Source organism: Pan troglodytes, chromosome 18 (genome assembly GCF_028858775.2).
Source record: "Pan troglodytes isolate AG18354 chromosome 18, NHGRI_mPanTro3-v2.0_pri, whole genome shotgun sequence".
Taxonomy (NCBI): domain Eukaryota; kingdom Metazoa; phylum Chordata; class Mammalia; order Primates; family Hominidae; genus Pan; species Pan troglodytes.
In genome coordinates this window covers 44,384,230-44,455,930 of record NC_072416.2, presented here as the reverse complement: position 1 = coordinate 44,455,930, position 71,701 = coordinate 44,384,230, and the positions used below count along the sequence as shown (strand labels likewise).

At 43.2% G+C, this 71,701-nt stretch overlaps 2 protein-coding genes and 1 long non-coding RNA gene across 5 annotated transcripts; 2 read left to right on the top strand and 1 right to left on the bottom strand.

Annotated features, from left to right (window-relative positions):
• The first annotated feature begins 24,260 nt into the window (after positions 1-24,260).
• Positions 24,261-26,002, top strand: LOC107968834 (putative uncharacterized protein MGC34800). Its single transcript, XM_016929774.3, is given in 2 exon segments — positions 24,261-24,533; positions 24,535-26,002. Coding segments are annotated over 2 exon segments (522 nt in total). The 3' UTR covers positions 24,784-26,002.
• Positions 26,003-28,938: 2,936 nt separating this feature from the next.
• LOC107968835 (uncharacterized) lies at positions 28,939-32,185 on the bottom strand. Of its 2 annotated transcripts, none has more exons than XR_008539790.1 (3): positions 32,066-32,185; positions 31,341-31,431; positions 28,939-30,834 (listed from the first exon to the last, which is right to left on the bottom strand). It is a non-coding gene; the product is annotated as an uncharacterized LOC107968835 (long non-coding RNA). The 2 variants fall into 2 exon arrangements; XR_001710322.3 differs by having other exon boundaries at positions 31,341-31,427.
• A 76-nt stretch (positions 32,186-32,261) lies between these two features.
• On the top strand, positions 32,262-62,499 carry CCNYL1B (cyclin Y like 1B). 2 transcript variants are annotated; one of them, XM_054668353.2, is made up of 10 exons: positions 32,263-32,984; positions 34,309-34,368; positions 36,716-36,750; positions 42,093-42,193; positions 45,173-45,208; positions 48,342-48,393; positions 48,981-49,100; positions 53,155-53,321; positions 58,250-58,412; positions 60,292-62,499. In XM_054668353.2, the coding sequence occupies exons 1-10, from the start codon at positions 32,615-32,617 to the stop codon at positions 60,403-60,405; spliced, it is 1,218 nt and encodes a 405-aa protein (XP_054524328.1). In that variant the 5' UTR covers positions 32,263-32,614; the 3' UTR covers positions 60,406-62,499. The 2 variants fall into 2 exon arrangements, with proteins under 2 accessions (XP_016785262.1, XP_054524328.1); XM_016929773.3 differs by lacking the exon at positions 45,173-45,208 and having other exon boundaries at positions 32,262-32,984.
• Positions 62,500-71,701: the final 9,202 nt, after the last annotated feature.

Genomic DNA, 71,701 nt, shown 5'->3' with positions numbered 1-71,701 from the left:
TCACTGGAGACAGTACCAAGGTGAGTCTGCATAACAAATCCTACTATTCATCCCTTATCTACTGTACATTTCTTAGTTATTGTTCCACAATTTACCACTCCTAGAAGCCCAAATGATCTGCTTTCCTTTGTCTAGTTACTTCACAATTTATCACCCTTTGTTAAAATGGTATATAAGCCCCTGAGTCTGATCACTTTTTAGGGGTCTTCTTTTTTTTTTTTTAAATTTTGAGATAGAGTCTCACTCTGTTGCCCAGGCTGGAGTGTAGTGACATAATCTTGGCTTACTGCAACCTCTGCTTCCCAGGTTCAAGAGATTCTCCTGCCTTAAGCTCCCAAGTCAAGTAGCTGGGACTTTCAGGTGCATGTCACCCCACCCAGCTAATTTTTGTATTTTTAGTAGAGACAGGGTTTTGCCATGTTGGCCAGGCTAGTCTTGAACAACTGACCTCAAGTGATCCACCCGCCTCGGCCTCCCAAAGTGCTGGGATTACAAGTGAAAGCCAATGCACCCAGCCTGGGGTCTTATTTTCTGTGAGGCCTCCTGTGCAAGAAAAAATATTAGCATTAAAATAATTTTCTTATATTTCTCTTGTTAATCTGGCTTTTCTCCATTTAATTTGCAGGCTTCAGTAACTGAACATAAGAGAGTAGACAAAATGTTTTTCTTCCTCTATGTAGGGAACATGGAGACTAAGAAGTACTTTCTCCTTGAATTAATTTGAAAGTGGAGCTTTCCAACAGCAAAAAAAGCTGGATCTTTGTGCTTTTAAAATCTGGACTCTGGATTTGATCTTCAGAAGGTCAGGAAGCAAGGTGTTTGCAATGAGTTTGTCATGCACAATAGTGATGAATTGACTTGTCAGTGCTGTGCTTCCTTTCCTCTGAGGTCCTGCCTTTTTTTTTTTTTGAGGTGGAATCTTGCTCTGTCACTAGGCTGGAGTGCAATGGTGTGACCTCGGCTCACTGCAACCTCTGCCTCCTGGGTTCCTGTGATTCTCCTGCCTCAGCCTCTTGAGTAGCTGAGACTAAAGGCACACAGCACCATGCCCAGATAATTTTTGTACTTTTTAGTAGAGATGGGGTTTCACCATGTTGGCCAGGATGGTCTCGATCTCTTGACCTCATGATCCGCCCACCTTGGCCTCCCAAAGTGCTGGGATTACAGGTATGAGCCACTGTGCCTGGACAGTCCTGCCTCTTGCTTCTTTGCCCTTGTGTTACCCCCATGCAGCTGGTGCAGAAACAGAACTGAGAACTTGGAAGTCACAAGGTGGCCTCACCCCCCAATTAGGACTGTTGTTTTGAAGCCCACTATCCATACATATAGTGAAATGACCCACCAACATTGCACAGGAGAGCCCACAGAGAGATATGTCCAGGATATATGATCAGTCTGGTAGGTAAGGGGCCCTATCAGAGGCTTTACCAAGAGACATTACCTGCCAAGCTGGTTTGTAAACCAGCTCTAGCTGCTTCAGAGTGATCATGGTGTATCCGGATGAACACAAATCTGGACTCTCAAATAAATCTCTTGATGTTTGGTTTTCTTTCCATTTAATCCCAGCACTTTGGGAGGCCAAGGTGGGCGGATTACTTGAGGTCAGGAGTTCAAGACCAACCTGGACAACATGGTGAAACTCCATCTCTACTAGAAATACAAAAATTAGCTGGGCATGATGGTGCATGCCTGTAATCCCAGCTACTCAGGAGTCTGAGGCAGGAGAATAGCTTGAGCCCAGGACGTGGAGGTTGCAGTGAGCCAAGACCGCACCACTGCACTCCAGGCTGGGTGACAGAGCAAAACTTTGTCTCAGAAAAAAAAAAAGGTGTTTCACTTTTCTTCCCTTTTTATCTTTTTTGCAGCTAGTTCTTAGATATACTCCAGCCCAGCTTATTTATCATAAGCTTCAGGCAGCTTACTCTTTCCCCCAACCCCTCCCATCTCTCCTTTCCCATGTGATTTCATCTTTCCTTGGTAATGGTGTTTTGACTGGCCTTTTGTATAATGCTAAGTCACCATGAGACAGAATATTTCTCTCCTTATTTTTTTCAGGTGCTTTTGTTTCCTGAGCTGTTTTCGTAAGTGTGTGTGTTCCTGGTTTTGCTTCTAGTTGGCAAATAGGCCCAGTATTCAGGGAGAAGACTGGATACCATGGTGTGTCAATTGGTCTTTAAAAGAAATAAGCAAAAGTTGATCACATGCTGAATCTGAGGGCCAATGCAGAGCTGCCTCCCAAAAGGTCAATCAATTTCAACTAAGGAGATTAAAGTCCTGAGTGCACAGAGGCCCGGTCACGTGTTTCTGGATGCCTGCCTCCTCCAGCAGCCTGACAGCAGGCAATGGAGTCCAGAGTGCTGGACTGAGCCCCTTGGGTCAATGTCAAGATGATAAAAAATAAGGAGAGGATACAAAAGGAAAAGCTAGCTGATGGGACTCAGTGATTCCTCATGGGGCTGTACTAGCAGCGTGGGCAGACCTTCCTTCTGCAGGACTGACTTGCTCAGTGTAGGATGTTTGGCAGTGCTGTCCTCAACCCCATCAAATATGAGTGGCTCTGTATCCAAGCCACTGTGCAGACCAAACCAAACCCAACCCTAAACAAAAGTGATGCCCCTGCACATTTCCTAGTGGACAGGTGCACCCTTGGTACCCAACAGCCCCACCTCTCATTTGCTCTCTAGGTGGAGAGGAGGCCTTGTGTGCCTCCCAGGTGGAGAACTAATTTGCCTTGTCCAGACCCTCCTCACAGGATTCTAGGGTTCCATGTTCCCTGACTGCCAGGGGCTTTGTAGAGCCTCAGCCACCGAGGGGCAAGGTCAGATGTGGCAGAGGAGGGAGAGGGGCAGACTGGCAAGGCCTGGCTGAGACTGAGGTGGAGAAGAGGGGCTTTGGCATCATATAGACCCAGGGCTGGACCTATCTCTGACTCTTATGGGCTCTGCATTGGCCCTGAGCTTCAGCATGTGATCTGCTTCTGCTTATTTCTTTGTAAGACAGTTTGGTATACGAGGTATCCAGTCTGAGCCCAGACTGAAAGTGAGCTACACTTTTGAAGTTTCTAAAAAAGAAGCCACCACCCACCTCAAAGGGGTTATGCCAAGCTCACAGGAGGTGGTGTGTGTACATAAAGTGCACAATAGTCCCTAGCCAGCCCTCTACTGCAGGCAGCTATCCAGTGACACTGGACAGGCAGATGGGGGCAAAAATCCCACTCAGCTCCCTGGATGTGTGGTCTGAATGTTTGTGTGCCCTCAAAATTTATGTGGTAAAATCTTAACCCCTGAGGTGATGGTATTAGGAGATAGGGTCTCTGGGAAGTGATTAGGTCACGAGGGTGGAGGTTTCGTCAATTGAATTAGTGCCCTTATAAAAGAGGCCCAAGGGAACCTTCTCACCCCTCCCACCATTCGAGGACACAGCATAAAGGTGCTGTCTATGAACCGGAAAGCACACCCTCACCAGACACCAAATCTGCCTTGATCTTGGACTTTCCAGCCACTAGAACTATTCACTTTCTGTGTTGAGAAGCCACCCAGTGTATGGTGTTTTGTTATAGTAGCCCTAAGATGCCAGAGCTGGTGATTTGTTTTAGAAGCTGACAAATCAATGTATTTGGGGTTCAGTGGACATGCCCTGGCAACCATGAATGCTGTGCAAATGTCAGGTCTGTGGGATATAGCACAGAGGCAGGAGTGAAACAGGGCCAGGGAGAAGGGTTGTGCAGGGAGGCAGGAGGGACTGAGCTGGGCCTTCAGACTGGGTCTGGTTGGTCCCTGAAGGCAGGAAGGAGTAGGAGCATTTCAGGAAGGGGAGTAGCATGTGGCTGGTGGAAACCACAGGTATTTGTTGGGCAGGAAAGTTAAGTGGGCTGGGATGAAAGCCAGTCGGACAGAGGCCTGTGGATGTTAACAACGGCAAAGACTCACTCAGGCTTCCCAGGCAAATGGCAGGAGCCCAAAACCACAGTTCGCCTGGCCTTGAGGTGAGATCCTCTTTAGGGACCGACTGTTCATGCAGGGCCTCTTCCTTCTCTCTGCTGTCTTTTGGTTAGGATGGCCTCAAAAATGGAGTGGGAAGAGGGTGAGGCTCTACATGAGTCTATGCCAGGCCCTGGCTGCTTGTTTGGTTATCTAAAGCGGGGTTCCCCAACACCCGGGCCATGGACTGGTACTGGCCTGTGGCCTGTTAGGAACCGGGCTGCACAGCCAGAGGTGAGTGGCGGGCGGGCGAGCAAGCAAAGCTTCATCTGTATTTACAGCTGCTCCCCATCGTTCACATTATTGCCTGAGCTCTTCCTTCTCTCAGACCAGTGGCAGCATTAGATTCTCACGGAAGCACAAACCCTATTGTGAACTGCATATGCCAGGGATCTAGGTTGCATGCTCCTTATGAGAATTTAGTGCCTGATGATCCGTCACTATCTCCTGTCACCCCTAGATGGGACCATCTAGTTGCAGGAAAACAAGCTCAGGGTTCCCACAGATTCCATATTATGGTGAGTTATATAATTATTTCATTATATATTACAATGTAATCATAATAAAAATAAGGTGAACAATAAATGTAATGTGCTTGAATCATCCCGAAACCTTCCCCCACACCACGTCAATGGAACAATTGTCTTCCATGAAACTGGTCCCTGGTGCCAAAAAGATTGGGAACCATTTATCTAAAGGACAGGAGGGGCCGCTGTCAAAAGCACCTGCCTCAAGATCCAGAGGGTGGCAGAGCCCCAAACCCTCAGGGTAGGGAGGTTCATGCACTTGCCTGAGGTCACTGGGTGGTTAATGGCAGGGCTGGTTTCCTGCTGTCCAGTCAGGAGGTCCTTCTCCTATACCCCCAGCCTCATCCCTATTTCTCCCCAGATAATTGAGAAATGAATGGCCAGCGCTGCAGGCTTAGTTTTGTGGTAAACAGTTGGAACAGCCTGGTCACAATGACTTATGCCTGTAATCTCACCACTTGAGGAGGCAGAGGTGGGTGGGTCACTTTAGGTCAGGAGTTTGAGACCACCCTGGCCAACATGGCAAAACCCCGTCTCTCCTAAAAATACAAAAATTAGCTGGACATGGTGGCGTGCACCTGTAATCACAGCTGCTCGGGAGGCTGAGGCAGGAGAATTGCTTGAACCCACGAGGCAGAGGTTGAAGAGAGCTGAGATCACACCACTGCACTCCAGCCTGGGCACTACAGCGAGACTCTGTCTCAAATAATAATAATAATATTAATAATAATAATAATAATTAAATATAAGTCAAATGCGTATGGAAGTCTTGAAATACATTCTTCACAAAGAAATATCCCAAAAAAAGTAGTTTAAAAACTGTTTCAGTAGAACACAGGCTAGAGAAGGAAAAATGACTCCTACCTAATGTAATAATAGTGAACACATACATAGCACTTACTGTATGCCAGGCACTGCTCTGAACACTCCCAAATGAACACATTTATTCCACAGAATAATCCTATGAGGCGGGCACTAGTATTATGATCTCCAGCTTACAGATGAGAAAATCAGCGGACAGAGGATTAAATGATTGGCCCAAGGTCACACCGCGAAAGCAGGGCTATGGCAGGTTGAGGCTGCAGTGAGCCAAGACTGTGCCACTGCACTCCAGCCTGAGTGACAGAGCCAGACCCTATCTCAAAAACAAACAAAAAACCCAAAGCCAGGGCTAAAAGCCAAATTGTCAACCTCCAGGCTACTTTCCATTTGACCATTCCAGAAAGCCCCTTACTAAGGGCACAGTTGGTAGCTGAGGGGCTCACGTTGGACTTCCTGGTGGCTGGGCATCTCCTGTGTGGCTCTGGCAGCTGGAGAGAATCCCTGCATTTCCTGGGCTCCAGATTTTTCCATGTCATTTTATCTTTAGTCAGTGACTGAGACCTCTGCCTCAGCAAGGCTTCTCAAACTATCAGTGGTAAGGACCCAGGTTTTTATTTGCAGTGGGGTCTAATATGTGATGAGAAATGGAAATTTTTGTGTTTAAAAAACATACAAAATACAAGCTCGTTTCTTTTTTATCACTAAATTATTGCAACATAGCATTGCTCTGTTAAATGTGTGTGGATGCTCCTGAACACTTACTCTTCACTTTCTGTGTTTGCCTCATTATGGAGCCAGAAGCAATCTTTTGGGTCTTTATGAGTGGTACCGTTCTTTTCTTTCTTTCTTTCTTTTTCTTTTTCTTTCTTTTTTTTTTTTTTTTTTTTGGAGAGATGGGGTTTCGCTATGTTGCTCAGGCTGGTCTCAAACTCCTGGCCTCTAGCTATCCTCCCCACTTGGCCTCCCAAAGCACTGGGATTATGGGCATGAGCCACTGTGCCCTGTGAAAAGCAAGTCCCTGCCAGCCTCTGCAGTGACAGATTCTGTAATTTCCAGAGACAAAACGTCACAAGCACTAACCCGGCTACGTCCTGGCTGGGCCTTTCCACATGGTTACCTTGGAGGGAGAGGAGCTCAGGGCCATCTGGTCACCTCTCTCACATTGTGTAGCAGCAAAGCACAGGCCTTAGAAACTCAAGAGCAAATCCATTCCCCTGACTCATGAGCCGTGTGAACTCCGGGCAAGTTCCTAACCTGTCTGTGCTTCAGTTTCTCCATCTGGCAGACGGAGAGGACGATGCCTTCCGCTCAGGGAGGCGGTGAAGGTGAGATGCAGTCGTGCCTGGAAAGCGCTTAGCACAGTGCCTCGTTACTCTCTGTTCCTCTTTGTCCACAAAAAGACTTGAGTTACGGCTGCTGGGAACAGGTGGGACTCGGGGGAGAGGGCAGCATGGCTGTGAGCCTTATAAGAACAACGTGGCCCTCTTGAACAAAATGTCAGAACAGGCGGTCTGGGTGAGCACAGCCTCCACAAGTCCACACATGAGTGAGGATTTCCCAGGAAAACCTTCCCTGGCCAGAGAATTGTCGAGAGAAAGGCAGGAGGTCAACTCAACCTCAGACCAATTGGCCAAGAAGGCTCCAATTTCACACCTTCCACTGAGATTTGTTGGGGAGGAAGCCTGGTGCTGTGTCTCCAGGGTATCTAGGACAGATGTGGGGTGTGTAAGCACCAAACAACTGGTTAGTCTGTGGTTTCTGGAGTTGGCACTGTTAGCTTCAGAGGCACCGTCTTGGTGTGTAGAGCTCAGCATCAGGACACCTTAGGCCTCTGAATCATCATCGGTAAGGCAGCTGCGACGGCCCAGGTATTAGTATGCTCAGACTGCAGTCACTTAAAGCAACATAAATTTATTTTCTCACAGTTCTGGAGCCTGGAAATCCAGGTCAAGGTGTCCGCAGGGCTGGTCCTTCTGAGGGCTGTGGGGGAAGGGTCTGCTCTAGGCCTCTCTCCTGGGCTTGCAGATGGCTGTCTTTTCCCCATGGCTTCACAATTCTCTTCCCTTCATGTGTGTCTGTGTCAAAATCTTCCACTTGTAATTGGAACACCAGCTTTTAGAATTAGGAATAGGGCCCACTCTAATGTCTTCATTTTAACTTAATGATTTCTGCAAAGACCCTATCTCCAAGCCCGCTTGCATTCTGAGGCACTGGGACTTGGGATTTCAATATATGAATTCTAGGAGATTGAGGGGGCCCATAATTCAGTCTGTAACAGCCCCTGACCCTACTGGCTTCTGCAGAACCAAGCAAATTAGTCCTTAGGGCAGACCATCCAAAGGCTGATCAACAACAACAACAAACAAGCTGTCAGACCAACAAGAGAAGACAAGATTGCAGTGCCTTCATAATGATGTTGCTTTATTGATGCAATGCAAGGAAAACTACATTAGAATCTATTGATTCTCACTCTCTCTCTCTCTCTTTTTTTTTTGAGAGAGTCTTGTTCTGTCACCCAGGCTGGAGTGCAGTGGTACGATCTTGACTCATGCAACCTCCACCTCCTGGGTTCAAGTCATTCTTGTGCCTCAGCCTCCTGAGTAGGTGTCATGCCCAGCTGATTTTTGTATTTTTAGTAGAGATGGGGTTTCACCACGTTGGCCAGGCTGCTCTCGAACTCCTGGCCTCAAGTGATTGACCTGCCTTAGCCTTCCAAAGTGTTGGGATTACAGGTGTCAGCCACTGTGCTGGGCCTCTATTGATTGTCTTTGACATCAGCAGTAAAGTAAGAGATGAGCCTGGGATCCCCCAGATTCCTCCTGTCTTCAGTATGTTAAGGCTTAGCCTAGAACTGTGCTCAGCCTTCCCTGTGGCTGAATGTGGGACTTAGGGCAAGTCATATAATCTTTCCAAGCTGAAATGTATTGATAAAGCCCAGATAACAAAAATAACTTCTATTTATCTCCCTAGGTGTTCTGAGACTTAAGGCATGGTCGTAGCGATGACGCATTGCAGAACCAAATGAATTAGTCCTTAGGGTAGACCATCCAAAGGCCGATCAACAACAACAAAAAACAAGCTTTCAAACCAACAAGAGAAGACAAGATTGCAGCACCTTCATAGCAACGTTGCTTTATTAATGCAATGCAAGAAAAACTACGTTAGAATCTAGTGATTCTCCTTGAGGTCTAATAATATGCTTTATTCAAATCTTATTCACAAACCGCTTCCTCCACCGGTCTTTCACAGTAACTGAAATTGGCCAGTTACAAGCAGAATTGGACCTACTGTCCTTTGAAATCACAGAAGCAGACATGTTTTAGAATATAAAAGACACTAATGTTTCTTTGGGAAACACGTCCTGTTTGGAAAAAAAAATCTCACTTCTAAACAAAAATTGAAAGCATGCCTAACTTCAGATTTATGTGATTACAGAGTCTTTCTCAGGGCTAATCAGTTTTAGAACAGATTCCTATTGGCATCAGAGAGCCAAAAAAAAAATCCAGGAGAGAAGAAGTAACACAACAACTTAGAGAAACCAGGTTGTTCATTTGTTTAAACAGCATTGAGGCTGGACGCGGTGGCTCATGTCTGTAATCTCAGCACTTTGGGAGGCTGAGGCGGGTGGATCACGAGGTCAGGAGATCGAGACCATCCTGGCTAACATGGTGAAACCCCGTCTCTACTAAAAAATACAAAAAATTAGCCGGGCGTGGTGGCGGGCGCCTGTAGTCCCAGCTACTCCGGAGGCTGAGGCAGGAGAATGGCGTGAACCCGGGAGGCGGAGCTTGCAGTGAGCCGAGATTGCGCCACTGCACTCCAGCATGGGCAACAGAGCAAGACTCCGTCTCAAAAAAAAAAAAAAAAAAGCATCGAATTCATATTTACACCGCTGAGTCAAATTATTTATACACACCCTGTAGGTTTTGCGTCTCCAGAATTTGTTAGCATTCAGAGGATAATAAACTGTATCTTGACATATTTGTGAAAAAATATGTAGATGACACCTGGTGGAGTTGATTGAAACTATTATTCAGGTGTAGAGCAAGAGAAACTCAGCAGAAAGGAAGGAGGCCGGGTTTTTAGATGTCACAATGGATGGTTAAGAATTTCAATTTTTGGGCAATGTTATAATACTCGAGTTATTTGCCTCTGGTCCTCATTTTCTCCATCTCTAGCATCGGTTGTGAACTCAGGGTTTTCTGTAAGTATTAAATGGAATAACGCATGCTGAGAGATCTGTGTGGGCCCTCCCAGGGTTAAGAATCTAATAAATGGTAGCTCATATATCATCATTATTACAGAGAATCTTTGCATGTTTATATTTTATCTTTGGAAAAGAATTAAATTCGTCAAAAAAAAGAGAGTAAGTCTCAGACCTCCTTAGCATGTGCTCTCTCTCAGTTCTAAGAAGGGATATTGCCTCCCTACGACCCCACATGGAACTGGCGGGATGGAGGGGCTGGTTAGCAGGCAGGGTGAGGAAACATGCAGAGGTTTCACTTTTTGCATCTTTCCTGGGTAGCTGCAGCATTCGGCTTGATAACTTGTGAATTCCAAGATCAGAAGACCTACCTGAATTGAATTGCGAGTGCCCCAATCTTTCCAAATTCCATAATAATTTTTTTAAAAAATTAATTAATTAATTACTTTTTTTGAGACAGGGTCTCACTCTGTTGCCCAGGCTGGAGTACAGTGGCACAATGTTCACTCACTACAACTTCCACCTCCCAGGTTCAAGGGATTCTCCTGTCTCAGCCTCCTGAGTAGTTGGGATTACAGGTGTGTGCCACCATGCCCAGCTAATTTTTGTATTTTTAGTGGAGACGGGGTTTCACCATGTTGGCCAGGCTGGTCTTGAACTCCTGACCTCAAGTCATCTGCCTGCATTGGCCTCCCAAAGTGCTGAGATTACAGGTGTGAGCTACCGCTCCTGGCTCATGGTAATAATTATAATAATATTATTATTCTTTTTTTCCCACATCACTGTGTCATATTATAGCACAGAAAACTAAAGTTGGACCAATGACCTTTGGCTAGAAGGAGCCCATTGGGATTCTGATGGTTATTGACTGCATTTGTATGTCCTCTGTAGATTCACTTGTTGAAATCCTAACCCCCAGTGGGATGATATTAGAAGGTAGGGCCTTTGGGAGGTGATTAGGTCATGAGGGTAGGGCCCTTATGATGGGATTAGTGCCCTTATAAAAGAGACAGGAAAGGCTGGGTGAAGTGGCTCACACCTGTAATCCCAGCACTTTGGGAGGCCAAAGCAGTGGATCACTTGAGGTCAGGAGTTCAAGACCAGTCTGGCCAACATGATGAAACTCTGTCTCTACTAAAAATACAAAAGTTAGCCGGGCATGGTGATGCACGCCTGTTGTCCCAGCTCCTTGGGAGGCTGAGGCAGGAGAATTGCTGGAGTGTGGAAGGCAGAGGTTGCAGTAAGCCAAGATAGCGCCACTGTACTCCAGCCTGGGTGACAGAGTGAGTGAGACTCCGGGTCAAAAAAAAAAAAAAAAAAAGGAAAGAGCTTGCTTCTCTTGCTGCTCTCTACCATGTAAGGTCACAGTGAGAAGGCAGCTGTCTGCGAGCCAGGAACAGGGCCCTTGCCAGTAACCTGATCATGTTGGCACCCTGATCTCAGACTTCCAGCCTCCAGAAATATGAGAAATAAGTGTTCATTATTTAAGCCCCCCAGCCTATGGTAATTTGTTACAGCAACCTGGACTGATAAAAACAAAGATCATTCCAAAAAATAAGAGCTCTTTTTTGTTTTTTCTTCTGATTCCAGCTCTCAGGTACCACCACAGCAGGTTATTTGGGCTCTCTAAACAACTAATCTGGGATCAAGAGAGATACAGATTTCCCATTTGTCTGTCTCCCTCCCTGAATGACAACTCTACATTTTATCTAATATCTGTGGGAAAAACATTCAGCAAAGGGAGAGGCCAGTCCACCAACATGCACAGGCAGCAATGGTCAGGAGAATCCACCTCACATCATGCAGCCCTCACCCTGTCTTGTCTGAAGATGATAATCATGCTGTCATTTATAGAGTGATTCTCTTAGGGGTCAGGTAGTGGTGGTAATTTGACGTATTTTATTTCTGAATCTCACAACACATTTTTAGGCAGTTATGGTTGCTCCCATTTTACAGATGAGGTAACCGAGGCCTGAGCATCACAGCTAATAAGTAGAAAAGCCAGGATTTGGGCTCCAGAGCCTGCATTTAAACAATTATTCTATTTTTACTACATGATTTTTGGGAAGGCACGTAAGCTTTTGGAGGATCAGTACCCTATTAAGTAAGACAGAGATAAAAATCCTATTTTGCAATAAGCACAGAGAAATATGTTCAGATCAGATAAATGCAAATTAAGGAATCCTTGCCAGAGTAACCAGGCAAGAGAAAGAAAGAAAGAAGGAAAGGACATCCAAATTGGAAAAGAAGTCAAACTATCTCTGTTTGCTGATGATATGATTGTATACGTAGAAAACCCTAAAGACTCCTCCAAAAGACTTCTAGATTTGATAAATAAATTCAGTAAAGTCTTAGGTTACAAAATCAATGTATACAAATCAGTAGCACGGCTACTTATCAACGGCCAGGCTGAGAATCAAATCAAGAACTCAATCTTTTTTATAATAGCTTCAACAAAACAAAACAAAACAAAACAAAAGAAAACAAAAACAACCCTAGGAATATACTTAATCAAGAAGATGAAAGATCTCTACAAGGAGAACTACAAAATACTGCTGAACGAAATCGTAGATAACACAAATGGAAATATATCCCATGCTCATGGATTGGAAGAATCAATATCACGAAAATGACCATACTGCCCAGTGCAATCTACAGATTCAATGCAATTCCTATAAAAATACCAACTTTGTTTTTCACAGAATTAGAAAAAACAATCCTAAAATTCATATGGCACCAAAAAAGAGCCCAAATAGTTCAAAGCAATCCTAAGCGAAATAACAAATCTGGAGGCATCATATTACTTTACAAATTATACTACAAGGATATAGTTACCAAAACAGCATAGTACTGGTATAAAAGTAGATATATAGACCAATGGAACAGAATGGATAACCCATAAATAAAGCCAAATACTTACAACTAACTGATCTTCAACAAATCATACAAAAACATAAATTGAGGAAAGGACACCCTATTCAATAAATGATGCTGGGAAAACTGGATAGCCACATATAGAAGAATAAGACTGGTTCCCTCTCTCTCACCATAATAAAAATCAACTCAAGATGGATTAAAGACTTGAATCTAAGACCTGAAACTATAAAAATTCTAGGAAAAAAAACTAGGAAAAACTATTCCGGACATTGACCTAGGCAAAGAATTTGTGCCTAAGACCCCAAAAGCAAATGCAATAAAAACAAAAATAAATACATGGGAACTAATTAAACTAAAAACCTTCAACACAGCAAAAGAAATAATCATCAGAGGAAACAGACGATTCACAGAATGGGAGAAAATATTTGCAAACTATATGTCTGACAGAGGACTAATATCCAGAATCTACAAGGAGCTCAAACAAATCAGCAAGAAAAAAACAAACAATGCCATCAAAAAGTAGGCAAATGACATGAATAGACATTTCTCAAAAGAAGATATACAAATGGTCAACAATGAAAAAATGCACAACCTAACTAATCATCAGGGAGATGCAAATTAAAACCACAGTGAGATACCTCCTTACTCCAACCAGAATAGCCATTATTAAAGAGTCAAAAAGCAATAGATGCTGGTGTGGATACAGTTAAAAAGGAATGGTTATATCCTGCTGGTGGGAATGTAAATTAGTACAAGCTCTATGGAAAACAGTATAGAGATTTCTCAAAGAACTACAAGCAGATCAACCATTTGATCCAGCAATCCCACTACTGGGTATGTACCCAAAGGAAAAGAAGTCATTCTATCAGAAGACACCTGTGTGCATACGTTTATTGCAGTACAATTCACAATTGCAAAGATATGGAATCAACATAAGTGCCCATCAAGCGATGAGTGGATAAAGAAAATGTAATATACATATACCATAGAATACTACTCAGCCATAAAAAAGAAAGAAATAATGTCTTTTGCATCAACTTGGGTAGAGCTGAAGGCCATTATTCCAAGTGAAGTAACTTGGGATTGCAAAACCAAATGCCACATGTTGTCACTCATAAGTGGAAGCTAAGCTATGGGTATGCAAAGGCATATGCAATGGTATAATGGACATCAAAGACTCAGAAAGGAGGAGGGTGGGAGGGGGTGAGGGATTGAAAAACTACCTGTTGGGTACAATGTACACTACTTGGGTGATGGGAACACTAAAATCTCAGACTTGACCACTGTACAATTCATCCATGTAACCAAAAACTACTTGTACTCCTAAAGCTACTGAAATCAGAAAGAAATGCAAATGAAAACCACAATGAGCTGTCACCTCACACCTGTTAGGATGGCTATTATCAAAAATATCAAATATAACAAGTGTAGCCAAGGATGCGGAGAAAGGGGCACCCTTGTCCACTGTTGGTGGGAATGTAAACTGGTACAGCCGCTATGGAAAACAGTATGGAAGATTCCCCAAAACCTAAAAATAGAACATGATTCAGCAATTCCACTACTGGGTATACATCCAAAGGAATTGAAATCAGTCTGTTGAAGAGATACCTGCACTCTCATGTTCATGGCCGCACTATACACAGCAGCCAAGATGGGAAATCAAGTTAAGTGTCCATCAATGGATAAATAAAATGTGGCTTATATACACAATGGGGACATATTCATCTATTAAAAAGAAGGAAATCCTGTCATTTGTGACAAGACAGATGAGCCTGGAGGACACTATGCCAAAGTAAAATAAGCCAGGTACAAAAAGACAAATACTGTGTGACCTCACTTCTTCTTCGTCTTTTTTTTTTTGAGACAGAGTTATGCTCTTGTCACCTAGGCTGGAGTGCAATGGCATGACCTCCACTCACTGCAACCTCCGCTTCCCGGGTTCAAGTGATTCTCCCGCCTCAGCCTCCCGAGTAGCTGGGATCACAGACATGCACCACCATGCCCGGCTAATTTTTGTATTTTTAGTACAGACGGGGTTTCACCATGTTGGCCAGGCTAGTCTCGAACTCCTGACCTCAGCTGATCCACCCGCCTCAGCTTCCCAAAGTGCTGGGATTACAGGCATGAGCCACCACGCCCAGCCCTGTGTGACCTCACTTCTATGTGAAACCTAAAAACATTGAACCCTTTGACCTAGAAAGTAGAATCGTGGTTACCAGGGGCTGGGAGTGGGGAGTGGTGGAGTGGGGAGGGAATCAGATATTGGTCAAAGGATACAAAGTTTCAGTTAGATAGAAAGAATAAGTTTTGGAGATCTATTGCACAACATGGTGACAGTTAAAAATAACGTATAGTATATTTCAAAATTGTTAAGAGAATGTATTTCAAATGTTCTCATCACAGAAAATGATGTGTGTGAGGTAATGAATAGGTGAATTAGCTAGATTTGATCATTCCATAATGTACACATATGTCAAAATGTCACATCGTACCCCATAGTTACATACAATTATTTGTCAATTAAAGATAAAAATATGTAAAAATATATTTTTTAAAAAGATGCTTAGCATTATTATCATCAGAGAGATGCAAATCACAACCACAATGAGATACCACTTCACACTCACTAGGACAGCTATAATAAAACAGACAATCACAAGTATTAGCAAGTGTGTGGAGACATCAGGTCCTTCATACATTGCTGGTAGGAATGTAAAATGGTTCAAATTCTTTGGAAAACGGTGTTTCCTCAAAAAGTTCAACATAGGACAGGCATGGTGGCCCACACCTGTGATCCCAGCAGTTTGGGAAGCTGAGGCAGGAGGATGGTCTGAACCCAGGGGTTCAAGACTAGCCTGGGCAACATAGTCAGACTCAGTCTCTAAAAAAGAAAAAGTTAGCCAGGTGTGGTGGTATGTGTCTGTAGTCTCAACTACTCTGGAGGTTAAAGTGGGAGGATTGCTTGAACCCAGGAGGTCGAGGCTGCAGTGAGGTATGATTGTGCCACTGCATTCCAGCCTGGGTGACAGAGCAAGACCCTGTCTCAAAAAAAAAAAAAAAAATTTCAACATAAGAGTTACCATATGACCCAGCAATCCCACACCTAGCCATATACTCAAGAGAACTGAACATATATGTCTGCACAAAACCTGGTACACAAGTGTTTAGAGCAGCATTATTTATAATAGCCCCAAAGTGGAAACAACTCAAAGGTCTATCGCCTGATAAATGGATAAATAAAATGCAGTCTATCCATGTAATGGAATATTATCTGGCAATAAGAAGCAATGAAGTTATGATACTTGCTATAACATGGGTGAACCCTGAAAACATGCTGAGTGAAAGAGACCAGTCACAAAAGACCACACATTGTATGATTCCATTTATATGAAATGTCCAGAAGAGACCAATCCAAAGGGAGAGAAAGTAATTCGTGGTTGCCTCGGGCTGGGAATGGAGCAATGTTGGGGAGTGACTGCTCCTGGGTGCAGGGTTTCTTCTTGGGGTTATGAAAATGTTCTGGAATTAGATGGTGATGATGGTTGTGCAACTTTGTGAATAAACTAAAAACCAGTGAATCGCATGCTTTAAAATAAAGTGGTGAATTTTATGTTATGTGAATTATATTTGAAAAAAATTTAATGAATGCTTAATGCAGAAAATAAGAAAAAAAGGAAACAGAAATTGCAATTGCAGCATCCAGAGATAATCACTGCAAATGTTTTGATGTAGATTTCCAGACTCTTGTGTAAATCTATACATCTTTGGAAAATAAAGTGGGATCATATAGCCCATATGCTTTAGTGAAAGTTTTGTTTTTATATTACTAGTACTTTTCCTTTGCATTAAGAAATAGCCTCTCTAAGTATCAGTGGGTTTCACCTCTATGTCTTCTCAAATGTCTTGCCTTTCCACATTTCTCTGCCAAGCCATGCTCCTCTTCCCTACTCTCTTCTTCAGGAGAACTTTCCAAATTCATCTGATGCAACTCCCCTTGGCGCTTCTGCCTCCCCTCGGTGCCTCTGTCTCCCCTGAGCACCTGCCAGAGCTGCTAGAGGAACCGAGGGGGAACTGAGGCCTTCCAGAACATCATGTCTGTGGGACTCAGGGTGGTTCTGGAGGGCAGAGTGAAGGTCAAGCCCAGCAGAGTTAGGTGGGCACGTACACTCCAGAGCATGCACACAAGGGGAGGAGAGAGCGAAGTCCAAGGAACACACAACTGGGCCCAAAAAAGATTTGGGGAAAGGTGCTGACAGGCAGATTATGTGGTCAGAGGTTCCGGTGTCGGGTCCTGGCTCTGCCTCTTCCTTGCCCTTAGTGGGCCTCAATTCCAACAGCTATAAAAGAGGGGACCGAGTATTAAACTTTTCCCAACAGCAACACCAACTGTCTGTGCTCCCAGGCTTGACCTACCTCCAGAGGTTCACCTGGAGGACTGGCCCTTCCAGATGCTTCTGTCATGCCACCTAGATGCTTCCATCAGAAGGAAAGGGACAGTGAAGCCTTTACAGGGAAAACTGAATTTGCTCCAATTCACTGAGGGAGAGAGTTCCCACCTAATTATTACTACTTCCAAGTTACTCGTATCCCACTCAGGGCTCTGAGCTTGGGGCCTCGCCCTGTCTTCCACATCTCCTTGGGCTGTGGTTCCCAAACTTGAATGTGCACCAGGATCACCTGGAGGGCATCATGAAACACACCAGCCCCACTCCCAGAGCCTCTGAGCTCGTGGTCTGGGCTGGGGCTGGAGACGCTACATTTCTAGTATGTTTCCAGGTGACGCTGATGTTGCTGGCCTAGGGAATCCCATTTTGAGGAGCACCGTTCAAGAGCCTCACCTCTTTCCTGATCCCTCAGCCACCTGCAGCAAATGTCTCTCCACTAAAGTGGGGGCTCCCAGTGATTTTGGTGGCTTTCACCACGCTGGGGATAGTTTGACTGCCATTTCAATTTCTCCTAATTCTTTTGGTGGATGGATGGATGATGGAGAGGGTAGGGGGTCGGGGGTGGGGATGAAGGAAAAAAAGGCACTAGAGCTTTATTAATAAGTGGTAGATTGAGAGGCCAAGGCGGGCGGATCACTTGAGGTCAGGAGTTTGAGAACAGCCTGGCCAACATGGTGAAACCCCGTCTCTATTAAAAATACAAAAATTAGCCAGACGTGGTGGCATGTGCCTGTAATGCCAGCTACTTGGTAGGCTGAGCCAGGAGAATCTCTTGAGCCAGGGAGGTGGAGGTTGCAGTGAGCCAAGATTGTGCCACTGCACTCCAGCCTGGGTGACAGAGAAATACCCTGTCTCAAAAAAAAAAAAAATGGTATAGCCAGTATTTATTTCTACACTGGTCATTCTGATCACAAAGCTCCCTCTTGGAATCACTCTGCTAGGTTCCCTTGGAAACATTTTTTTTTCTTTTTGAGACAGAGTCTTGCTCTGTCACCAGGCTGGACTGCAGTGGCTCGATCTTGGCTCACTGCAACCTCTGCCTCCCGGGTTCCAGCAATTCTCCTGCCTTAGCCTTCTGAGTGTCTGGGACTACAGGCGTGAGCCACCACACCCAGCTAATTTTTGTATTTTTAGAAGAGATGGGGCTTCACCATGTTGGCCAGGATGGTCTCGATCTCTTGACCTTGTGATCCACCTGCCTTGGCCTCCCAAAGTGCTGGGATTACAGGCGTGAGCCACTGCGCTCGGCCTGGTAACATTTTAATAGAGAACCAGCTGTTTGGTTGAAGAAACTACTTCCCAGCTGCTTTCTGGCAGCGTGTTAGGGACATTTCCAATGAGATGATCCAAATAACACACTTTAAACAAGGCTTGACATAGAACCAGTATACAACACATTTCCCTAGAAGTACATCCCACAGCATAGAGTTCAGCAGTACGGGCTCTAGATCAGAAGGCCTGGGGTTGGATCCTGGCTCTGCTACTTGTTAACTGTGTGACTTTGGGCAAGTTACTTAAACTCTCTGTAACTCAGTCTTCTCACCTGTGAAGTGGGGATGGGGATAATAGTACTCCTAGGCTTATAATGGATAATGCAATTGTTATCTGTAAAATACTTAAGGCAATGCCTGGCTCATAAGAACCATTTAATCAACATGTGCTATCATTCCTGGTTCAATGCTTTTGTGCAAACTGAAGTATAAACTGTAAAAGCAAATCACATGGGCTAGGTCCCCCCTGGGGTTATTCTGGATGCTTCTCTCCACTAATAAGGCTACTTGACAGGCAAAACAGATGCTAAGAATGTGAGTTGGAGTCATACTCCCTAGGTTCAATCCTGGCTAAAAAACTCCTTCTTAGTTATGCGAGCTAAAAAACTCCTTCTTAGTTATGTGAGCTAGAACAAGCTGCCTCACCTCTTTCATCTGTTAAGTGCGGACAGCAGTGGTATCTACTTCATAGGATGGTGTGATGGTTAACACTGAGTGTCAACTTGATTGTACTGAAGGATGCAAAGTATTGATCCTGAGTGTGTCTGTGAGGGTGCTGCCAAAGGAGATTAACATTTGAGTCCAGGGGCTGGGAAAGGCAGACCCACCCTTAATCTGGGTGGGCACCATCTAATCAGCTGCCAGCATAGCCAGAATATAAAGCAGGCAGAAAGATGTGAAAAGGCTAGACTGGCTTAGCCTCCCAGCCTACATCTTTCTCCCGTGCTGGATGCTTCTTGCCCTTGAACATCAGACTCCAAGTTCTTCAGTTTTGGAACTCGAAATGGCCTTCCTTGCTCCTCAGCTTGCAGATGGCCTATTGTGGGACCTTGTGATCATGTGTGAGTTTATACTTAATAAACTCATATATATATATTTTTTCATTCTATTAGTTCTGTCCCTCTAGAGAACCCTGACTAATACAGGTGGTTTTGAGGATGCCCTGAGTTCAACTGCAGGAATGAAACTTCAGAACAGTGCCCAGTGGCTGGGCGTGGTGGCTGACGCCTGTAGTTCCAATACTTTGGGAGGCCAAAGTGGGTGGATCACCTGAAGTTGGGAGTTTGAGACCAACCTGACCAACATGGAGAAACCCCATCTCTACTAAAAATACAAAATTAGCCAGGTGTGGTGGTGCATGCCTGTAATCCCAGCTACTTGGGAGGCTGAGGCAGGAGAATTGCTTGAACCCAGGAGGCAGAGGTTGCGGTGAGCCAAGATCGTGCCATTGCACTATAGCCTGGGCAACAAGAGCAAAAAAAAAAAAAAAAAAAAAAAAACAGTGCCCAGCATGCACTGCAAGTCCAATATGTGTTTGACAGTATGCAGAGGGAATCAGCACTACACATGGCTTGAGAGTCACAAATCTGTTTCTCCAAAGCACATCACCTGCCAGGTCTGTGTAAAACTGCATAGATCAGGAAGAAGCATATGAGAGCACAACTGTGGCCTGAACTCATCAGGTTCTTGGACTTATTTGTTTACAACAACCCACCCCATATTTTATTTTTCTTAGGTAGTCTTTCTCTCCAAATTCCAAAGGCCTTGGCAGTATTGTTTTTTGAACTGATGTGTGAAATGCACTTACACCTCAGATGGGTTTCTTCTCAGTTTGCAACTAATGCATTTTTTATAAAGCTCTGTCTCCAGTTTCCTTTCAAACTACAGAGAGGATATCCTTTTCCTGTTAAGTTGTAGAATGATTTTTTTTTTCCTTCAAAGTAAAGCATTAACCTCCAGAGTTCTGTGAATAGGTTTCATGTACATATTATGGTAGTTAACAAGGAGCTGGAAGCTGAAGTTTTCATTGGAGTTTATGTGATACATGAGAAACCTGTTATCATATTTCAAGATATTTCAGGTTTTCATAACAGTATCCAAGCAGAAAGCATTACATATATACTGATACATACACCACTGAGTTTTTTCCTTTACCTTTTTTTTTTGGAAATGATATGTGTTCATTTTAGAAAACTTAAAACACGTATTTTTTAAAAGTCACATGTAGTTCTACCAGCCAGAGATAACCACTGTTAACAACTTCCTTCTTTTTTCTGTACATGTTTGTAAATACTCCTCTTAAAATGTGATCATGCGGCTGGGCACGGCGGCTCATGCCTGAAATCCCAGCAGCACTTTGGGAGGCCAAGGCAGGCAGATCACAAGGTCAGGAGTTCGAGACCAGCCTGGCCAATGTGGTGAAAACCTGTTTATACTAAAAATACACACACACACAAAAACCAAACACACGCAAAAACCAAACACACACACAACACTCACATACATAGACTATTGAGAGTATAAAGCAACCACACAATCAAGTCTGCATAATAACCACCTAACAACAAAATGGCAGCATCAAATCCACACATATCAACATTAAACTTATATAAACAGGCTAAATGCCCCCCAGTTAAAAGGCAGCGTAGCAACTTGGGTAAAGAAGCAAGATCCAACTATAACTTCAAGAGACCCATCTCAAATGCAATAACATCCATAGGCTTGAAATAAAGGGATGGAGAAAAATCTACCAAGCAAAAGGAAAACTAATAAAGCAGGGGTTGCTATTCAAATTTCAGTCAAAACAGACTTCAAACCAACAAAGAACAAAAAAGTCAAGGAAATTACATAATGAAAAAAAACCTATCCTTAATATATATGCACCCAATACAGGAGCACCCAGATTTATAAAGCAAGATCTTACAGCCTTATGAAGAGACTTAGATAATCACACAAAAATAGTGGGGGACTTCAATACCCCATTGACAACATTAGATCATCCAGAAAGAAAGCTAACAAAGATATCTGGGACCTTAACACCTACCTAATGGTCCTAATAGACTTCTAGAGAGCTCTCCACCCCAAAACAACAGAATATACCTTCTTCTTATCTGCACATGGCACATAATCTAAAATCGAACAGACATTCAGTCATAAAACAATCCTTAGCAAATTTTTAAAAACCAAAAGCATACCAAACACATTTTGAAAACATAGTGCAATAAAAATAGAAATGAATACTAAGAAAATCTCTAAAAACTATACCATTACATGGAAATTAAACAACCTGCTCCTGAATGACTTTAGGGTAAAGAATAAGATTAAGGAATAAATCTAGAAAATCTTTGAAAATAATGGGAAATAATTTGAAAGAATAAATAAGATTAATAGACTGCTAGTTAGACCAATGAAAAAATCCAAAAGATTCAAAAGAGAAGATCTAAATAAACACAATAAGAAATGACAAAGGGAACATTACTACCTACCCCACAGTAATACAAAACTTCTGAGATTTACACACACACACACACACACACACACACACTCTATGCAAACACAAACTAGAAAATATAGAAGAATTGAATAAATTTCCTGGAAACTTTCAACCTCCCAAGATTGAACTAGGAAGAAATTGAATTCCTTAACAGACTTACAATGAGTTGTGATATTGAATCAGTAATAAAAAGCCTACCAACTAGAAAAAGCCCAAGACCAGATGAATTCATAATCAAATTTTACCAGGTGTATAAAGAAGACCTAGTAAGATTCCTACTAAAACTATTTCAAAAAATTGACTAAGAGTGTTGGGTCCCTAGTTCTATGGAAAATTCAAGCAGGACACTCAAGCAGACCTGTGGAGGGGGTCCATAATACCTGATTTAAAACTCATGAGAGATCTCAAGCCATAACTCTACAGCCAAGTTGCTCTCAAATTTCTGACCCATAGAAACCATGACAGACAATAAAATTATTTAACCAAGCTATTAAATTTTAGGGAAATCTGTTATAAACTCTTATAGCTCCACCCTCACTACTTAATTACCTACCAAATACCCCACCTCCAAATGCCATCACACTGGGCGTTAGGTTTCAACATATGAATTTTGGGGGAAGGGCATAAACATTCATCCTATAACACAACAAACTCATGTCAATGTAAAAGCATTAAGAGAAAGGAGATTTTATGTATTTTGTGATTCACATATTGACTTAACAACATATATCAAGCAAAAGTGTACAGAAATACTACAAGTTAAGATGAACATTTTGTAACACTTTATAAAATAAGTATGTTGTTTAATAAGACTGTCATATTTCTCTTTAAATTGCCTTCACATATTTTTCACTTATCCCATTTTTCTTAAAAATTATATTAATTATTTAGTGTGATTGTTCTAATGGGTGTTCAGAACCAATTCATTATATTTATTATATTTCAATTTATAGAAACAAAAATCTTAGGATGATGAGTTTAGGATAAACGCTCAGCAAATAAGCTTCTACTTCCAAGTGTAAACTAAGGAGTGGTGTCCCCTCGCCCTTTTTCCAGTCTTCTTCTGGTTTCAGTTGCTTCTCACCATTGCTGTGTGTCATCATGAGTACTGGCATTATCATCATCTTCCCTAACAGATATTGTTCTGATTTTTCTGTATGAACAAACTTGCATAAAGCACAAATGATTTTATTTGTTAAAAGTACAAGTAATCTCTTTAACCTTTGATTGACTCTTTTTCTAACTAATATTATTGACAGTATGCTTCTTAAAATGAAATAATTTTCCAATTTATCTTTCACTTTTTGATGAAGTGGAGTAATTCAAGTAAAAATTGGAACTATTTATCCGTAAGGATAATGAGATGCCCAGAAACGTGTCTTTAAAGTATTTACCATAGAGCAACATGAATGTCAAAATACCGTCTGTTAGTGAGTCATTGTTTTTTTAAAAGATTAGTGATGGCTTTGTAGTCTTTCTGGGAATACTCTGAAATACCGGTTACGGATAGCTCTTTGTAATTTGAAAAACATAAAACAGTAATAAATTAACAGCTAGAATTCTAAAATATATTACATAGAGAAAGAAGGAGAATTAAATGAAGCAATGTCTCACATATTCAGCATTTTGGGGAAACTCATACAAGTGAATTTTCTAGGATGAATATGTGTATTTTTTGAAGTAATCAAATTTAAAGAATTGTAACTGTTGGTTTATTTTTCTTTGCTTCTTAAACATTATACACTAAAATCATGTCAGAAGTATACCATATTCTAATATAAAATAGTTCCATCTTTAGTGAAGGTCAATCTCCTGACAGTGTGACTATTTAATAAAGGTAGAGATATGTGATCGCTGCTTCCAATTTGCCTTGAATGAGAAATTTCCCGTATCATTGGAATTCAGCATAAACGGAGAGTCACCATGCTCTGAATGATGGTCTGAAGGCAGGGATGCTGGAGCATAAGGTAGAATTTTGCTATAACATTGGATGTATTAAAATATATATCTTTTGATTTATATTTATTACATAAACAATTCTAGCAACCTGATTTCTTATCTTCCCTTCTGTTAACTCAGAGACGTCCCGTTTATTTTTTATTCTTGATAGTTTTCTGAGCTGTTCAATCTTTCAGACAACCAGCTTGTGTCTGAACATATGTATGTGTGTGTGACGCATGCACATGTCACAGAGTGAGCTGTTGTGTGTGCATATGTGTGTGTGTAGATGGTTGAGAGGCACCAATGACAGGCTGTCTGGGTGCAAGCAGGTCAAGCCCCACTCCTCAAGATGGAGGAGGAGCTGCTGCTCCCGGCGGGGACTCCCCAGCAGGCCACTGGGGGAAGCCCCACGACCCAGACGGCAGGTGGAGAGCAGCAGCTGGCCGGAGATCGACTTCAGCGAGAAACTGTGCGGAGCTCCAGCAGCTGGACTTCCTGGAGCAGAAGAGCCGCTGAACCCCGCCCCTGCTGATCTCACTGCACACAGCCTAGGGCCCCACCCGCCGAGGACTCCAGAACCTTCTCCTACGAGCTCGCCCAGAGACCAGGCCAAGAGAGTGGTCTCTGAGGAGCCCGCCAGAAAGGCAAGGCGAGGCCCGCAGAGAAGGATGCCGAGCCTGTAGAAGCAGAGACGTCGGGGATGGGGGACCTGCCCTGGGCGCCGCCAGAGGCCCAAGCGCCCAGCACCGCAGGAGCTGGAGACGTCGCTGAGCACCAGGTGGCGCCGGCGCGGTTCCTACAGGGTGCCTGGAGGCAGGCTGCGGGGTGGCTGTGCCGGGAGACTGGAGCGGCTCCTGGCTCCGCGCAGGCAGGGCCCCCAGAGACAGCTCATGCAGCAGATCCGCAGCCCCGGGGCCCTCAGGCACCGCCGCGGCTGCCGCCCTCGCTCAGTCCCGAGCGCGTCCACCCTGGCCCAGCCAGCTGCCCCCGCTGAACCTGCGCCGGGCGCTCCGGCCCTCCGCCGGGGCCCCAGCCAACCCCGCGGGCTCAGGCTCCCAGTTCCTGTCCCAGCCTGCGCCCGCTCCAGCGCCCCCGGCTCTCCAGCTGCTCTTCCCGACTCCTATCCTTGGCCGCCCCCAGCGCGGAACCGACCCGCGACCCTACCTCCAACATCGCCGGTCTCGCCTCTCGCAGCCTTTTTGGCGTCCGCGCCTCAGCGTTGAAGCCAGGGCCCCTCGTGAGCTCGGCGCCCAGCCTGCCAAGTCCTCTTCTGCCTCAGCTCTCACAGCAGTGTCTTCCCCGCCTGCTGGTCGGCATCGCGCCACAGCCAATGTCTCCTGTTGCTGTCCGCCCCCGCGAAGCGCTGCAAGGGCCAGCGCCCAACCTGTCGCTGCGGAAGACCCGGGCATAGAACCTGTTCTGGTGCTGGGCAAGCGCTTCCGCCCCAAGTCCCCGACCTGGGCAACCTGGGGGAGCCCAGGGAATAGCGCTCCGGACCCAGAGGCTGGACAGCCAGCCCGCCCGCTCGTCCCTGGCCACTAGGCGCCCCGGACCTGACCACCGCCCCCGCCACCTCCGCCGGTGGGCAAGGAGGGTCCCCTTTCAGCCTGCAGTTCCTCAGCAGAGAGGAGGGCCCTCCGCAGGCCCGCGCCCGGTCCCACACTGGGGAGAAGCCGTTCAGCGGCGCCATCTGCGGTAGGGCCTTCACCACCAAGGGCAACCTCCAGGTACACTTGGCACTCACATGTGGAATAACGACCCTGGCAACCTCCCCCAAGGCCGGCTGCCGCGGTGGAACAGTCCATGGCTCTGCTAGGGGATGATGGTCTGAAGTTCTCTGAAACATTCCGGAAGGATCTGACAGCCCAAATAATGAATGGCGACCCCGATTTTTGGAACCAGGAAGCTGCAGCTCACCCCCAGGAGCTTCCCATAAAGAACAATGAGATTTCCATCGTTCAGAACAGAGGCTTTTCCCAGATTCCAGGAAGTTCTGGCTGCTGCACCATCCCTCTGGGTACCCTGGGGTGCAAAGAGCGCAAAATAGCCCTCCCATTGTCAGTCTGGACAACGCACCTCAGCGGCCTGCACAGCAGGCAGCGTCCATTCGCCAGGTTACCCAGGAGAACAAGGAGATGGTCTAAACTAGCTCAACACACGGGACTCGCGTCCTTCAACAGTGAGTCTGACTGTTCTTGAGAACTCTGCAACCTTTTAAGTGAAAAAAAAAAAAAAAAAAAAAGGTGATTGCAAAACGGCCTCAGGAACAGAAAGAGCCCAGGCAATCCTCACTTCTTTTCTACTAAAACCCAGTAATCCCTAGAGGGAGAAAGGGCGTCTCCTGCAGTATTCCAGTGAAACTCGCTGGTTTTGCTCGAATTAGACACTTGAACTATGTTTTTAGAACTCTTCATCTTAAAAGAAGTGGTTTAGTACTCCAAATGCTGTGTATTATGACAGTGTCTTCCTCTGACGTATTTATAATGTTAAGATTATGTGGGCAACAGACAATATAATAACCCTAACCTTAAATGAAGTTTATCTACTTCTGAATACATCTGGCTAGGTAAATTTTTTTAAGCAAGATTTGTTTTACTATAAATAAGTGGATTATTTCAATGCAATGTGAAGTTCTATTGGGAAAGAGAGCATGCTTTGTGTGTACAAGTACCTGTCAGTAAGAAGCTTTTTTTTAAAATTTAAATGTTTGTAGCCACTATGTGGACAGTTATTTTCTAGTGTGGTCTGTAGCCCAATGACTGGGGAACAAGTTACAGACAAAATATCATAAATTATTGACAATATTATAAGCAGTTGTGAGTAAATATTTTACATTATTAAAGCTGTGCAATAATAAGATAGTGTTTCCGGGCGGGCACGGTGGCTCACATGTATAATCTCAGCACTTTGGGAGGCTGAGGCAGGCGGGTCACCTGAAGTCAGGAGTTGGAGACCAGCCTGGTCAACATGGCGAAACCCCGTCTCTACTAAAAATACAAAAAAAGCCGGGCGTGGTGGCAGGTGCCTGTAATCCCAGCTACTCTGGAAGCTGAGGCATGAGAATCTCTTGAACCTGGGAGGCAGAGGTTGCAGATCAGGCCACTGCATTCCAGCTTGGGGGATAAAGTGAGACTCTCCAAAAAAAAAAAGAAAAAGAAAAAAAAGAAAAAAAAAGATGGTGTTTCTATAATGTGATTGCAAACTTTTAATGTATACTATTGGACTTTCTGTATTTTGTATTAGAAAGGTTTGTTTATAATTTGAACATTTAAAATTATGTAAAGTATTTCATGAATCATACTCTAAGGAAAATGAAAAAACCAATGTTTTGTTTGTCTTAAGATCAAACAATGTTAGAAATCTATGCTACTTTAACAGAAGAGCCACCAAAACTTGTTAGCTCCTCAATACAATAGGAGCTGCTGTTTCTTAAAATGATTTAACTTTTCTACAAAGCCCATTTAAAAACTGTGATCATCCCTAATGAAACTTTGATGAATTAATCTTAGGACTGTGACATCAGTACAAGCCAGGAAGGAACTAGGAAAACACTGTTAAATTTTACTGTAAGCGGGTCTGTCTCTCTCTCACATTCCCACAGACAAGATTGTGACTGTCTGGTAGCACTGGTCATTTGGACAGTTAATCTGAGAAAAATAGCCAGTGTCTGGCATCATAATCACTCATGGCTTTGACTTTTTCTGGTTTCCTGATTTATTTATTATCTTTTCAGATGAAAGCAAAACACAATGTCCTCTGATTATTCGGAACACAGTCTGATGCTGATGGCCTGTCCATTGTATCCAGTGAGAAAAGAGGCCAGGACACTGAGGCAGGCTGAATCAAAACTTGAACAGAAGTGTTGTGTGTATCACCTCATTTTCACGCATTTCAAGTGTGCTGGCACCTGACATTTTAAACTTCCAACAACAGAATTGTTCAAGAGATGTTCAAGAGATGTTCTGAGTAGCTGAGTGACAGTGCAAGGAGGTGCATGGTTCCTGACGAAAGAATCAGACAGTGAAGTCTTCTCAGTTGAGACAGACAAATAGAAAATCTGTTTCTCACATAACTACAGCGATAACAGAAAATATTGTAAGAGGATGAGCTATTTTTGCCAGTGCATCATTGAACAAAAAAGTTTCAAAGACTCATTAGCTGTTTACTTCTGTTGGAAATTAACGTTGAGCTCTAAAAGTTTTCCATAGTGTTGAGATGTAACTCCCCCATGTCATACCACATGTTGTTCCCCATCATAAAATGTTGTTCCCCATGTCATACCACATGTTGTTCCCCATCATAAGATGTTGTTCCCTCATCATAAGATGAGGGATTGAGGGTGTTGCAAGCATTGGGAAAAGAAAACTGAGGTGGCTTAATGTTGCTGTGTTTTAGCAGTTGAATGCTTTATTATTTATCTGGTTTTTTTTGTATGATTTTTTTGGTTAGTATTTGGTACCATGTAGTGCTGTGTCTTCTCCCAAAAAGATGTGTATTTAGCTTAGGAAAGAAATGCAAAGTGTGGTTGATAAAATGGCTCATGAAAGTGCAGTGAGACTGACCCCATCCTGTATTCAGGGATAGGCCATCCCTCTCTGCCAGTGAAGAGAGACACTATCTTTATACCGTAATACCACGTAGAGCTAGGGCTTCCCTGATCCAGCTGGGGATTGTTACCTACACCCAATATTGTTTATTATTAAATCTTGTGGCTTGAAATATCTACTGATTGAAATGGATGTCTTGGTCTAGGTTACTATTTTTGACATATGTAATTGAAAAAAAAAGCAGGATGTATATTTTAATTTTTTAAAATTTACCATTTTATTTCAAGTTATTGTACCAAGCTCATGAAATGTTTTACTATTTGTCAGAAAAGTGACATTATGGCACATGCATTCTAAGATTTAATACATTGTTTTTAGGGAGGTTGAAATACAGTATCCTGAATCTTAAATATTATAGAACTTTTAAACAATTTGGCTTAGTTGGAGAAGGCTGGGGTATATTTAAGAATGTTATGTGTTCTGCATTACTCCTTAAGAAACAGATTTTCAGGCTGGGTGTGGTGGCTCACGCCCATAATCCCAACACTTTGGGAGGCCGAGGCAGGAGGATTGCTTGAGGCCAGGAGTTCGAGACCAGTTTAGGCAACAGAGCAAGACCTGATCTCTATAAAAATAAAAATAAAAAAAGAAACACGCTTTTGAGATAATAGTGATAACACCTGACTCTGTTACATATCACACCAAGACTAATTGAAGATAAGGAAAATTGGTTCTTGAGATAACAGAGACAAAGTAGACAGAACACATTGATTTCTGATGTAACACATAGTCAGTGTTTGAGGAAACTGTTTATAGAAAGTGAAGCCAAAGTTCTTTATTTTACCAAGGTAACTTTTAATAACCCAACTGTTGGATGAATAAAGCTTTTTAAAAAATTCGAAGCAAATGTTACTCATCATTTGGAGTCTGGATGTCCCAGTTCACAGGGTTACTTCTGAAATGTAGAGCACATGCAGCCTTCTGATCAAAGGAGAGTGAGGGGACTGCTCCTGCCAGGGCCCAGTTCAGCCGCAGGACCCCATGGCGGCCCATGGTCTTTGTCCATGCTGTGGGAGCAGTACAGGATTTATTCACTCAATAAACATTCACTAGGGGCTTACCATGCCGTGGATCCTAGGAGTCTGCAGAACACATCCAGCTGAAACCCTCTTCTGCGGTAGACCTTCAGTTATTCAAATACTACTCTCATTTTTTCACTGAAATGTTGTCAGTCACTCTCAGGATAAACATCACTTGTTTCTTTAACCAGTCCTCACTTATTGTGGTTTTCAGTTCCTTCATAATCCAGCAGTCATGAAAGGAAATGGGAGAAGGTGGGAGAGGGCTTTCCAGTTACTGAATGGAAGTTGGGCTTCCAGTACCAAGGACTTTGTGAAGCAGGCCATACCCTTTCAAGGAGTGCGTTATGAATGCAGTAATTCACACAAGTATTAGACATTACAACATATATGGACTGTAAGTTTTTGTGGCTAGAGGATTCACTGGTATATTCACGGGGAAGTGAATGCTTTTGTGAGTGAGTTTCTTATCCTGCAGAAACGCTTTGGGACCACATCAGGCTGCATTACATTGACTGTCTCATGTTGTTTCTCAAAATAGTCATAGATTCCATGTGGTTAAATCACCCATTTTAAAAGCAAAGCCAAATTTATTTCCTATGACCATATTTGACCATATGGTCATAATTCCTATGACCAATATGACTATATTATTTCCACATTTCCTGTGACCACAGGAACACCTCAGGGCATCACTAGACAAGTAAATTATGGTTTCGACAAGTATCCACTGATACAGAATCATTGAATGGTGGAGCTGATCAGGGCTTTAAAAAGTCATCTATTCCAATGCTGGTTATTTGCAAAGAAAGGGCTGAGAATCACAGTGATTATACAACCTGCCCACAGTCACAACAGTAGTTAAGTAACCACACTGGGACTCGTAACTTCATATCTTGAATTCTAGACCAGAGCTCTCTATCCTAAAGCAATGTTAGAGGTACTCTTTTTAATTATACTAATAAAAAGTAATTTTTTATGCAGACTGGCTCTCACTGTGTTGGCCAGCCTGGACTCGAATTCCTGGCCCTAAGTGATTCACTCGCTTTGGCCTTCCAAATTGCTAGGATTACAGGAAAGAACCACCCCACACCTGACCTTTGGAGGGACTCTGGCTTTGTGTGTTTGGGCTAGCCTTCCTGTGTAGTCAGTAAGATGTTCCTGCAGTGTACTTTGGGATCTTTCTGCACAAATTCAGTAGATCGTGTGATTTTTTTTTCATATAATAAATGTATTGCAAATAAATTTGCAACAAATAAGCTAGACAATTAATTCACAGTTAGTAACCTACGGCCTAGAAAATTTCATTTCTTTATCCACACATGTTTATAAGGAGATGATTGAAGAAGTAGTCTAAATATGCAGATTCCTAATCATCCCCAAGAAGAATGGAACCACTGAAAGGCAACCTGGGAGGGTGTGGGGTTGTTCTGAGGTTGTGAAAGCCACTGAAATTCACACATAAGGGGATAGTAAAAGGGAATCCACATCTTTTGAGTACCTTCATGTGCTGGGTATAACTTGGTCTTCATTAAGATGATGCACCACCTTTGGAGTCAGACAGAACTGGATTGAATCCCAGTTCCATCGCTTATTACTATATGATCGTGAATGTGTTTTTAGCTCATCTGAGTCTCAGTTTTCTCACCTATAAAAGATGGGGTTGTTATGAGGCTTACGTATGGTACATATGTAAAAATCTAGACACAATGCCTGTAATTTTGTAAGTGTTCAATATATGGAGGGAGCAGTATTATATTTCCCTCATTTAATCTTTAGAGCAAGTTTATAAAATTTGTGTTATTATTCATATTTTTTAGATAAACCGAGGATGAGAAAGATTACATAAATCACTCCAGCCTGGGCGAGAGTGAGGCCCTATCATATATGTATATCCTATATATAGCTATATATAGATAGTTTTAAGATAACAGATAAAATAAAAATATCTCCAAAATTTAGAAATTTGTTCCGAATTAATCAGTGTCCCTGGCAGATCATTTAAGTTAAAATTTTTCTTCTGATACTTGCTTTAGTTGTCTACAAATTCATGCCCTTATACTTGATCCTTCTACATAAGCAGAAGTCTAATTCTAGGCATTGTTCTTTGTCTGGAGCTATGCACCTAGTACATAATTAATTAAAAGTGCTTACCTGTCCGACCGCAGTGGGTCACGCCTGTAATCCCAGCACTTTGAGAGGCCGAGGCGGGTGGAGCATCTGAGGTCGGGAGTTCCAGACCTGCCTGACCAACATGGAGAAACTCCGTCTGTACTAAAAGTACAAAATTAGCTGGGCGTGGTGGCGCATGCCTGTAGTCCCAGCTACTCAGGAGGCTGAGGCAGGAGAATCGCTTGAACCCAGGAGGTGGAGGTTATGGTGAGCCGAGATCGCGCTATTGCACTCCAGCCTGGGCAACAAGAGCGACACTCCGTCCCCCCAACCCCCCCCCCAAAAAAAGCAATTATGATCACATTTAAAATCTTATTATGTGGTGGTTTTCTCTCCTCTCCTCTCCTCCCTTTCCCTCCTCTCCCCTCCCCTCCCCTCTCTTCTCTTCTTTTCTTTTCTTTTTTCTTTTTTTGAGACATAGTCTTGCTCTGTCGCCCAGGCTGGAGTGCAGTGGTGCGATCTCGGCTCACTGCAACCTCCGCCTCCCAGGTTCGGGCGATTCTCCTGCCTCAGCTCCAGAGTAGCTGGAACTACATGCGCGTGCCACCACACCCGGCTATTTTTTTTGTATTTTTAGTAGGGACGGGGTTTCAACATGTTAGCCAGGATAGTCTTGATCTTCTGGCCTCATGACCTGCCCGCCTTGGCCTCCCAAAGTGTTAGGATTACAGATGTGAACCACCGCGCCCGGCCCAGTTTTCTTTTACATAAGCCTCTTCTTTTGTTGAAAACATAAGATCTTCCTCACAGTGGAGAAACCTGAAAGCTCCCAGCAGCCAGCAATGAATGAAAGGTGGGGGCGGGGCTGCCGGCATGGCAGGGCCTAGTGAGCCTTGTGCCTAGGCTCCCACATCACAATGGGGTCGGGGGCGCGTGGAGGGGTCTCTGGGCCTGATTGGTTCCTGGGAACCGGGAGGGAGCTCTGGCGGTTGGCAGGGCAACCTCCTTCAGTTGGTGGGAAGCGGTGGAAGGAGGAGGAGCTCCATCTGTGCTCTCTTCTCCGCAGTCACAGCTCTCAGGCTTGTTGCATCTAGACCCATTCTAAATAAACCAAGCAGATTCCTAAGGGACCCTTGCAGACAAGTCAGCTCAGGGGAGGCGGCTGAGGCGGGGTGCGGGCTGCTAGTGGGGTGCAGCCCCATAGCCGGGGCTGGCCCTGCCAGCGTGCCTTTCCTGGGAAGAGGTGGAAGTGCTGAGCTCTGCAGACTTGGAAGCAAAGGAAGGCCCAAGCTGCTGGAGAGGAGCCGGGCTACCCCATGGGGAACACGCTGAGCTATTGCTTGGGCACCAACGCCAGCCTCAAGCGGGGCCAGCGCAGGAGGTCTGGGGAGCTGTCCTGCAGCGCTGACATCTATGAGGCAGCGTCAAGCAAAGGTGTAGGCCAAGGCAGAGAGGAGCGGAGGCGCCGCAGATGGAACATGCCGCTCCCTGATGCCAGCCCCAAGCAAAGCCAGCGCAGGGTGCTGTGGGCGGAACCGCCCTGCAGCCATAACCTCACGGAGGCAGAGGTGGCAGTAAAAAAAAAAAAATCCCCACACCCCACTGCTGTGGAGCCTGCCCAGTCGGATTTCGGAGCCCGCGAGGGCCATGACCTGCAGCACATCAGCGACCAGGAGATGCCCAAAAGTAAGGAGGCGACTGATAGTGTTTGTCCTCAGGCGAGCCTCTGGCCACCGCTGACTCAAGGTCCCCCCAGAGGCATCCACAGCCTCGGACTCCTCCCTCCTGCCCCTAGCCAGCTTTCCTAGGCCCAGGCACCAGGCAGGAGGACTGGCCTTGCGTCGTGCCTACGTCCCCCACCTCCCCCCTGCAACCAATTTTTTTTATCTGTAGCATCTGGTGGTTTCTCTCCTCCTCCCTACCCCAGTGCCCAGTTCTGACCCCTTTCTCATCCCCCAAGGCTAGGCAGAAACTAAGTTTTCAAAATAGAAAATGTATGCTACAGATTTCATTGCTATAGAGGAAGTGTCTTACAGCTCTTCTGTTTAAACATTGGTTGACCTCTTAATTTATTTAAACGTTTGAATAATTAAGCTTCATGATGAATGTGGCTTTGTAGCTGGAAAGTACTGTACTCGCGGAATATTAAAAAATCGTGAAAGAATGAACAAAGATAGTATGTGAATGAATTGTACCTTTATACACAAAGCATGCAAGTACTTGTGAAAGTTTTTCCTCATTTGGTGGTGTAAGGTAGGCCTCGGAGTGGTTTTACACACTAGGTAGTAGATGGGTAGTGTTGGATGAGAGCCCAAAATAGACTCTTTATATCATTCTTTGGGATTTACAACACATTTTCATGTACGTCTCATATATCACCCTGTCTCTACAAAAAAAAAGGGTTAAAAATTAGCCGGGTATGGTGGCTTGCACCCATAGTCTCAGCTGCAGGAGGATCTCTTGAGCCCAGGAGTTTGAGGCTTCAGTGAGCTATGCTGGCTCCATCGCACCATTGCATCACTCCAGCTTGGGCAACAGAGTGAGACCCTGTCTCTTTAAAAAATTGTTTTTTGCCCAAAACAGCTCTTTATTTTAACATATTTGCTATACTGAGCCGGTGTCTGACAGTAATTGACCACAGCATCACTTGCTGCTTGAGACTTTCCCTGAAATGCGCTGGTAATAGCCGCATAGAGGAGGGTGGGTATATTTGATAAGTAGAAGGAGGAGGGCGTGTATATGATTCATCTAAAAGTGGCATCAGTTTATTTAGATGCAAGTTCTAAAATGAAGTCCCAGACACAGCCTGGTTTTATTCCACATACGTGGAGAACTTCTGTGATTTTTGCATTCTCCAGTAGAATTGGGACATTGTGGCCTTTATTTTCTTTACATTTATCACTAAAAACTTTTCTCAAGACTGTTAAAAGTGATTAAAATGGATGTGTAGCTTTAAAAAGAATCTTTTCTACTCACTTAAATTATCCCATTTTTCCTTCTTCCTCTACAGATTTTGCTTCTGACCGTCCAAGGGAAAGCACACTCTTCCTGAGAAAATATCAAATGAGTGGTAAGATAATATTGTTTCTTCCTCCAAGCAAAAAACTTCAAACTTTCTGTTTCATGTATTACAGAAAGTATTTAGAGGAACTCAGATATTAGTTAAAAAAATTTCAACTTTTTATATATTTACTTGTCTTATTTTAATATGTGACATAATTTCCTTTAGTTGACACTGTTCGTGGAAACATGCAGGCTTTATGTCTCCACGTTTGATGACATTTTTATCAACATCAATGCAATTAATTGGCCACATGATTTGGTGTAGTAGTCATGGATGTATGCCTTTTTCTTTATACATCTTTGCCATTTTTCCCTTGCTCCAAAGAGTACATGTTAATGATGAGTGATAAGATTTAGGCTACAGCTTGGATTTCACTTGAACAAATCAAAAGAATCTGTTGTTCTAGATTGGATCCGTGATTTTGGCCTCCTTTTTACACAGTGCTCTAACCGCATGAGCCTGTCACATCCATGTTCATGCTACTCAGAACTTTTTCATTCGAATGTAATGGAAATGTAAACATGGCCTGTGCTGTTTTCCAGGTTAGCCTTAGTGTGTGAAACTAGTGTAAAGTTTCCACATCCTGCTTGTTTTAGGATGTGAATTAGAACTGTAGGAGTTTTCTGTACTCCTGCTTATTTTTTGTAACATTCTGCTAAATCTTACTTTTTTTTCAAAAAAGCCATACACCATGTTTTTCAGTTGTTTTCAACAGCAAGAATACAAGAAGTGGGGTTTCTATAATAACATCTGAAGTAATGCAGCACAATAAAAAATGGGTTTCTCCCCTGCATTTTCATAGTTTGTATGCACTTTGCCTGTCTCGAGCTGGTAACTTCTGGTTAGGATTGTTGTATTTCTCAGTTTCTTCCAGAGCCATGGGCTTCTCACACATAGAGTGTATGGAAGTGGAAGAAAACCTACCCCATGCCCCTCTCTCTTCAGCAGTGAGAAATGTGTGTCAGTGAGACCAGCTCAACTTCAAAGAAGGAGGCATTGTAGGGAACAAAGTGTGGCCCAAGTCCCCCTTGTAGCTTTTATTCTTTGGACCTGTATTAGAATGAAATGATTTTGTGTCCTGAGGATACCAAGTTCAATTAGGTTGGCACACTCATGTTAACATTTGAGTTTAAGCTAGGCTACTTTTCAGTTGTGTAAAGACCCGTTTATTTTTTCAGTAACATATTAGTAGATGACTGATCAGTCATTGGATGCTTGCAGGGATTCTAGTGCATCTAAAGACTGGCTCCAGGCCAGAAACTGGTTCTTAGAGCTGTCAGCTATTAGATCCTGGTAATGAAAGTAAGCTATGTGTAGAATCAGAAAACACTACTGCTTAGGGGTTCAGATATACAATAGGTAAATTTTTTATTAGCTAAATTTCTCATCTGTCCTGTATTTTGGCATTTCTATGAAGGAATACCTGAGACTGGATAATTTATAAAGAAAAGAGGCTTTATTGGCTCACGGTTCTACAGGCTGTACAGGAAGTGTGGTGCTAGCATCTGCTTCTGGCAAGGGCTTTGAGAACCTAATAATCATGGTGGAAGGTGAAGTCATCTCTCACATGGTGAGAGGAGGAGCAAGAGAGAGTGGGAGGTGCCGCCTTCTTTTAAACAAGCAGATCAGGCCAGGTGCGGTGGCTCACGCCTGTAACCCCAGCACTTTGGGAGGCTGAGGCAGGCAGATCACTTGAGGCTGGAGTCCGAGACCAGCCTTGGCCAACATAGTGAGACCCTGTCTCTACAAAAAATTTAAAAATTAGCCAGGTGTGGTGGTTTGTGCTTGCAGCCCCAGCTACTCCGCAGGCTAAGGTGGGAGGGTCACTTGAGCCCAGGAGGTCAAGGTTGCAGTGAACCATAATCACGGCACTGTGCTCCAGCCTGGGCATCAGAGTGAGACCCCATCTCAGAACAACCACCACAACAACAAAAACCCAAGAAGATCATGCATGAACTCAGAGCAGGAACTCCCTCATCACCAAGGGGATGGCGCTAAGCCATTCATGAGGGATCTGCCCCCGTGATCCAAACACTTCCCCACCTCCAACACTGGGGACTACATTTCAACATGAGATTTGGAGGGCATACACGTTGCCTAATTTGTTTTGCCTTTCCTTGTGTACATGGGGATTCTTTCATTTTTGTGTAATAGAACATCTGTTAGGTCAAAAATAAAACTATATTTTTAGATTTTACTTTATGCCAGATTATTTAAATGATAACTTTTGTTGGTAAGAATTTTTTAAAATGGAGTTTTATCTCATTTTATATAGTGATAATCAGATGATTAGCAACTACTTTTATTCTATGGTATTTATACCAGAATTGATTAGTTATTTTTTCATTCTTAGTGCAAGAAAAGAGGAGCAGCTCTCACCTATATTATGTAAGTAAACTTTTGAAAAGTTAAGAAATTAATTGTTTGAATTAAAAATCTGTCATGATTCCTTAAAAATTTAACAGGGAGCCAGTGCTGTTAGCGTGATCCTTTTCTGATGGACTTTCTAAATCTCTTCTATTTTCCTAAGTATCAGATTTATACAGGAAAGTCTTTAGCTTACTGTGCCCATTTTTAAGGGTGATTGTGATATTATATCACAATTTGGTTGTGATATAAATATCTGCCTTAAATATTTAATCTTTTGTATTCAAATAAAATTAAAAATAGCTGAGTCTACTTTCTCCAACACTTTCTGCTGACTTCCTGTCATAGCAGGTGAAAGCGTAGCTTCCTCACTCCACTGTGACCTTATTTCCCTCCCCGTTTCTTCCACCTGTAACCCATTTTTTATTAAATCACTAATTGATATTTACATGATTATGACTATGCACATATTATTCACTGCTGAGTCATGTAGTGTTCTGACTGTGCCTCCTCGTTGTGCATCCTTCATTGTTTCTCTTAAATATTTCTGAAATCTGAACACTTCTGCACTTCTCCCAGATAATCCCCCTTTTCCTAGCCCATGATAGCTCATAAAGCCAAATACGACCATTAGCCCCCAGCTGGCCTCTTTGTTTTCACATCCTTCATTATTTTGTGTGTGGAATTAATTTTCTGACTATGTTCCTTTGCCTCTTTTTTAACAGCTATTCTTCCCCAAGTGGTGTAACATTTGTCACATGCCTATCAAAAATAATGTTTTATTTACTAAAACATATGTTCTGTGTTTTTTCTTGAAGGAACTTTCCTTGGCCTTTGGTTATCCTCCTCCAGGATAGACTGTGTTTCCCTAGGCTGCCCTGAGCCTGTTTCCCTGGGAGCCCTCTCTGAACTCTTATGCGCCCACTCATGTTGGATCCCTGAGTCCTAGACTGTGCATTGCCCTCTGCCTTGTGTTACTCCCCAGTGGTGCTGGAGCACAGTTTCTGAGGAAAGGCTCATGGACACACATGTATAGAGATCTAGCCTCTCTCCAAACCCTTCTTTTGTTATAGAGTATAAAATTCTAGAGTGAAAACTAAATTTCATGGCTCTGAAGACATTTCTCTATTGTGTTTTCATTATACTGTACTTGAAACTATTGCCATCGTGTGATACATCATATGTAACCAATTTTTACATTTTTGAGCTTTTTAAGACCTTCTGTATTCCTGGGATTCGGAAATTGTATAATACAGCTTTGTGGGGACCTTTTATTTATTGCAGCCATTAAGTCTGCAGACTCTCTTTTAGAGAATTGTCCTATATTCTCTGTTTTATTATTATTTTAGTATTCTTATGATTCAAATGTTCGGCCTCTTATACCAGTATTTCTGCATTGATCTTTAATTTCTTCCCCTCCTATTTTCCAGTTTGTCTTTTGTTCTGCTTCTTAGAGATTCTTTGACTTTCTGCGCTAACCCTTCTATTGAATTTTTAAAATCTCCTTAAGGGTATTTTAAGATTTTTAAAAAAAGTTTTGCTCCTGAATTTTTACTGGTCCCAGAATTCCTTTTTCCTGTTGTTTTGATCTCTCATTGGAGGCTTCCCTGAGATGTGTGGTGGTCTTTGCCTTTCTCTATTTGGAAGCAGGACCTTTGTTCACTGAGGGGTCTCATTGTGGGGATTTGGAGGTCAAGCCAACTTTTCTTTTGGGGAAACTCAGTGTATTATATGTGGGTATTTTCTTTGCAATGGTTTAGTTTTCTTCCAAGGAGGATCTCCCAGTTTTCTGCCTGGGCAGTGCAAGCATGGCTGCTGGCTTTCTAGAAGCAGGGTTGGGAAGGAAAGTGCAGTTTCACTTTGTGTGTGCAATTTATTCCCATTTCCCAAGTTTTAACCCTAGTAGTTCTGAGCCCAGAAACCCTCAGGTATAAAATATCCAGAGAATACGCATCCAAATTCCTTCTAAGATGGGAAGAGAGGTGGACTTGGGGCTCTAAGCACAGATTTACAGTTGACCTTGCTGGCTTCGGTTGTATATTTCACCCTACCTTCCCAGGTACTATGTGCCTCTGATTTTGGAGCCTGAGTTGGGTTCTTCAAAACAAAGAAGATCACTTGTTTCTGTTCAAGTCACTCCCTGTCAGCTCCAAAGTTGTGCTTCCATGTCAGTTGCAACTCTTCTATCAGCTTTTCACCTTGCATCATTGACTCAGAATGATCTGCCATCAATCCTGTCTCCTGGTCCTGTGTATAATGTTTATTTTATGAATAATACTAATGAGATTTCAGAAGGAAGAGAAAATAAATTTCTGGTCAATCCATCATATTTAATGATTTAACCCATATATAAGTGTAAATCTAAGTTTAAATTCAACATAATTATGACATTAATTCAGACAATTTCTATTTATACTTACAATAAGCACATAACACTTTTCCACTCAGGCCTTGTGTAAGAATTCTATTCAAACTCCATACATGCCATGTGGTCCCATTGCTGTGCAACATAGATGGAGCTGTTTTTGTTAGTACACAAAATGTTATAAATTTTTAAGTTAGCTAAAAGTCATTAATTATTTTAAAAATATCTGAAAGATGTCTCTTAAAAAAATGGGGAGAAAAAAGTGATCTTGAGAGCTGAGCATGGTGGCTCACACCTGTATCCCAGCACTTTGAGAGGCTGAGGCAGGCAGATCACTTGAAGCCAGGAGTTTGAGACCAGCATGGCCAACATGGTGAAACCCCATCTCTACTAAAATACAAAATACAAAAATTAGCCCGGCATGATGGCACATGCCTGTATTTCCAGCTACACAGGAGGCCAAGGCAGGAGAATTGGTTGAACTTGGGAGGCGGCGGTTGCAGTAAGCTGAGTTCAGGCCACTGCACTCCAGGGTGGGAAACACAGCAAGACTTCCTCAAAGCACACACACACACACACACACACACACCCCAATATATGTTCATTATATGAAATTTTAAATAGAACAAAATGGGGACATGTATCACCTAAAGCTGTACCAACTAGTCTGTGTTTTGGTGCATTTTTTTTCTGTTCTTTTTATTCTCATATATGGATTTTTTCTCAGAATTGACTTTTGTTACCGCGTAGTATTATGCTGTATTACCCCTAATAGTGGTGACCTTAAGGGATACTTTCCTTCACTTTGAATGAAAGTATCTGAGTGAGTCCATTTTTATTTTTCATGCTATTTTTGTTTTTTCAGGCAATAAAAGTATGTACATTGACATACATACACTGTTAATGTAAAGTATATACATTAATAGAATAGCTTAAGAGACATAAGAGTTTAGCTAGAGTTAAAACATTTCTACCTTGAAGGAGAATTTGGTCCTTCAAATAGTAATATTGTTCAAAAACATCTGGGATTTTTGTTAAGAAGTAAGTGAATTTACAGTGAAAAGCATCTGAAACAAGCAAAATGGTGTTAGACTGTATGGATATTTCTGATTATTGGCTACAGGCAATTTTTAAATACTGTGTACTTTTATAAACAACCGCTAGATCTCCTCCCTACCCTGTCTTTCATGTACTTGTGGGAGACCCTGATGGAAGAGTGTGATAACATGATGCAGACAAGCATATCCCAATAGGAAGAAGGAAGGCTCATGTGAATTATTTTTTTAAAAGCTAAAATAATTGGTATTTTGTGGTTTTAAATAATGCTGTTGATCTCTTCAACCATTTGGTGACTAGGATTTGGTTACTGCCATTATTTTTAAGAAAGAGCATTTTTTTTTAAAGACGGAGTCTTGCTCTGTCACGCAGGCTGGAATGCAGTGGCATGATCTTGGCTCACTGCAACCTCTGCTTCCCAGGTTCAAGCAATTCTCTGTCTCAGCTTCCTGAGTAGCTGAGATTACATGCACCCACCACCACACCTGGCTAATTTTTGTATTTTTAGTAGAGACGGGGTTTCACCATCTTGGCCAGGCTGGTCTTGAACTCCGGGCCTCATGCTCCACCTGCCTCAGCCTCCCAAAGGGCTGGGATTACCGGAGTGAGCCACTGTGCCTGGCCAGGAAGAGCATTTTTTTAAACATAGATGAGGCAGTTTCCATATTGACTGTTGCACTCTCGACAAACGAATAGATACTTTTAAAGTGTTTTATAAATAGTTTATTTTCTAGAGGGCTCAAAAGGTTCACTGTCACCTCTCTGATAGCACTGCAGATAAATTTCACCAATTTGTAACTGTAGGAAGATTTACCTTCCAAATTGTAACTGATTTAAATAACTTGTCAAGCACTTATTGAACTCCTTAATTTCTCCCACATTCTGTGCTCAGCAGCTGCAGGTAGGAGAGGAAGGGCCCTCCCTCCCCTGGAGAGGCTTTCTTTTTCACCAGGGGGATGCTTTGCAGGCAATTGCTATCATGTAACACACGGTGAATTAGACTGACGAGTACACAAAACCGGAAATGTTTTGTGGTGTGGCTGCTGGCAGAGGCATCCCAGAAGGCAGAGGAGGTGAAGCTTGCTGGGATAAGGAGGAAAGAAATAGGTATTCTGGGCAGAGAGCAGCATGACTGAGGCAGGACAGTGCCATGATGTGTGTCAAATTACTTACAGAATAAAATCAATCAACTTTTGAAATGAATGCAAAGTATTCTCGGAAGTTCTCATTTGAGTAATGTAATAGCAGTCTTATGTAAACACGAAGTGAAAGTTAAATTCCTGAAGTGGTTTTCCTCATCTGACTTTCAAATGTGAGAGAGTCTTAAAGTAGTACTTTTCCTATCTTCCCCCAAGGAAACAGGCCCAGAGAAACCCATGGCCCCTCAATTGTTTGGTCACTGAGCAGCCCTGGCACACAGAATCTCTGACTCTAAAATTCTGATTCCATCACACTGTCTCTTGAATGAGTATATTTAGGATTAGTAATTTAGTGAATGTAGTATTAGGTCTTTATTTACTGCAATAAAAATGCTGTTGTGCCAATATTATTTAATGTATGACATTTTGTTGTAGTTAATGAATAATAGAAATAGGAAATCTCAGCTGCTTTTTACTGCATAATAAAAAAACCATGAAATCTTATTTTAAACTTTTCCCATTATTTATAAAGGGAATTCATAATAGAGGCTTGCCAGGTTTGACGATTGGTATCATAGCAAGGGCAACATTTTATAACCCATTCCTCGAACATCATCTGCGGAAGTTAAGCACCTCCAATGAATTTCCCATAGAGCTGCTCACAATACCACACTCAGGCAGGTCATGGGGTATAAAAAATACCTTAATGCTTTATTATTTGACATTTTGACTAAGGAAAAAAGCCCACACTTTTGTAGGTTCAGCCTACTGTGACATTTTTCTCTATCTTCCTTCTCCTTCAGATACCTCCATGGCATCTTGATAGAAAATACAGCTCATGTTCCACCATATTGCTAGATAACAGCACAGCCAGCCAGCCTGATCTTAGACATACATTAGAAAGGTGAGTAAAACGAGGCTGCCAAGGGCTGAGTGACAGACCCCCATATGCTAAAAGCATCACAGCCATCCTCTGTCATTTCAGCCATTTGGTTGCCCTTTTCAGCAAGCAGTTTAAGAAGTTGATGTCAATGATATATGGATTTCCGGGACCTAAATATGAATTTTCTGTTTCTCTTTTAACCTTAGATGCTGTGTGGTAGAAGGGAAAGCCAGATAGCAAATAAGCAATCCCAGAAAAAGAGTGGCTATTTATTTGATGCATTTATGTTATGACAGTGTTGAACCTCATGGGAAGGAGAGGTGCTTTTTATTGAATGTTTCTGGGAAAAATTATTAGTTCTTTACAGGCCAAAGACGATGGGTAATACTTTGGAAACTACTCTTGAAAGAAGGAACAGCTTGTCCTCCAGTGGTGCCATAGTATATCTGCATTTACATTTTGCCATCATGCATGAGCACTTCATAGGCCACAATCAGAAATGCCTTTTCAAAACACCCTTGAATGATGGGTTCAAGTTTATTTAAAAAGTCACAACAAAGCCCAGTTCCATTGAGGCATCCAGGGAACATTATTAACATGTCCTTAGATTACGAGCATTGATTTTTGGGAAAACAGTTTGAGAACTACTACCTTAGCATGTTAATGTCCTTATCCCTAACTTAACTTTCCAGTCTGTAAACATGACTAGCTTACAAGCTTAATTTTGTTTCTAATGTACTAGCTTTTTAAGCTAATTTGTCAGTAACTTCTACTTTAATTAAAAATGATAAATTTACACTCATAATAATGTCACTTTCCTCTCTCCTGTGTAACAATTATTGAGATCAAATTGTGTTTCATCAGGAACTGGACTCCACATGTGTCTAAAGCCCTGAGTTTTGGCCTCTATGGAATCATCACCTAATGTTTGTATTCAGCCCTAAGTAAAAAGGCACTCTGTTTTGGCTAGAGTCCCTGGTTTCTTATGATTTCAAAAGATTCTGATGTTTCAATATGCAATTCAAAAGTAGTTTTTAAGCTTCACCTTGCTCAAACAAGTAGAGGTTCTGCTTTTTCTTCCAGCATAGTCTAATTCTTACAAGTTGTTTTAAAATAGATTATTTTTTTCTTTTTTAGAGATGGGGTTTTGCTGTGTTTGCCAGGCTGGTTTCAAACTCCTGGTCTCAAGCAATCCACCCAACTCAGCCTCCCAAAGTGCTATGATTACAGGCATGAGCTACCACGCCTGGCCTAGAAGTCTATTTTTGAAATACAGTTAGTTTTAATTTGCTCTCAAATTTTAGAAGGGATCATTTGGTATATTTACTTTTATGAAATAAAGATTTACTGAGCAAATTAATAGAGCAAATTGGCTTTCAGAAAGATTTTGAAAAATGTTTTCCATGGTTAGTAGTCCATTGTACTCAAAGGGATGAGTGAGCCATATTAGAATCACTTATACCTGTTTCTTCAAAATACATGTCTGCAAACACATGCATCTTCCCAGCTCCACATTCCCTCCATCTCTGGCACTCACAAGCCTTTTAGAAAAATGGTTAAGTATGTGAGGCATCATTATATGGATAAAAGCATCCCAGATGATTCTGACCTTAACCCTAACTCAGTCATTCTCAAACTTTGCAGCACATTGGAATCACCTGGGGATCTTTACCAACAACCCTGATGCCCAAATCATACCCAATGCCAATTAAATCAGAATGTCTCCAGCTGGTGGTGAGGCTGTTTTTAAAGCTCCTCAGGTGGTCCAGTGTGCAGCAAACGTGGGGGCCACTGCTTCCTTTGCACGGAGGAGTGATGGTTCTAACGTATAAATTACACGTTTCCCTGTCATTTGCTCTTCTTTCTACTCATAGAGCCTTTCATCTGTGCAAGTCATTTCTATGTATGTGTGCATATGCTTAAATTTAAACCATACCACAGTGTTTTGTGAACTCCTGCAGTTCACAAAAGCACTATGTGGGGATCTTGGGCAAGTCAGTTTGAAGCCTTGGTTCTCTTATTTGTAAAATGGGTGGTTCATGGAGTGTCATGTAAGGTTCAGTGGCCTTTTCAGCATGTAACTTCAAATTCTGTGATTTTGAAATCAATTTGGAGATGAAACTGTTTGAGGCACTATAGAAATATCGATCTTAGATGCTAATAATGTTGTAAGGTCTACTTTTTACAACTCAAATTTGCCTTCTCAAATTATTCTGAGCCTCATTTTAAATGCTGAGGGCAAATGGAAGCACAGAACTTATCCAAGAGAAGCCCCTGTTTGCTGACACACACCATCTGAGGATGACTGAGGACCACAGTAACATACATCTGAAGAGTTGTATTTGTTCACTAATATTTTGTTTAAATGAATGTGGAAATACCTATCATGAATATTGTATGATGCCGTGTTATGCTCTTTAGTGCTGCTTATTTCAGGATAGTTACAAGTGTCATCAATTTTTGTGTGCATTATATTTACTAATAAATTTTCTGTTAATAATTATGCAGAGGTGATTTTAAATTACTTTATTTGGTATAAAGCACAATCATTGTGTGCTTTTAGGGAACTAATGATAAATGGGTGAGTAGGCAATGGAGAACTAAATCAGCTGAAATGCAGGGCCTAGCCACTTAACAAGCAAAACACTACTATATAGCCTAAATGTAAGCTTATGTACACATAGATGTAAGTGACTTGCACAGGATGAAAGGTTCTATGGGTAGAAGAGCAAATGACAGGGAAAATATGTAATTATTTATATATAATAACCATCAGCAGAAACATCTTCTAACAGCATATTGCCTAGCATTTTGGTTCTCCTGTTTTCACTATAAAGCCAGAGAGCTAAAACAAAAGAAAAGTGCTCATATGGTACTGTTTTGAACAAGAGGATTTCAGGGCCACTGAGAGAATTCCCTCCTCCCCCTTTTAAAAACATGTATTCAGGCCTAACCAATGATAAAATCAGTTCTTACAAATATATTTTTTCCCCTCCACAGTGTGGCTTTGGCAATATATTACAACATAAAGCACAGGTGAGCTCTTTGAAAACCTGCCTTGCTATTCCAGCTCATCACTTTGTATAATATGAAACATGCTGTTAGGTCATAACTATAGGCATAAGCTGTAGAGTGCTTACTTTACAGTATTAAAGTGAATCATTTGTGGGTTTTTTGGTCTGTAAGACTCTTTTAACTCTTAAATTATTGAGGGTCCAAAAGTGTATTTGTTTATGTCTTGTTTGCAATTTATTGTAAAGAAGAAATAAAAAGATGAACTGGCCTCATGCAAATGTGTAGTAGGAAAAATGTGTATTTTTAAAGCTTTCAGGTAATCGTGGGTATTCTTTAAGCACACCAAAACTTCACAAGTGCTGACTTATTAAAATAGTTATAATGGGATTGTACATATCAATGAATTCATTCCACTAATACTCACTGATCTTTCTCATACCATAAATGGATCTCTCCACTTACTGGCTTTTATAATATTATGCATTGGCTATTTGGAAAATATTAATTCATGTTCATTGATAGTGTCAAAAACTCACTTTCATTAGTATCACCATGATTATAAAAATGTCTTCAAATATTGAGATGCCGTCAAGCTCACAGTAGTAGGTATGAGTTTTCCAAGTCCTGATTTTTAGCTTGAAAGCTTTAGCTTTATTATAGACAACAAATACTTGTTATTTTCCTTGAAATGACAGACTCATTTGACTTCTTTTTGAGAATGACAGTCAGTCAAACTTTCAGATAGAAATGGTGTTCTGTGAAAAATTGGCTTGTTCAGCTCACAATTAAATCACAAGTGCTTTTCTTTAACATACCCATACTTCAGTATGCAGAAGTGGTTTATGTGAACTTCCTACTTTATCAGGGAAATCAGCCCCCAATATTTCAATGTAGGTTCTTTTCTATTTTCTTTAAGTGTCAGCCAGTCTGAGAAATAAAGAAAAAGAGTACAAAGAGAGGAATTTTACAGCTGGGCCTCCAGGGGTGTCATCACATATTGGTAGGACCGTGATGATGACCCTGAGCTGCAAAACCAGCAAGTTTTTATTAGGGATTTTAAAAGGGGAGGGGGTGTATGAACAGGGAGTAGCTCACAAGGATCACATGCTTCAAAAGGCAATAAAGATCACAAGGTGAAGGCAAAATTAGAATTACTGATGAGGGTGTACGTCCTGCTGTGCACGCATTGTCTTGATAAACATCTTAACAGGAAACAGGGTTGAAGAACAGAGAACCGGTCTGACTAGAATTTACCAGGCTGGAATTTCCCAATCCTAGTAAGCTTGAGGGCGCTGCAGGAGACCAGCGCGTATTTCAGTCCTTATCTCAACCGCATCAGACAGACACTCCCAGAGCGGCCATCCATAGACCTCCCCCCAGGAATGCATTTCTTCCCCAGGGTTATTCCTTGCTGGGAAAAGAATTCAGCAATGTTTCTCCTACTCGCACATCCATTCATAGGTTTTCTGCAAGAAGAAAAATATGGCTGTATTCTGCCCAACCCCGCAGGCAGTCAGACCTTATGGTTATCTTCCCTTGTTCCCTTAAATCGTTGTTATTCTGTTCTTTTTCAAGGTGCACTGATTTCATATTGTTCAAACACACGTTTACAGTCAATTTGTACAATAGTGGTCCTGAGGTGATGTACATTGTCATCTTACAGAGATAATGGGATTAAGAGATTAAAGTAAAGACAGGCATAAGAAATTATAAGAGTATTATTAGAGAAGTGATAAATGTCCATGAAGTCTTTACAATTTATGTTCAGAGATTGCAGAAAAGACAGGCATAAGAAATTATAAAAGTATTAATTTTGGGAACTGATAAATGTCCATGAAATCTTCACAGTTTATGTTCTTCTGCCTTGGCTCCAGCTGGTCCCTCTGTTTGGGGTCCCTGACTTCCTGCACCACTACTTAGAATACTAAAAAGAGAGTTCAGGACTTAATAACACCATTAATTTTTACTGTTTCATCAAGGATATTCTTAAGTGAAGCAGGATATTTTAATAAAAACTGCAAGGGGGAGTGAAGAGTGTAATGAATACTAGTATAATTTGGTACTACAGCCCTTATTCTTACTGAGAAACAAGAAGTTTTACCCACTTTTGCTTTTATGCAATCATTACAAGTGTTGAACAGTGAAAAAGCAAGCAATGTCTTAATACTTTTAGAAAGTAATAAATTATGTTTTATTTTCAATCAGCTTCTCAGGTTGAATTAGTATTCTTATAAGAACATTTTGGGCCATAGGTGGTGGTTGACACCTGTAATTCCTGCACTTTGGGAGGCCAAGGTGGGAGAATTATTTGGGACCAGGAGTTTGAGACTAGCCTGAGTAATGCGGCAAGACCCCATCTATACCAAAAAAGAATTAAAAATTAGCTGGGCATGGTGGTGTGCACATTTCATCCCAGCTCCATGGGAGGCTGAGGCAGGAGGATCGCTTGAGCCCAGGGAGTCAAGCCTGCAGTGAGCCATGTTTGTACCACTGTGCTCCATCCTGGGTGAAAGAGCAAAACCCTGTCTCAAAAAAAAGAACTTTTGACATCATGGGCCTCCTAGGGAATCTCAGGGGTCCACAAACCACATTTGGAGAACCACTGGTTTCCTAAATGAGCACACAATGTGTTAGTTTTTTAAAGTTCATTAAGACTGGCCTCTTTCAAAATAAAAAGGCAATTAAGTTTGTAACTCAAACTACTTAAACAAATATGATAAACATATAATAAAGGAAGATTGGTAAATCTGAATCTCATTCACATTTATTAAAAGTTATAAGTTTATTGCCAACCACTACTGCTTTATAAAATGTTCTTGTGTTCCAGCATGTGGTTAGAGGAGTGAAAATAGATATAGTTTATTACCATTGCCTGTTAGCGGGGGTCAATATTTAAAGGCAAGTCTGGCTCATCAATGTAGAAAAGACTTCACAGTTCACGACATAATGTGCTGAAGAAAAACAGGTCAAGAAACCCTCTGAAGGCCAGGATCCAGGAGAAAAATTTGCAAAAACTCTTTTGATGAACAAATTTTACCAAAGCAAACAAGAGGTATCTCTCTCCACCCTCCATGCCCTACTCCCAAGCAGATATTTTACTAAGATATTAACAATTCCCGAATTAATTTCTTGAATGCACGTTCTTATTTTATAGATATGCAAATAGATCTCTGGCTATTTTTGAAGAGCCAATACATCCACTTTCAGTAAGTGTTGCTTTATTTGAGGTTCTATTTTTGTCTCATAGAGTTATATTTAGTTCATGCTGAAGTCAGACTCACCCACCTTTAAGTCTTCCCTCTGTTGTGTCTAATCATCTTATATAAGGAGTGTTGTAAAGTGGGCATGCTGGAGTAAGAGCTGACTTGCAGCTTTGCTTAATTGGTGTGCTAAGGGGAGTAAATATACCATGCAAATAACAAAATGTGTCATTTAAAAAAATAATTTTCTATAGCAGCAAACAATATAAATATTTGTAAATAGTCCTAACAAATATGCACAACCTCTGTGAATAGAATTAGAAAACAATTTAAATCAGTTTAAATGCTACAAAAATTTAAAAACTTCCTTCTTCAGATATATGATAGCCACAGGTCCACCTTAGGGCCTGTGTTTACAGAAAACCAAAAATATTTTAAGATCCTTATGTTTATATTTTTAAAATAAAAAGACATTTTATCTCATCAAAATTGTTGTAAGGGACACATGGGCACAAATGTGAACACTGCCATCTTAAGAGTTCTTAAAAAGTTTCCTTGAGTGGATACTTATATTGCCTTTTTTCTTCTTTCAGCAAGAGAAGCTTCCAGGGAAATCCTTCAAGCATGATCCCAAACGCAACTGTATTTTCAGATATTTCTGTACTCTTTTTCAAGTCATAAAAGTAACAGCTCCATGTGCAATCATAGCTTTGGTAAGATATTTCTTATCTATAAAGCATCTTTAACAACTGGTCTCCTACACAGCGTATGGCCATGTTTCTAACTAAAAGTAGATTCCTGAAATTATCATCAGATCTTTTAAGAGAAACCTGTGCAAGCCATTAAATACACATATTTGAGTTGAATCATCATTATGGTTTAAAATGATGCCATTGCTTTTCTTATCACAGAATAATTGCTATTAAAGGCAGCAGGAGAGATTTCTGGTTTCTCCCTCAACAGATTCCAATGTAGATCTAAGCTGAGTCCCAGGCCATATTCCCCGGGCACTTCTGATGCATGCTGTGACTGGGAGCTGCTGCTCTGAATGCTTTGTTGTTCCTGCTGACCTCTTGTGCCTGCTCCAGAAATTGCCCAGGAACGTGGTAGCAGTAAGACTTGGACACAGGCTTTGCTAGATAGCCTGCTAAGCCATAGCTGTGTCCTTACCTCTACATCATTCTCACAGAATTCCTGTGGTGAGACTCATTCTGAATATGAAGCCCTCTTCAGATGGCTGGGATTGATTTACTCCTCCCCACACTAACCTGTAGAGGAGTGTCAACCATGCAGCCAGGAGAGAAAAGATACTTAGAACAGTACCCTCTCCTTTAGCATCTGGCTAGAGCTTAGAAGAGAAGGCTTCTGCTAGGCATCTGCATAGAAATCCCTCCGTGGGCATTGGATCAGGTGCAGTCCTCTTCATGGAGCTGCAGGCCATTTGGAATGCTCAGCACATGCTGGCAGGAAGCAGAAGTGGAACTTCCAGCTAGAGAGAGAGAGCTGACGCAGGAGGGAAAGCTGGATTGGAAGAAGGGGGAGTTCACTGTAGACAGGCTAAATTTGGTGTGCCTGTAAGATAGCAGAGTGGCCGTGTACAGTCAATATTTGTATCTATGGGACTGGAGCATGAATCTGAACTGGAAATAAGGAATGAGGAGTAAGAATACCTGCTCAAGGCTGGGCACAGTGGCTCACACCTGTAATCCCAGCACTTTGGGAGGCTGAGGCAGGCGGATCACCTGAGATCAGGAGTTTGAGAGCAGCCTGACCAACATGGTGAAACCCTGTCTCTACTAAAAAATACAAAAAATTAGCTGGGTGTCATGGTTGGCGCCTGTAATCCCAGCTATTCGGGAGGCTGAGGCAAGAGAATCACTTGAACCCAGGAGGTGGAGGTTGCAGTAAGCCAAGATCACACCACTGCACTTCAGCCTGGGCAACGAGAGTGAAACTCTGTCTAAAAAAAAAGAGAGTAGCTGCTCAAATGCAGAGAAAGTGTTTAGAATGAAAGTGGAGAAGCCGGGCATGGTGGGGACACACCTATAGTCCCATCTGCTTGGGAGGCTGAGGCAGGAGAATCAGTTGAAATCAGGAGTTTGTGTCCAGCCTGGGCAACATAGCAAGTCCCCATCTCTAAAAAGGAAAAGAAAAGAAGGTGGACAGAAGATAGCTGTGTAAGGACTACCAGCATGTAAGGGACAAGCCCCCAGTAAAGTGGCTAGAGTGGGAGGAGGAAGAGCAGGAGAGGATAATAAAAGAAGAGCAAAGGGTTCAAGATAGGAAAGGCTGTGGTCACAGGGCTAAATGCTGCCAAGAAGTTGTCCGTTCCATAAACACCCCCTGGATGCCGACCGTGTCCCACTCTTCTAAGTGCTGGGGTAGAGAAGAGGACAGGTTGAACACAGTCCTTGTCTTTATGTGCTCATGTTGCAATGAGGAAAGCATTTTTTTAGGTTATGGAAAATAGCAAAACAATAAAGCAGGATAAAGACAGAGTGATGAGAGGGGCTCATTATTTCAAATAGAATGATCAGGAAGAGCCTCTCTAGAGAGGTCACATTTGAACAGTGACCTGACTATAAAGCGAGGACGATAAGAAGTGCTGGCACGACAGGAAGTAGGATGAGTGCTGAGACTGAGACAGAAACACATTTCATGTGTGTTCAAGGAACAAACACCAGGGGTCCACGTGGTGAGAGGAATGAAGGAAAGAATGGAAGAGATGAGGCTGCACAGGCAGTGCGACAGCTCACAGAGCCCTTTGGCTTGCAGGCCATGGGAAGAAGTTCAGGTTTTATTCCAGTTTGATGGGGGCGCTCATGGTAGATCTTGAGCAGGGGAGTGCAGTGTTCTTAATTTAAGAGGTTATGGTGACGGCTTTGGGGAGAGTAGACCACAGTTGGGAGGAAGGTTGGGGCAGAGAAGATTACCAAGAAGCAACTAGGGTGATATAGGTGAGCCGTGACACATGGCGGCTCAGAATCTGAAGCAGGCAGCCTACCAGTGAAGGTAGGCATAGAGGGATTGCACACAGATTGAAACAGGGTAACTCACATTTAAGTGTTAGTCCCCAGGAGCTAGGCCAATGGCAATTCCCTGGACAAGATTAGGGCCAGCTTGGAGAGTGGAGCCTTGGGGTGAAGGGCTCTGGTTTGTAAGTGTCAAGACTCTGAGGACCTTGACAAGAGGAGTCTGAGGCGAGTGATGGGGGTGGGTGAGGTGGGTTAAGGAGAGATGGGAGGTGAGGAGCTGGCAACAGGGCCTGATGCTGTGAACAAATGAGAGGATGCCTCTGGGGAGCTGTGGGGAGCCTGATGGGAACAGGAAACACATTCATATTGGGAGAAATCTCTGGCAGAGAGGGAGAAAGGCTTCAAGAAGAGGTGATTTGGGGAACAGTGTTCTGCAAAAGTGGGATGGGATCCACCGTGCTGATAGAAGAGTTGGTGTTAAAAAAGGAGCTTTCTCACTGACCCAGGAGGGCAAGTGGTTTCGGTGAGTGTCAGCAGGTCCAGCTTACCAGTAAAGGTGACAGGAAGTTGAGGGCTTGCCAATGCTGTTTAAGTGCTCTCTAATGAGTGCTGTGGAGTTGAACCCTGGGAGGGAGGGTCATTCCTGGGATACTTGATAGTGCAGAGTTAGGGGGAAAGGGAGCAGAATCTCTCATAAGAACATATCATGTTCAAGAGCCATTTGATTTTGAAAACATAGTTGAGTTTGGAGAACATTGCCATATCTGAGCCGCCAATCTGATAACCTTCAGACAATAAATGAACTCTCTTAAAATGAACTGTTTTCCTTTGATCTTGATACAAAGATGTCAAGTAGCATAGAGACATACTCTTCTGCAGAGTACCCTCTGGGATAGCAACGCCTCACCACTCACCTCTGTAACCTCCACTCAGCTGGTCCCTCACCAAGTTCTTTATAGGATAGAGATTGGATAGATAGAAAATACTTTCTGAGATTGTCTCACAAACTGCTTGGCATGTTGAGAGGAACCCCGGGGATACAGAGGCCGACAGCTGTCTCTGCCTAAAACCCAACTGAATTGACTGAATGCAGATACTGTAGAACAAGAAATGAGTTTTCTTGAAGAGATTGTGGAGATGTGGAACATAGGGGCTGTGGGCAGGACCCTCCTTTCATACTCATGTGTTCCTTATCAAGCACTGAATACGGAGATTATTTCTCAGCCACAGAGACCTGTGCTTGTCATGCTGTCTGCATGGCAGGCATTGGGAAGTGAGCTTGATCTGCAGTTCCTCAGCTGGTGTCCCAAGAGTGGGTTAGTTACTGTGAAAAGGAGAAGACAGCAGTGTTCTCAGTATCACTTGAGTGTTACATATTCAAGCATGGTATACCTGTAAAATTCCTATCTACCTGCCAGCCAGGTGTGATGCTGCACACAGACGGCACTGGAGTGTTTCCTGAACAACCTTAATCTGCACTGGGCCTGAGTTTGTGCTGCCTTGAATGAGTGTGAAGGTGCTGATGGTGCCTCTCTTCATGCCCACAGGGATGTCCAGTCCTCCCTGTGACCAAAATTGGGCTGGAAATGTCTATAGGCAGAGTAGGCTGCAGAGGTATCTGACTATGACTGTGATTTGGCCTCTTGCTTTGTCTGAGCAAAGTCTCTGCAGAACATAAGAATAAAAGGCACTTACTTTCTGGTCAAAACCAGAAGAAATCTTTCATTTTTAAATGTTCGTATCACCACATTTAAGCTGAACTGAAATCAAAGAGCAGTGCTCTATTTTGCAGGTGTACATCGAACGACTTCTAACTAGTGCTAACATCGATCTTTGTCCTACTAATTGGAAGAAGATTGTCCTTGGAACCATGCTTCTTGCCTCCAAGGTTTGGAGAAATCATGGTCTGTGGAGTGTGGATGACAGCCAGAATCCCAAGGACACTGCAGTTGAGAACATGTGAGTTTGTAAGGTTTTGGTGAACTGTGTAGCCAATTTCCATACCTCATTTGCTCTCCAAGTTAACCCTGTAAAAAATATCTTTATAGGTTTCATCGTGCAGATAAAAGAAATAGGCATAAGACCACAGACTTCTCTCTATCCAGCTTTAGTATAACAATTTATATTTTTTGGCATTCATGGGTAGGTCTTGATGTGTTATTGTTGTAATAACCTCCTGGATAAACTGAAAAGTATTTTTCTGATTGTTTTTTGGCAAACCTCTTACAAGTGTACTATTAGAATGACACAGTACAATAAATATCTTTATAGCTTTTTAGAAGCTATCTGCCAGTTTCAGTCCCTTTTTAAGGGGCAAACATTTGGCCTTTGAAGTAATTGGCCACTGTTAAGGTCTTAAGGACTCTGGACTATGGAGAAGTTATAGCTTCAACCTAAGTCACCCTTTGTGTAGTTGCCTTTGCTGGTCCTTTCCTCCCCATTTTATCTGAAGATCTGTTTTTATAGGAACCTTGAGGTATGAAGTTAAATAGCCACAGATTCCTGTGCCCTGGCCCCTCCCCATTGGGAGTGTTGCATGTGTTTGGAAATTAGCCTGATGAGTTAGAAGCTCCAACGTTCGCCTCCCGCAGTGTGAGAAGCATTTCTGGGGCATCTCCCCATGCCCACCACACTCACAAAGCTCCATGGGTACTCAGACATCCGCAGCAGCATGCTGGGGTCTGGAGTTGCCCATGAGAGTGCAAGGAGTCTTGCGGAGTCATGGGGTTCCTCCCAGATGCACCAACATGACACTGAAACGCAGCTTCACCAGGGCTCCCTTCCAATCTGGCCTCATGACTGCTGTGAAGGGAAGGGCCCTGGAGCTGGCAGGCAGGGAGAGCAGGGAGGCATTTCCAGCAGAGCCTTCCTGGGTGCCTGCTCGACAGTGAGGACAGCTGTGCAGGCTGCATCTGTGCAAGACGAGGGAGCAGCCCTTGTTCACACTGAGCAGCAGCAGCAGATCAAGATCATGCCAGGCATGGGACAAGTTAGTTTTGTGACCTTTGTCCATGACTCCAGATAATACTGTCATTCTGAATCACCTCAGTGTATGTCTGCAATTGAAGATATAGTGTCTGTTGTAGGTATACCTCAGTGTATATCTACAATTAAAAATGAGCCCTTTGCGGCTGAGCTCAGTGGCTCATGCCTGTTATCCCAGCACTTCAGGAGGCTGAGCTGAGTGGATCGCTTGAGCTCAGGAGTTGAAGACCTGCTGGGTAACACAGTGAACCCTGTCTGTACAAATTTTTTTTTAAAAATTAGCCAGGCGTGGTGGCAGGCAGCTGTAGTAGTCCTAGCTACCTGGGAGTTTGAGGTGGGAGAATTGCCTGAGCCTGGGAAGTTGAGGCTGTAGTGAACTGTGATCACATCACTGCACACCAGCCCTGGGTGATGGAGCCAGACCTTGTCTCAAAAAGAAAAACAAAAATCTATTTTTGCCACCACTTTGCCAATAGTGTAAACCAAGTGATCATGGTGATAGTTCTGGTAGCCATTTTAGCAAAGAGTGTGACCGCAAATGAATTTGAAACTAACGGAAATACTTTGGACATTGAAAACACTAAGGTGGCCTTGATCATAGTCATCCATTTGTAAACTGGTTCCTCAAAGGAAGCAAGATTTGTGACTGCCCAACTTCTCCTTGCCTGCTGCCTAGTCAGCGCTGATTTATTAAGACAGGCGAATTGCAATAGAGAAAGAGTTTAGTTCATGCAGAGGCAGCTGTACGGGAGACCAGAGTTTTACTATTACTCAAATTAGTCTCTCTGAAAACTCTGGGATGGTTTTTTAAAGAATAATTTGGTGGGTAGGGGGTCAGAAAGTGGTGAGGGCTGATTGATCAGATCAGAGATGGAATCACAGAGAGTTGAAGCTGTCCTCCTGCACTGAGATGGCTCCTGGGTGGGGGCCACAAAACCAGATGAGCCAAGTTTATTGCTTGGAGTGGTGCCACCTTTTCCCAGTACAGGGCCTGCAAAATATCTCAAGCACTGATCTTAGGTTTTACAATAGTGATATTATTCCCAGGAGAAATATGGGGAGGTTCAGACTCTTGCAGCCTTCAGCCGCATGACTCCTAAACCATAATTTCTAATCTTGTGGCTAATTTGTTAGTCCTGGAAAGGCAGGCTAGTCCTCAGGCAGGAAGCGGGTTTGTTTTGGGAAAGGGCTGCTACTGTCTTTGTTTCAAAATTAAACTATAAACTAAGTTCATCCTAAAGTTAGTTTGGCCTCTGCCTAGGAATGAACAAGGATAGCTTGGAGGTTAGAAGCAAGATGAAGTCAGATCAGCTCTCTTTCACTGTCACGATTTTCTTAGTTACAATTTTTGCAAAGGTGGCTTCAAATTTGTTCATGAACACTTAGTTCTACCATCATGGCAGCTGAATTGTTCTCAAAATCAGCAGCTCAGCTGGCTGGGGCTCTGAGTTCTAGTCACAAGATCAGAGAGCATGCAGGGATATGTGCAGGTTTCCACAGAAGTGAGCTCCAGGAGCAGTGGGGCAGAGCCTAGCTCCAAGAAGACCAGTTCCAAACAGTGCTGTTGGTGTGTGAATGGTGAAACACCAGGAGCTATGCTCCAAAAAGGCTGCTTCTGTTTATGATCTTGGGAATCTGAAAAGCATTACATCAAAGTGTTTATAGACATTTGTTTCAGCCCCCTGCTGTTGACTCTTTGCAATGGTCCCATTTTGAGTGTAAATGTAATAGTTAAAAAATTGGTGTTGATCAGATTTTTCTTAAAACTTTCCAATATCCCAACATGGCACATGTATACATATGTAACAAGCCTGCACATTGTGCACATGTACCCTAAAACTTAAAGTATAATAATAATAAAATAAAAAAAAAAACTTTCCAATATCTATGTGTCTCCCTAGAATATTTCCTTTCTAAAGAGTAAGTTAAACTAAGTAGCTGCTATTTGGAAAATTTGCTGTGTCTGTAAAGGGTATGCTATTCAATCATCTAGCCATTTAAAAGAAACCACAAAGCCCAGAAGATGCATATTCTATACACAGAATGCTTTTCTTCAGGATTAAATTTCTATTTATATGTTAATTCTGTGAAGTACTGTATTTCTACACGGTTACAACGTACTAGTGGAGAAAATAAAAAGGGATCGTGAAGTGCCTTTAATTCCTGTCATAAATCTAGTCCTGATTAGCTATCTATTCATATATTATTTGAATTATATATATAATTTGAATTATATATATAATTGAATTATATATAATTGAATTATATATATTTGAATTATATAAAATTGAATTATATATATAATTTAATTATATATAATTGAATTTTATATATAATTTAATTATATATAATTGAATTTTATATATAATTTAATTATATATAATTCGAATTATATATATAATTTGAATTATATATAATTGAATTATATATATAATTTGAATTATATATAATTGAATTTTATATATAATTTTATATATATAATTGAATTATATATAATTTTATATATAATTGAATTATATATATAATTTTATATATATTATATATAATTCAAATATATAAATATATGAAATAATATTCATATTTATTTGAATTATGTATATATAATTTGAATTATATATATATAATTCAAATTATATATACATAATTCAAATATATATATTTACATTTCTATGGACTTACAGACATTTGAACAGAAAATTAATTTTGGAAGTAGGTTCAGCTGGGTTTTAAGTTCAGCAAATGAGATCACCTCATTTTGGCTCGTGGTCTAACTGCCCCCCTTACAGGAGAACATCAAGCATTTGTTGACTTAGCCAGTGGGTAAAATATTAAAGCTTTCAAACCAAGAAACCAAATATATTGTTCAGATAGTGATCATTTTTAAGCAATTAACTCATTACAGGGGTTACTCTGAAAGCAGCCAGATTTACTCTAACTGTGTACCTATTAATTTAGCCTTGGTGAGGGCGGCTGGATGACCGTGTGGCAGAGGACAGCTCCCAGCCCTTTAGTCTCCCACTGCATTCAACTCCCCCACATCCCGTTCTGGCCAGGGGTGACAGATGCTGAGCACTTCACGGTTGCATTCCCAACTCAGGAGCAACACTGCATGTGTAAGGCCAGGGCCCTACTAGAAATCACATCGTAAAATGGGTTTAGTCTAGCCAAAATGTCTCTCCTTAATTTTTCTGCCTTTCAAACTTTAAAGAATATCCTTGTCCTGTCATAGTGGCAGTTTCGACTCTTCATAATACTAAGGTGAGCAGAAACTTGCGTTATGCCCCTTTGACATAGCCTTGTGGGCTGGAGCAGAGGGAAGGGGATTCTTTTTGCCATGGAATGTAGCTTGCTTACGTATTTATTTGGGATGAATCCTTCTTGTAGCCTTAGAGTTTTTCCTCCTCTGAGATAATAGGGTGGCTCTCCATGGGTCCATTTGTTGCTGTGGTGATGTACCCAGTCCTCTTGTTGGTGCTTCTCTACTTCAGTAAGCCCCTTCCTGTTATCGTCCTGGTAAAAATGCCTGGAGGTACTAAAGAGCTAATAAATGACACCCATCATTCTTGTCATGTGATTGCTATTGCGGGTCTTGTGAGTGAGCATGGAGTTTGAGTTGTGCAGCTGCCCCAAGGGAACTCTGAAGAATGAGCCCCGATTCAGCAGCAGGAGTGCAGAAGAGGCTTCCACCTTTCCCTTATCCCAAACTTGGGGTGCTGGGATGCAGAAGAGCCCCAAGCAGCTGTGTCTTATTTGGACATTAGTGTAGGGACCTGATCAGGCAGCCTTTATGTGTTTCAAAATAGAATTTAGAGCATCCTAGTAGCTCAGAATGATATTTTTAAAGATAACCCACTTGACTAGAATTGTCCTATGTTGGTTTTATTGTGTTTCTCCTCCCCCAGGAGCAAGATGGAGAAGTGTTTCTTGGAGCTACTTGAGTTTAATATTCATGTATCTGCCAGTGTTTATGCAAAATATTACTTTGACCTGCGTGCCTTGGCAAATGACCACGACCTGTATTTTCTATTTAGTTTTCTTCACAAAGATAAAGCCCAGAAACTGGAGGTAAGGATGTGAAGTCACTTAGTGGAGTTTTCCATCGGCTACAAAAGCCAACATCTGTTACAAAATCATATTAAGTAGTGATTTGGAAAATGAAAGCCTTAAAATTAACAGAGCAAAGAGCTTATTTCTTTGGCATCATATTTCTTATCTTTTATGGTCTATAGAAGGATCCATATTCTTAATTAATTAATTAATTAGTTTTTTTGTTTTTTGAGATGGAGTTACACTCTTTTTACCCAGGCTGGAGTGCAATCTCGGCCCACCACAACCTCTGCCTCCTGGGTTCAAGCAATTCTTCTGCCTCAGCCTCCCGAGTAGCTGGGATTACAGGCATATGCCACCACGACCAGCTAATTTTGTATTTTTAGTAGAGACTGGGTTTCACCATGTTGGTCAGGCTGGTCTCGAACTCCCGACCTCAGGTGATCTGCCCATCTTGGCCTCCCAAAGTGCTGGGATTACAGGCGTGAGCCACTGCGCCAGGCCAATGATCCATATTCTTAAAAATTTATTGATATTCTTTCTGCTATGACCATAATTCAGAATATTTTTAATTAAATTTAATCTGATTTTAATGGGCTTTGTTTTTTAACCTCTATCCATTCACACAACAATGCTTGAATAAATGCAATTGTATTCTTAATTATACCTATATACACAATGCACTTACCACTCTTGACTGTCTTTTACTTACACAGTTTGCAAATTTATGTTATTGTCTACCGTATATATCACGGTGCAGTCCCATGAGTTTATTAGACAAAGCAGTAGTGGCTGAGAGACTTGTACTTAGACTGTATAAGGTGCCAGTGTTTCAAGTGCTGGCTGTAGGAAGGACATGGCTTTTTAATGAAAATGGTAACTTTCATGGGGGTAATGTAAGATTTATGGCTTATGACCCTTGGTGAGTATACAGGAAAATTACAACTGAAATAGACATATATAAAATTGGCACTTTCTCTGGTATCTTGGTGATACTTTAGAATAATACATTTTTCTACCACAATGTGCATGTAAAGTAGCACCTTATGGTGCTTCAGTCATTAGACTTCTTGGATGTTCCAAATAGCCCAGCACAAACCTGTCTCATTAAAATTTGCTTTGAGTATATAGTAACTAATAAGGATTTGGTAGAATTTGAATCACTGAGTAAATCGATTTTTTGGCACAAGTGCATGTTTATTACGTTGAAGGAACAAGTGCACAGGTAACAGATATTGTTGTTAGGAGCTTGTCACAATACTCTTGAAATCTTTGGGAGTCCTATTTTATTTTTTATGTGACTATCATCAAGCGATGAGCCCAATTTTAAAATAATAAAGTAAGTTCCTCTTGGCTCTGGCAATCTATTCATAGCCCTGGCAATCTATTCATAGCCCTTAAAGGAGATCACCTTAGTGAATGGGCAGGGAGTAGCATCCTCAGAACCTGGCAGTGTAAACCTCAGCCAAAGCAGTTGCAAAGGGACCATCTAAAGGAATCTGCATGTGTGGCTTCTCATCAGTGATGCCTTTTAAAAAATGCTGGAGCCCGGCCGGGCACGGTGGCTCATGCCTATAATCCCAGAACTTTGGGAGGCCGAGGAGGGAGGATCACGAGGTCAGGAGATCGAGACCATCCTGGCTAACATGGTGAAATCTCATCTCTATTAAAAATACAAAAAATTAGCTGGGCATGGTGGCGGGCACCTATAGTCACAGCTACTCAGGAGGCTGAGGCAGGAGAATGGTGTGAACCTGGGAGGCGGAGCTTGCAGTGAGCCGAGATCGTGCCACTGCACTCAAGCCTGGGCAACAGAGCAAGACTCCATCTCAAAAAAAAAAAAAGTTGGAGCCCTTTTTAAAATTGTACCTGTTTTCTCTTTGACTTACTTTCCTAGGCTATGTCACGGCTGTGTGAACACAAAGACTTGCATCAAGATGCCACTGCTTTGAAAAGGGTTATCAGCATGAACTTCATTGGTATTGGGTGCTCTAATGCCATCTTATCTTAAAGAGAAAAATTAGCCTTATAAGACCCTGAACTTCTCAACTGTAAAGACTAGAAAATATCACTTCTGCTGAAAGAAACAACAATATTAGGATTTTCTTTTTTTCTTCTTTGTTTTATTTGTTATTTGTTTTTTTTGTTTGTTTGTTTAGGATTTTTATCAAGAGGAAGTATCTTCAAGTTAGCCACATTGTGGAACTGGGTGATGGTGGGATGAACAGTGGGTGCCAGGTGCTTCCTGCCCTTCCTCTTTCACTGGGTCCAGATGGCATTCCTAGGGCACCACCTTCTTGAACAACTCTTGGAGAGAAGGAGTGTCACATGGACACAGCACATCCCAGCTCAGAGTCCAGTCACCCAGTCTCAAGCAGGTGCCAGTGGTGTCCACAGTCACCCACAGTCCCTAGCAGGTGACAGTGGTCTGAGCTGAGCTGGAGCTAAAAAAACTTTAGAATTGGCTCCAGATTTGTGAGAGCACCTGGGTTTGGTTCTCTGTCCACTGAGGCACTGAATGCATGATGGCCCAAAACTCAACAATGGTGGGAAGAGAGAGTGGCCTTGGGGCAAGACTGTCGTTACTCCAAGCCCCAGGGTGGCTCAGGTCTGCTCATCTAGTCTTCGGAGGGAATCTGTGCATGTGAAATGAGGCCCCCACGTCATGGTTATAAAGGAAGAGATGAAATCAGCTCATCTTCTCCCAGGCCGATAATGGTCACTCCACCTAGGGAAGCAGTAAAAGACCTGGCCTTGGGATTGTTAGGGGAGCTACAGAAGTGAAAACTGAATTTACCCAGTTCCGGGAAAACAACAAAGGAGGAGCATCTGGGTTCAAAACCTTATCAGAAGATCATTTTCCCAGCTAATCTTGCCCCGGTGCATTGTATGGTCTCAGCGCTTATCAACAAAACAAAAGCCTGTCTATAATTCTAACACAGGGACACACCGCACCTCACATTTTCCAGTGCACTGCAGTGGTTCAAGAGATTGCTGGTGCTGCCCGCATCTGTCTGTTTGCATATGGAGAGGAGCTGAGGTTCTCACGGGAGCAGCTTCTGCATCCTGAGGAAGTTTACTCACGCAGTTCTGGTTGTAATAACTGGTGGCAGCTACTGACATGCAGTCAACAATGGGACTCCTATGGTGCACAGGACTGCCCCCCTTGTCAATCAAGAAATAATTTTCTGGCTTCCAAAATAGAAGGTGCTGAGGATCAACTGCTTCAGAGTCTACAAGGAAACCACTTTCTGAGACTTTCTTTTCTCTTACAAGAACACCAGATCCCCACCAATGTGAGATGTTAGATCAAGTTTTTGTGCAAGGGTGGATGTAGGGGGCAGAATCCTAAGATGCCCCATGATCTCTGCTGTCTTTTGTTACACCCTGAATCCTCATCTTTTCTTGGGTATGGCCAGACCTGTGCCTTGTTCTAGACATTTGAATATGGCAAAGTGAGGGAGTGGCTCTCTGCGAGTTACCTTTCCTTTCCTTTTATCGGGAACTATAGGAATCCCTATTTTCTTTCTTGCGTTTACTTTCACAGTGCAGTGGTTTGGAATATCCCACTGTCAATTTGCGATTTCCTCCTCCAACCATAATCTATGGCCCTTTATATGTAATTGAATGTTTTCATGTATTGATATTTTGTCTGAAGATAAAATATTAGACTAAACATGTTAAAACATTTCATGCAAAACCTTCAGTGGTTGTAAAGTCTACTCTGGTGAATACACAAATTTATCTATTTTATATATTAAAAATTATATTAGTTGTGATAATATTTTCTTTTTTATCTTCACTTGTTAGATATAGTTACTTAAGTTTTTCCAAAATTAATGATATTGTATCTTGTATTTGATTTAAAATACTACTAGGATATTTGGATTGATAGTTGAAAATAAATGGCAAAATAAGAATTACTGAAACCTAGTGATAATGTACTTAGGATGGGTTTATTATCTATTATCTGTATCTTTGTTAAATGTTTACATTTCCATGAAAACCTATACATAACAACTTAAAATTTTGTGTAAAATCCTTCGTGCCCTGCACTTAGGCTCCACTGCATAATGAATAAAAGGAAAATGGATTCTCCTGCGGGAAGTTCTGCTGGGCTCTCCCTTTCTTTTCCCTGCAACATACGGAGAGCGTTTTGAGGTCTCCATGGGGTGAGGTGGCCGTGAGTGCCGGGAGGAGTGCGTGTGTGGAGATGTGTTTCGTGCCCACGATTCTCCCTTGGGTCTTTCTGATTGTGGTGGTGGCTTTGAGGATGGTTTCTGAGGATCCTCTCCAGGGGAGTTCTCCGCTTGTGAGGTCTCCATCTGGGGAGGGGGGAAGATGTCTGGGGAGGGATTTATGGGGTCGCCCCTGTGTGACAGAGGCGCCCTGTGCGGGGTCTCCGGGAAAGCATCTTTTTAGGGGTGGCTGGGGGAAGCCATCGCCTGGGTGGAGGGTGGGGCCTAGTCTCCCCTGTAGGGGGGGCGGGATGTCTGAGGGAGTGCTGGAGGGTCCTCCTGTGAGTCGGGGTCGCTGTGCGGGGTCTCAGTACAGCCCTCGACCTGGGGAACTCATTGTGGAGAACCCGAGGTGGTTGGGGCGGGGAAGAGGGCAGCCTGGGCAGTTGCCGCAGTATGTCAGCGTCGCGGATGCCAGGAGACAGGTTTGGGATGAGTCTTTGGAGGGGAATAATTGTGGAGTCCCATGTTCCGGGCGGGGAAAACTCGAGGGTGCTCCAAGGCCAGAGGTCAATGCGGGGTGCGCGTGAATAACCTAGGGGGGCTCGCAGGGGAATGATGGCTCCCCCGAGAGGTAAAGGGTGGAAAGAAGGGGCCTCAGCAGGTTAGGTCTTGCAGGGTCCTTCTGTAGGGCGTCTGGGAGATAGATCCGTGGGCTCCTAGGGTCGCCCCTACCCGGCGCGGGGTATTTTCCCGTCTTCAGACCTTTCTGGGTCCCTGAGGAAGGAAGTGAAACTGGCATCGCTCTCTGCATCGCCCGGTGGACGCGGCCAGGAGGCCTGGGCTCCCGCCTGCCACACGTGGCGCTTGGCAAACTTGGTTCCGGGGAGTCGCGGGGCTCCTGGGCGGGGAAGCTCCTTGAGCCTTGGAGACAGCGGGGCCACCCCTTAAGGGCAGGCAGCAGGAAGGAACGGAGCTAGTTGCGCACCTCTGCATCCTTTTATTACGGAATTGGAATTGGGTTTACTTGGCCGACCGTGCGGAGCGGAGGGTGGGGTCGGCGCTCCCCCTCCTCCTTCTCTGCTGGGCGCAATTTCCAGCCCAGATCAGAACTCTTGGGGCGCCTGCTGAGGGGAGCGCGGCCTGGTGCGGGGGGCGGCCGCGGGCTCCCGGGGCTGTCAGGGGACATCTGCGCCCTGTGAGCGCCAAGCCGGCCCCACAGCTCCTGAGCCAGCCAACACTGGCTCCCGGCGCAGTACGCGGACCCGCAGCCCCAGCTCCCGAGGTGGACAATTTTGCTCCAGAGCGAGCGGCGACAGGTAGGGCTACAAACAGAGGGAATGCGGAGGGCTGGCCAAAAAATGAAAAAAAAAAAAAAAAAAAAAAGGCAAATTATTGAACGTGGTAGTCATGAAATGTGGAGTTCCGTATTAGATTTGAGTGTTACATTGGGTTTAGAATGAGTGACTACAATGCAGTTTTAGGACTGGCGATAGACAGCTGTAAAACTCTAGGAAACTGCAGATAGGAGAGTCGTTGATAACCTTTCTATGAGATGGCTCTTTTGAGCTGTGTTTGATAAGAAATATGCCCAAACCTACGAGTACAGCTTTCACATTCCTAACAATCTGAGTCACTCTGAGTCAGAGTGGTCTTCAACAAATTACGATCATTTCCTTTGCTTTTCTGACCTGGTTAAACGAATCACATGGTTCCTGCCCATTAATACCCCTGCATCACTAACCAAACCTTTGCGTGTTAGCTTGCTGCCTCCGTTTTCTTTATTATGCTTTGAAATGGACAAGAAATAGATTTCATTTTTACAATCTGTGCCCTGGGTTTCTCAAAATCTTAAACAACCTTAGTGTATGTTGACCTGTTAATTTTTTAAAATGCTTTACTGGGGTATATTTTATATAATATAATCACATATTTTAAGTACAACTCCAGGCTATTTGGTATATTTATAGAGCCATGCGAGCTTAATTACCATCTAAGTTTAGAATATTTGTATCCCTTAAGAGGAAAATGCATCGTACTTGCATTCACCTTTGCCGTGTCAGATCTAGACAACAATCAATTTTATGTCTCTATAGATGAGCCTATTATCAGAGTTTCTAATAGCCAGGATCATGAATTATGTGGTCTTTTGGGTCTGGTTCCTTTCACTTAGCCTAATGTTTTTGGGTTTCATTTCTGTTGTAGTTTGCATCGTTGCATCATTACATTATTCCTCTTGGATGGCAAGTGGAGTTCTATTGCATGGACATGACCACATATTATGTGCATTCATGTGAGAGTCTTTGTATGATTATAGGAATTTCCTTTGCATACTAACTTTGGGTTAGAATTTCTGTGTCCTATAGTGATTTTATGTGCAACTTTTGAGGGATAGCCACATTTTCGTATTGTTTTATTTTCAAGGTGGCACAATATTTTACATTCCTATTTGCAGCATATGTGAGTTCCATATTCTCCACTTCTTTTCTAACATTTGTCATTGTATCTTTGGTATAGCCATTCTAGTGGGTGTCAACTAGTACTAATTGTGGTTTGATTTGTATTTTCTTAACAACTGATGAAATTGAGCAAATTGGCAAATTGTGTATCTTCTATGGAAAACATCTATTCAAATCTTTTGTCCATTTTTAATTGGTCAATAGTTGTTTTATTATTGACCGATAAGAGTTTTTTATATATTCTAGATACTAGCTTCTCTGAGTTTGGTTTTTAAGATTCCATATATAAATGAGATTTTATATAAAATATATATAATATATATATAAAATATATATGTGTGTGTGTTCTTTATAAACCCTAATATACCCAAATAATGTATAAAATTTAAAATATTTTTTCCCATTAAGCAGCATATTTTTTCATATTCTTTTTGATGTCCTAAAAACAAAAGTTTCCAATTCAATAAAGTATAATTTATTTTTTTAATAAAATTGTGCCTTTGGTGTAATATCTTAGACATATTTATGTAACCCAAGAATACAAATATTAACTATAAGATTTCTCCAAAGAATTTTGTGTTTAACCTCTTACATTTTGATATATTACCCTTTCTGAGTATTTTTGGGGGTCTGTGGTTTGAGTTAGGAGTCCACTTTTTCCTTTTGCAAAGTGTATATTTAATTTTCCCAGCAAAATTTTTTGAAAAGACATTTATTTTCCTTTTACAATTTCTTGGCATCTTTGACACAATCAATTTACCATAAATTAATGTGTTTATTAGTGGCCCTTCTATTCTATTCTGTTGGCCTACATGAATCTATACTTATGCTAGTACCAGACTATAACATTGCAGTAAAAATTGATACTGGATGGGTGAGCAAGGTGGCTAACACTTGTAATCCAAGCATTTTGGGAGGCCAAGGCAGGAGAATTGCTTGAGCCCAGGGGTCTGAGACTATCCTGGGCAACACACCAAGATCCCATCTCTACAAGAAAAAACAAATGTTAGCGGGACGAGTGGCATGCACTTGTAGTCCCAGCTACTCATGAGGCTGAGGTGGGAAGATTACTTGAGCCCAGAAGTTCCAGGTTGCAGTGAGCTGTAATCCTGCCACTGAACTCCAGCCAAGGTGACAGAGCAAGACCCTGTCTCTGAAAAAAAAAAAAAAAAGATATTGGCAGTGTAAGTAACTAAATTTTGTTATTCTTTTCAAAAAATGCATATATTTTATTTCCTTTGCGTATCCACATGCATTTTAGGAAGAGGTTTAAAATTTTTGTTGAAAAAACTAGAGAATTTGCATTAAATCTATAGATCCAGCTTTTAGTATTTTGATATTAATATTAAGCATTGTTATTCTTGAGTATTGATGTCTCTCAACATATTCAGTTCTTTGATTACTTTTAGCATTTTAAAATAATTTTTCACTATGATGTCATTGCTCTTATTTTCTTAAAGTTATTTCTGACTATTTCTTCCATTAGGAGGCTTTTACCAATGGTATTTTTGTCTTCATTTAATTTTTAGATTGACTAATTTTATACAGTAGTACAATTTAAGTTTGTATGTTGATCTTGTATCTGATTGTATCTAATTAATTTATTAATTCATATGGGTTTTTAGTAAATTTCTTACAAATATTTATACAAAATCATGACGTGTGAAATGACCTATTTCTTTTTCAATCTGGGGAGTGGGTAAGAGACGGGTTCTGCCTAGGCCTGGCCCTTCTTCCCATCTGGTCATTGTGTGAGGCCCAGAACCCATGGTGGGAGCTATGGAGAGGCACAGCCTCTGCCTGGGTCCCTGGGCCTGGAGGGGCAGGGCTGTAGGGAGATCCTGGCTCCCACTTAAGCTGGTTAGGATGGATGCCAGAGCTGTCCTGACGGGGCCCTGGGAGCACAGCAGAGGCCCTGGGGGGTGCCCTGGCGAGGTGGGCATGCTCCCTCTCCCCAGCTGAGCTGCCTTTGGCCTCTTGCTGCCAGCTCTGTTCCCCCTGGGAGAGACTTGGTTCCCTCCTGGCAGGGAAGGGGCTGTGAGGATGGGAAGGTGGAGCTGCCAGCTTCTCAGTTGGAGCTCAGAGGCCTGGGGTACCAGTGCAGTTGTCCTCTGGGAGACAGTGATGGGGGGTTCCATCCACCTCCCTCTCACCATCAACAGTGACTCTCAGGAAGGAGGTGACTGTCAGGGCACCTGCAGGGGGCAGCAGGAACCAGAGGCTCCAGCCGGCCTCTAGGCCCAGAAGGCAGAGGAGATGCTCAGTGCCTGTGATTGGCAGACTGGGGCAGCCCCTCAGGGCCTGGGCCCAGCTCTACATCAGCTGTTGCCAAAGCAGTTCTGCCCAACCCTCTGGGGTGGAAGCTGAGCAGAGGACCCCCATTCTGGGCGCTTACGCTGTCAGCCAGTCTCCTAGGCCCTCAATCTTCAGGGGTGTAAGTACCCCAAATGCCGGGTTCTCCTGTCCCCCAGTGGCCTTGCCAGGAGTGGCCCCTTTCTGGGGGTATAGGGAGATAGGCCCGAGTGCAGATAGCTGTGCGTTCTGGTATCCTGGAGCCACTGGGGCCTCCTGGCCCATAGCCGTCCTTCTGGCCAACCTACAGCCAGATGCAAGGCAAGGGGAGTGCACCCTTCCTGGGGCAGCCCTGGTAAGTGTGGTCCCATTGAAGCCCAAAGCCAGCTCGAGCTCCAGCCTGGGACCCACCAGCTGCATTAGAGCAAGGGTAGCGGCAGAGACTGGAGTGAGGAACACAGATGGCACCAGGGAACTGGCTACTTTGCTAACATGGCAGTCCTGAGACCCCAGGGCCCGGGAGAGGGTGGCACCAGGGAGCAGTGGAGTCCTCATGAACAAGTTGGCTACTCTCTCACTGGGGAGGTCCCCAGGGCTTCACCCAGAGATGATGAGACCTTCAGGGTTCTCCAGAGGAAGGAGGAGGGGCAGGACAGACCCTCATGGGTAAAAGGAGGCCTCTGGGGAACCAGCCACGTTGTTTTGAAATCTGATCAGGGGATAGATGCCCTCTGCAGGTGGTGGGCTCCCAGAGCTGGGGAGGGAGGATGGGGCCTGTGGCCACCTGGCCTTGTCTCCCTTCTCCTCATCCATGCCTCCCATTCTAGACACGCCAAGGAGCACAGGTTTCTCATCTAGGTCCAGGTCTCTGCCTCCCCACTTCTGGGACCTCAGAGCTCAAAACTGCTGCTTCACAGTGGGTGGGGGCCCTTCCTGCTTCTCCCCTCATTCCAGGGGCATACCAGTCAACACAGCCTTTCTCTGGGACCTTGTAGGGTAAGTTCCTCCTCCTATCTGCCCTTCCTCTTGCTGCTTCTTGAAAACCAATCCATCTCTGCCCCTCCTACTCCTGTCTGCTCAGTCATTAGTGTCAGGCAGTTTTTCACTGTGGGGCATGGCTGCTCACTTACCAAGAGCTTGGGGTTACCCTGCCTGGGGGCTGTTGGGTCGCCGGAAGGGAGAGGAAGTCCTTGTGCATTCTTGTGGTTCTTGGCAGTTTCATGGAGGGGTGACAGCAGATGCAGTTATTGAAGACTCTCAGTGGCTAGGGTTTCGGGCAGTGCGGCAGCCGTGGGGGTGTGGCTGTGGAAGGGAATCTGGGTTCCTTCTGACCGGTGTCCTTGGGTCAGACTCTGGACCTTTCTGAGCCTCATACACCCTTATTTGGGGTGAGAAGGAGGGGACCATATCTGAGCTCCCGGAGGTCCTATTTCTCCTATGTCGTGGGATACAGGGGAGGGATAGTAGCTTCTCTCCATGTCCCTGGTATGCCTTTCTGTGCTGGCAAAACCTCTGTCTGAGGCTCCTGCTCCATGCTTCCAGTGGGTCTGGTTTGGGCCCACACATTTCTGGGAAATGCACCCTAATCCCACTGCTGAGAGCTGGGTAGGGAAGAAAAGATGGGGCTGGCTGGGATGGGTGGATCTGGGTGCGCTGTTCTATCTGGAAGCTGACCCAGACTCTGCTCAGGGCTGAGACTTTTGAGCTCTCAGCCAAGCCAAGCCAAGCAGGCCTGCCTGGCTGATGGGCACACCCTGGGGTCCCAGGTCCCCATTTGCTCAATGGGCATCCAGGCAGGCCTGTGTTTGATGGAGGGTTTCTGAGAGGAGACCCCAGCTCCCAAAGGCAGGGAGGGGCTCTCCTTTGTTCCCCTGGTGCCTAGGTAGGAATGGAAAATTATGCCACCTACTCCCCAGTCTCCTCACAGCCTGTAAGTTGGGGGATGGGGTGTAATTCTGCCATCAGTAGTCATTCTGGCATTTGAGAAGAGGGCTTATTTCACCTAGGCCTAGAAAGATGAGTGTGCATGCCTGAAAGAATGGAATATCAGGGGCAGCCTGGACAAAAGCACAGAGGTGGGAGGGCAGGGGCAGGGTCTTCAGCCTTCTGTGTTTTGGCGCTTCTAGACCTGAGTGGGAGGCAGGAAGAAACTGAGGCTGGCTTTAGGTTGGTGCCTGAGAGTGCTGGCTTAGGAAGCTTGACTTAGAGAGCAGTGGGCTTATTAGAGGGGTTCCAAGTGGCAGTCTTGAAACAGGAGAAATGCCCATCCCAGGGCTTGGCCACAGAGGTAGGGGACCATGGGCCAGTTGGGGGATTAGGGTGAGTGATTCAACAGGGAAGGGGGACCTACACAGAGCAGCGGCCAGTTTGTGGAGGAAGCTAAATTCCATTCCCACAAGACAAGTCTTCAGTGACGCTTAAGGGTCAGCCACATGTGATGCCTGGGAGGCAGCTGTCCCCTTCATCTGAAAAGCCTGATCAGGGCCAGGATCAGGATTGGCCATGGGAACTTCATGGTGGAAGGAGGATATTTGAAGCCATGGAGAGGATGAGGTGAGAAAGAGAAGAGGCTGGGCCCAGGCACATCCCCAGCTCAGGACTGGTGGAAGGGGATGGAGCCAGAGAGGGAGGGACAGGGGGGTCATGTTGGTCAGGGAAGAGGAGGAGGGAGTGTGCAGTGGTGGGGGGTGCTGCTGAGAAGTCACACACATCAGGACTGGAGAAGATCCTTGGGCTGGGCCCTAACAGTGGCATTGGTGACCCTGGGGAGAGTGCTTTGGGCAGTGTGCTCAGGTGGAAGCCATGCCATGGTGGGCTGAGGAGCAGCAGATGGGAAGGGAGGGCTCAGGATGTGGGAGGGAGGAGGCGGTGGACTGCAGGGGTGCCGAGGATGTGGTGGGACTGTGAGTTGGAGGCTCAGGAAGGTATGCAGACACTGTTCTATAAGGCACATGCCCCCCCCAGGTGAAGCGAGGCAGACAGCCCTCCCTCACCAGCTAGGCCCATCTGACTCAGCTCCATCCTTGTCACCCCCAGAGCCACAAGGACTCCCCAGAGAACTCAAAGAAGGATGTTGGTGCAGCCAAGTCACCCAGAAAAGGTGGGCTGGATGAGGTCGATTTGGGAGCTAATATCCCAGGATAGGAAGTCATTGTTATTCAGAACATGGCTTTGCTGTGAAGATCCTGACCTCCAGGATAGAGTCCTTCTCTCACAGGTAAGGGGGAGGAAGGGATGCTGGAGACCAGGCCTGAGTCTGCTGGGAAGGATGAGGCTAAAGTACCAAGTCTTACCCATGCTCCTTCTGACCCCATGTCATAGGCAGGAAACCGAGAGTCCTGTGCCTTGCACAGGTGCCAAGACTAGCTCGGTCATGGAAACCCTAACCCAGTGGCACTAGAGGAATCAAAGGCCCACAGAAATACAGAGTGTGGAGTGGGAAATCAGGGGTCCCACAGCCTTCAGAGCTGAGAGCCCTGAACAGAGATTTACCCACATATTTACTGACAGCAAGTCAGTGATAAGCATTGTTTCTATAGATTATATATTAACTAAAAGTATTTCTTATGGGAAATAAAGGGATGGGCCAAAGTAAAGGGATGGGTCTGGCTAGTTATCTGCAGCAGGAGCATGTCCTTAAGGCACAGATAGCTCATGCTATTGTTTGTGGTTTAAGAACGCCTTTAAGGGGTTTTCCGCCCTGGGTGGGCCAGGTGTTCCTTGCCATCATTCCAGTAAACCCACAACCTTCAGCGTGGGTGTCATGGCCATCAAGAGCATGTCACAGTGCTGCGGAGATTTTGCTTAGGGCCAGTTTTGGGGCCAGTTTATGGCCAGATCCAGGGGCCTGTTCCCAACATGTCCCCCTTCTTTGTTTTGCAAAGAGATAAAAACAAAGGCAGCTTTGTCACAGTGAACTACTTCTCACAGGAGTCAGGATCTGCATCTGCATACTACACAAAGACAAACAACACAGATTAAAAGCACAATCATCATTGAAATCATAGAGCTTCCAAGTGTTTTTATCCATTTTAATGGATTACTAGCTGCTAACCCAACTGCAGCTCCTTCAAGTACTGCAGTTCTTGGCATTAAGGTCAGGTGTGCCTGGAATGCTTTAAATATTTGTTCTTTTAATTTTACAATATCCAAAGACAAATTTTTAGAGTGTGCTTCTAGATGCTTTTTATTCTTTCCTAAATTTTGTTCTTATTAAGAGTCATTAATAGTTTCCACAAATCCTTATGTTTAGGTCCTATAACGGGCCATATCATTTGAGGCTGAGGGGCCACTATACCACCATGGTGCCAGATAATAGGAACTCTTGCCATATTTGTTATCATTTCTACCATCTGACCATTTTATTCAGACCAGCTGA

Coding starts and splice junctions, on each gene's coding strand:
- CCNYL1B (XM_054668353.2), top strand. CDS start 32,615: ATGGGGAACACGCTGAGCTATTGCTTGGGCACCAACGCCAGCCTCAAG. Junction 36,751..42,092: donor GCAGCTCTCACCTATATTAT/GTAAGTAAACTT, acceptor CTTCTCCTTCAG/ATACCTCCATGGCATCTTGA. Junction 58,413..60,291: donor ATAAAGCCCAGAAACTGGAG/GTAAGGATGTGA, acceptor TTACTTTCCTAG/GCTATGTCACGGCTGTGTGA.